Raw genomic sequence first — 52,377 nt, 5'->3', positions numbered from 1 at the left:
ACTGAGGAGATCCATTTTACCTGTCTATAACACAAGAAATTTTTCAAGTGGTAAGAGTATCAGGTTATTTATCAAGTTCTCTATAAATGCATGATGCGGTAACAGAGGATTTTATTTATGACAATAGTAGTGGGAGATGAATCACCACGCTTGTTGCCATGTTATAGATATTGGGAAGGTTAAACCATAACCGATTAGAAGAAATCTTTTAGGCCAAGGTTGTGCCTGAAGAGTCACTCATATTTTCTGAGTTTTCTGAGGAGGAAGACTCAGTTTCCAGATGAAGTTCATATACTTCATCATTTGACTGGATGTCATCATAATGGATGATTTCCAATCCATTTTCTTCGGCTAGTAACATGTAAGTATTGTACCGCCGTTGTTGTTTATCATTTGGACATTTTTTTGCAAAATGTCCTTCTTTCTGGCATATCCAGCATTTGCATTTGCATTTGCTTGGGGCTTTCCCCTTTGAGCAATATGCATTTGACCCTTTACTAGATGTGGTAGGGCCAGAATTTGTTCTTTTTCTAAAGTATCTCTTTTTAGGAGTATACCTAGTTTTAGAACTTTTTTGTATCCTAAATTTTTTCTCACGAAATTTCTTAGGACATTTTCTTTGCTTATGGGAGGTGGTTTTACAACCATAAGATCCTACATTTTTGTTTTGGTTTGAACAACATAATGTTTGTTTGTTTGCCTTACTAATTTTCTTCTGTAGTTTTTGGGCTTCACAAAGATTTGCCAACATGTCTTGTACAAATCTATGTCTTCTTCCTAAAGTGTCAATGTTTAGGAAATTATCCATGGTTAAAGCACCAAGTTCTGGATTATTTTGCCAATATTTCGTTATGTAGTCTTTTTCAGCTACATGAGCAAAAGGTTCTGGCAATTTTGCATAAAAGATAGAAAGATAAGGTTTCTGATCTTCTTTTTGCAGTTTACAGAAGTAACTTGCAAACTTGCAGTACTACTTCTCATAAAAACAAATGTTACAGATTTGTAACTTGTTTAATTTTTGAAGAGTTTCTAAACGTTTCCTTTGTTTAGTACTCTCATTGTAGGCTTCTAGGGTTGGAAATATTCCTAGAAAATCCTTTGATATCTTAGCCACTAATCCCTTCAAGAGATTGACTATCAATATTGAGGTATTAGCTCATTTTTGGTCTTCGGGAAGGTTGTCCCACATATGAGCTACATTACCTTGTAAAGCATGGGTAAAGAAATTAAATGTCGATTCTTGGGTCCAAGATTCATGCATATTTGCAGCATTGCTCATGCTTCTTTCCCAATCTTTATGGACTTTTTCTCCATCCTTGGGACAATCCAAGTTGAGGTAAAATCCAAATGGGTTTATGCTATCTATGGATGTATGTCCCTTAGTAGCATTTGACGGATCGACATTTGTGTATTTTGTCGAATACCTTTGTCCTCCCAGGGATATTTTGGAGTGGGAGAAACTTTCTCATTCTTGCGGGTGAACCGCAGTACGGTTTCGAAAGTTATCTTGAAAGCTATCTTCCATGTGGGTGTCGCGTACCCTTGATGTTTCAGCTTCAAAATGGTCGCTACCACGAAGCATTAGAAATCTTTTACCAATAGAAATTTGTGTATTTTGTCGAATACCTTTGTCCTCCCAGGGATATTTTGGAGTGGGAGAAACTTTCTCGTTCTTGCTGGTGAACCGCAGTACGGTTTCGAAAGTTATCTTGAAAGCTATCTTCCATGTGGGTGTCTCGTACCCTTGATGTTTCTGCTTCAAAATGGTCTCTACCACGAAGCATTCGAAATCTTTTACCAAGATCATCTGCCTTTTTGTCTTTAGCAGAGTAGTCTGTTTTCTTAGTATTTTCTTCTGCAACTTCATCAGATTTCCAAGCTTCTGGTTCACTGTCATGTTGCTCTTGTTGTTTACTAGAACAAGGTTTTTCCTCTTGAACATAATAAATCAGTTGGCAACCGAAAGTATTATATTATGCGTAAACTTCATCATCGATAGAGGATGATGTTTTGGAAGCGATCCTATATGCAGTGGATCCTTTCTTCTTGGTGCTATGCAAGGTGTTGCAAAGTACACTAGGTTTTTAAGCCATCCGGTGATGTCAGGAAGGCCTAATGGTAATGGAGTTTCCATATCCATTAAATAGAAAAACTTTGTCATAGAGCTAATTCTTGAAGCTTCCTTTGAAGTCTTTTGATCATATACCATAGTAGAATTTCTCTACGGGTTAATCTCCACCATTCATTAAGATATGTTCAATAAGCTATATCTGTTTCATTTACTGGTGTGAGAGTTTCTCTGGCTTGCCAATTTTGGTCTTTCATTGAGCGTACCAGACGAATTTGATCTAGTAGTCTTTCTCTACAGATTATTTTACAAAGCTATAAGGTTTAGCTTTTGTTTGATTTTCTTGATCTTGCATCTAAGGTTGTAGATGCGATCAGTATATCTTTTTCGATAGTAGTAATACCATAACATTGCAGGGATTGTATTATCTTCTGGTTGAAGAATATTTCTTTGGAGTAAAGCGAGGTCAAGGCTTTCTCTTTTTAAACGATCTAAAAGTTTCTTTTTATAAATCATTCTAGTGTCCAAGGTGTAAAAGGTGTTTTATACCTTGATGGACCTGGAGAACCTAGACGTTCTTTTAATGCTAAGACTTCTGTTAAAAGTTCTTGCATTTCATCTTTGCTTAGATTATCTAAACTTTGTTTTAGTTCTGTTAATTCTTTGAAGAAAACAGGACTATTTCCATGGTCAATCTTTTCTAGAAAATTTTCTAGGATGTTTTGACACTTTATTATTCCTCTATGTTTATGTTCACCATAGAGGAAATCTATTTTTCTGTTGGAGATTTTCAATAGTTTTTTCTAACCTATTAAGGGTCTTACCATAAGACTCTAAGGTTTGATTGGAATTGGTGACGATGTCACTATTTCCTATTGGTGGACCTAAGGATTTATATGGGTTATGTGCCATCATCGATATGAAGAGGAACATAAGCATTGGGCCTTGGGTTTCCTATTCCTTCGAAATGGGAACTGTTTGAGGTTCTACTTGTAGACGTAGAGGGCCTATCCTGTTCGATGGAAAAGCTGGATCTAGTGTTTGTGATCACTAGTTTTCCTTCTATCTTCTTTATGGTTTTTCGGGAGAGGGGAAGGTGTCTCGGTGCCAGAGGTTGGACTACCCATTCTGTTGGCCATGTTAACTCTCTGGGGTCGAGTTCTTCTATGGTCAAATTCTCAGAATAACCAATGTTTTTGTTTAATTCTGTGAGTTTCTTTGAATCTTTAACTAGAACTTTTCCAGTGTTGATTCCTCGGGCTACTATGCATACAAGTAAGCGCATAACTCTTCTTCCTGGTTGAATTCCATTTTTCGACCAGTTATCCGTATAGATTTTTAGGTATAAGGTATCTTGGATGTGCTTGTCTTCTAAATCTATTTTTAGATTGGGCCATGTTGTAAAGGATACTGGGCCTAATCCTAAATTAGCTCTAACTCCTCCGAGTAGGGCTTTTTCAAAATTATTCTTCACAGAGTTATCTACTATGGCTGCTATGAAGGGTAAATTCTGATTGATTCGTTTTAAGGGGTCTAATCCTATACGAACTAGTCCGTAATGGACATATTTGAATCGTTTTAGCTTTGCTAAGTCAGATTCACTTAATAATCTGTACCAGAAGGTACCTAAGTCGGTATCCTATATTTCTACAAATAGTTCCTTCTGGAAGACCAAGGATTTCTTTCGGAACTCAATCCAATCTTTATTGTAAACTTTAATTATCCTAGGGATACTTATTGTCCACTTTTGTCCATCCTGCATAAGATTAGGATGTTCATCGTATTCTCCCTGTGTTTCATAATGTATATGAACACTGTTTTGGAGAGAAGTACATTCTATTCCTATTTGTTCAGACATTTAGGAATTTTAGATGAGTTGAGGTCTCTTCTAATTTTTGGAACAAGATTTCAATCAGTCATTCCAATTGATACAAAGTGATGAAAGGAGAGATGTGTTGTATAATCAGTTCTCTCAATTCTTCATTTTGAGTTAAGGCACGGATGTCTCGTATAAGACGATCTCTATCTGTTCCTTGATGAGATTTTACAGAAGATATTTTACAAATAACTTCCTGTAACTCCTTTTTACATGGTTTGTTGTTAACCATTTTAATTTTCGCTTCTTGGATAGGTTCTAAGATCCTAGAAGGATTTATTTCTTGATCTACATAGCTTTGTAGATCTGTAAAGAAACGTATTGTTTCTTCAGTATTTCCTATTTTATGTACCTCAAGATGGGCATTAATTCTTCTCTTGAGTTTCTGTACTTGTTCATTGACGTCACTCTCTATTCCTACGCATAGGAAAGCAACGTTTTCTAGGGTGTATTTTTCCCAGCATCTTTTCATAAAGAAGTTGTGATGCATATCACCAACTAAATCCATTATATTATTTAATATTGGATTATTCTTATCATGCCATCCATGTGGATAGCCTATTATTGGACAAACATTTGTGTGTCCAGTTTTCAACACGGTGTCATTAGTACATTTGAGATCTTTAGTACATTAGAACACGTTGAGTTCCTTCTGACCTACCAGTTGAGGTCTTTGGTACATTAGTACATTTGTAGTATACCAATGGTACATGGGATGTGACCGGTTTGGGTCGTAACTGTTTAGGAGTATGTACACCTAAACAGAAAGAATCAAAGTTAAGTTTTGAATTCTTTGATACATATAAGCTCAAGTCTAATACTTGGCTCTGTAGGACGTCTAACCTACGCTCTAATACCATTTTTGACACAACAAGTCTCTAGCAGACTCAACAGCGGAATACTGATACCAACAGCACTATTGCTCTGATATCGACAAGTCTCTAATAGACTTTGACACAGACACACAGTGGATTATAAGGAACACCTAGGGATGAGGGCAGAGGAACTAGAATCCTAGGGATTTCTACCTACACACTGGCTACAACGGAAAACAACAATGACTCACACAATATTATTCCTACAGTCACACTTCGACGGTCCTTATCATTTTACCATCATATCACTCCTGCTTCCTACCACATGTCACTGCTATGTACTCGTTTGTGTCTATTTCATTTCTATCTAATAGGCTCAGCATGATTTCTGCTGCTACCTAGAACTTCTTCGGGGTTTGACCCTATTCCTGTCGGCTTACCACCACGTAGGCAATCCGTCATTGCGGTCCTCATGGTCTCCAGAGGGCCCCAAGCCGTTCTTGTTAACCGTTACGGCTTCATGGCTGCTTCAGCAGGGTAGAGCACAGCTCCATTTCGTTTTCTACCTCGGAGCGTAGCCAAATAATTCCAAGTCTCTAGCTTTTGTCCTATTTGGCGCTATTTCGATACTATTTCTTTTTTACGAGTGAACAGTAAACATGAATAGTAATGATGAATAGTAAAATGAACAGTACTTTTGAATAGTAACTTTGGAACAGTAAAAACAAACAATATGGAGATCATATATATAAATGCAGAACATGAACAGTGATAACAACAACTGTGGAGATCATACGTATAGATGCGGAATATGAACAGTAATAACAATTACTGTACGAATCACAATATTACAAACATACGAAAAATATAAAACCATTGTTCAAACTAAAATAAAAACAACATAAAAACAACTAAATACATACCCTTAAAAAAGGGAAAGAACGACCAGCTATGCATAACTAGTAATTTTTTTTATTTTCAAAGCCTACTGATCGATCAAGGCATCAATCAATGATTTTTCAATCTTTCAGAAGACTCATTGATTGATCAAATGCAATTCGACTAGCTGTGTAGAGTTTAATATGATCGATCATGAAGCAGAGGATGATCAACCATGCTTTATAGCATCTTCCTAGTAGCATTCTATATGATCAATCATGTTTGAGCCAATGATAGATCATGCTTTATAAGTTATGGAGATTGCATTCTAGATGATTGACCAAGCCCATATAGGTTGATCAATCATGTCATATGTCAGTGAATTGTTTTGATACTTAAGCATGACATATGTTATTCTAAGAGTTTTATCATTTTAAAACATTTATATGCATTTGGCTAAAACATGATTTGGAAATATTTCATGCCCTAAAGTTCTATAACATGAATGTGATTAAGATGAACATGGATTTCAAAGCATGAGTTCAAAATGTCCATGTTGACATGAATTAATCACTTGAAACATAACCACTTAATTGAACAAGACATATGGATCAACACTAATCACAATAATACTAATATACTCAACCTTACTTGAGAATAAACAATCTTATTTACAACATATGCCAGCTCAAAAAATACAGATTGGGTTGGACACTAATATAATCTTCCCTAAACAAGTCATTGGCTAATGATTATGTAATGTTCCTAAGCCAATGGTTACTAATGTGACAGGATTTTGATTTTCATAGAAATTCCAAGTCTACATAAACTAGTGAAGGATTAGCTTATGAGGTTAAATGATGAAATTATCATTAAATTAATCCTCAAAACCAAGTCTCACATAAGAATCTCCAAATTGACATGAACATCAAATTTAGAGTTCAATTTACACAATTTATTTCCCACAAGCTATTAAGATGATTTTTATTTAGTATATAGCTTGGCTTGGAGAATGCACTCCTTGTTCGAAGATCAAGTGACCTTGGGTACCCAAATTTATTTGGGTATCACCGTCTGAACATTTGAAGACAAATTTAAACTTCCCTTTGGAATCCAAATTTACTTAACTACATTCAACTTTGATCTTCTGGCTGAACACTCAATTGCATAATAGCCTATGGTTCCACATTAATAACATAAATCATTATGCATAGGTGATGTTAAGACCTTTGTCACATTTATCTTATGAGAGCTACTAGATTTTCTTTCCATTCTAGTCTCATGGATGTCGACACCGAGTCCCTCTTTTCTTAAATATTATATATGATGTTTTGATTTATCTGGAAGAGTGACTTTTCCTAAAGTTAATTTCTCTGAAGTAAGGGATAAGTCGATGATTTTTCTTTTAGCTACCCATTTATGAGATTTTAGCATTTTTTTGCATTTGGCTTTCTTCTTAACATTCCAAAACCCTAGAGAAAAGGATAATATTATTTTTTCTCAACTCATGAATGTTTGAATAATAGAGTTCTAGTCTCTCACATTCTCAGGTGAGCATATCGTGTTCTTCTCTAAGCTCTTCTTGTTTGGAGGAACAATCAACTTTCAATGATTCAATTTCCTTTTATAGTTTTGAAAGTTGCCTTCTTAATTTTTTGTTTTCTTTCTCTTGTTTTCCATGTGAAGACACGGATTTCATCTAATTATCTCATTAGCTCTCCTTGTCCAATTCCTCTTAACTATCACTCTCTGAAGTTTCATCCCAATTTGAGGTGATGTTTCTAACTAAGCATGAGTGCGTACAATCTCCAATGCCCACAATGTCGCTATGTGTATAACACTCAACGTGTGAAGAGCCACATTCCATGTTCCTAGAAAAATTAGTTTCTAGTTTTATCTCTTAAATGCTTAGCTGATTCGCAAGATGAAAAAGAATTTAGCATTTCAGGACATCAAGACGAAACAAGTGATTGCTTTAGCAGCCTACAATCCAACTTTTGCAATGTCCAAGTCATCTCAATCATATACTTGTTTAAGAATAATCCTTCCTTTTACATTTTGAGATAGGATGAAGGGTATGTTGATGATTGCTTCCCATAATTTAAAATCCAATGGATTGTACAAAAAGTTCCATCCTAGTTTTCCACCATCGATATTATGAACTATCATGCATAGGTACAAAATAGGAATCATGACCCTCTTGGAACATTGTCTACTTGTTATGCTATAAAATTAATTGAGTGAAATCAAATATAATTTTTTATTTTAAATAATTTAGTCTTGCTTTGATACCAAATGTTGACCCAAGTGGCCTCTCATGAGGGAGAGAATTGATATTTTAAATTAAAAAATTAGTTTATGCAGTGCAAAAATAAAGTATGGCAAATAATAAAAATTACTCAGTATAAGGAGACAATGATTTTTTTTTCTCAATGTTCCTCTACTGGTAGTCCCCCTAATTACACAAATTCATCTCTCCCCAAAAGATGCAATATAAACTAGATTTCAGCTATAGTTGGCATTCTCTTTCTAGATTTTAAGCTCTAGAATGCCAATTGATCTAGCTTTAAGGTACTAGAGAACTTTTATTAAATAAAATTAAAAAATAAAAATATTAAAATAAACTTACAATTTTCATTCCGGAGAGAGAACCCTTCTCCAAGTGAGATCCAAGTCTTCAAATCTTTAAGCATGTGAACTAATTCTATAGGTGAATGATGAAAATTTGAATGCAAAGAAAGAGAAAGAAATCGAAAGATTTGTGCATTTTTTAGGGTTTTCTCTTCTATAGAGTAAATTTGGAATATGGAGCTTAGAAATAATTTTTCAGATCATTTTTAAGTCAATATAAGCTCAACTCTTATTCCTTTACGATTTTGAGGGCCTATTTATATGTTTCCCGACCAAATTAGTCATTTTTTACTTGTTACCAAAAGGCAACAAAAAGTGTTAATTGATCAATGAAAAAGTATGTTTGATCAACCATGTATAATAGCTACAATTTTTTGTATTCTCTAATTTTGTTTATCAATTAGGGCATCAATCAACGAGTATTTAGCCTTTTAGAAAACTTATTTATGAATCAACCGAATTCGATTAATTGATCATGCTTTATAGAACTGGCTATACCGAAATCTGTAGGATCGATCCTATTTGAGCCAATGATGGATCATGCTTTATAAGTGAGGCCAGACTATATTCTGGATGATCAACCAAGCCCATGTAGGTTGATCGATCATATCATACGTCAATGTACTATTTTGATATTTAAACATGATATAGGCAATTCTAAGGGATATAGCATTATAAAACATTTATGTACATTTGGCTAAAACATTGTTTTGAAATTTTTCATGCCCTAAAACTCCATAATAGAACTTAGATTAAAAATCGAAATTTGGTTGGCTATCAACTTACATAGCTAGCTTCTAGAGATTTTCTATATGACTTTGACTATAGCTCTTCAAGATTTTGATCTTCTTCTTTATGTAAGTTCTTCTTCATAGCAACATTATTCTTCAATTTGTGTTTACTTTGGATCTTGACTTGACAATTTGATTACTCATTCTTTTGTCTTGAGATTTTTCCATGGGTCTCATAATATTTGTGCTGAAAGGTTTGTGTTTAAAATACACTGATAACATTGTTAGTAGCACACTTTCAAGCGACCCATTTTGTTATCATCAAAATAATGAAGATCAACATCATTTTACTAAAGGTTTAACAAAGCTAACAACTTCAGGCATGGTTAGCTTCAACCTTGTGAGGGTCGTTTGTACAAGGCCCAGGATCAAATTCACCGTTGTATAGCAAACAAGTGATTACTACCGATTTTGGCATCGTGCAGGCAAGTTGCAATCTGCAATCCAAACTAAAGATAGGTTTTTGGGGAACTTTAAGTCCCAAAGAAATAATATAAAAAAAAGGTTCTTTTAGATACAATTCCCTTCTTTTCTTTATTTTTTCTCTTTTTCTTCTCCTCTCATTTTTCTTTTTTCCTTTGTTTCCTTCTTTCTTTTTTCTTCTTTTCTTGGGAAATTCCCTTCTCCCTCCTTTCTTTCTTAGGGACTTTTCTCCACAAAAATGAAAAATCGCTAGAAGATAGTCCCTTCAAGTAAATCTTTTTTTTATTTTTAAAATTAAATATTTTTTGAATATTTTTCCTTTTCTCTTTTTTATTTTTTTCTTATTTTTCTTCTCACCTTTTTTCCTTCTCCTTTTTTTTATTTTTTCTCTTTTCCTTTTTTTTTTGTCTTTTGTCATGGGAACTTGTTAGTAAAAATTGAAAATTCAGTGAGATATAATCCCTCCCTTCTCCCAACGAATTTGGGAAATAGCTGGGAGTAAATCTTTTACGTAATTTTTAAAATTCTAGATTTTTTTTCCTTTTTCTCTTTTTTTTCTTCTCATATTTTTCTTCTTATCTTTTTTTCCTTCTTTCTTTTTCCTTTTTCTCTTTTCCTTTTTCCTCCTTTTTTTAATGGAGGACTTGTCCCAAAAAAAATGAAAATTAGCTAGGAGATAATCCCTTCTTGGGGACTTGTCCCTCCAACTAAGTACTCTATTGAATCAGTACAAAAATAAGATGAAGAATCTAGAGGACAAGATATATTGGTTCCTTCAACAAATGGTGACTCAAGCCAGCCACCTCCAAATCCTCCTTGAGATGGTGTACAAATTTTTTTTATTAATTTATATAATTTTAATTTTTTTAAATTATAAGATATTTTATTGCATGAATTTATTATTTTTTATAATTTTTACTATTTTTAAGAAATATATTTTATTATACATATTAATTATATTTTTTTTTTATATTTAAATAATTTTATTAAATAGAGAAATTAATTTTATAAAAAAATAAATTAAATACGAATTTCCCCATTCTAGTGAAAGTCACAATTCGCTGGCAAAGGTTGCACTTCAAAAAGGCCGCTTTGCCAGCAAATTTGAGACATTTGTTGGTGGAGATTTAAATTCCTGGCTAGAAATTTTAAAGTTCATTGATAGGGATTTTGACTTCTTCTGGTGGATTTTGAGATTCACTGGCAAAAGCCTCTCCCAATGAAAACATTCCAGCAAATGTTGCCAACAAATTTTTCGTTGAAAAAAAGGTTCTGCTAGCGAAATTTTAACTTCTATCAGCAAAATTTGCTAGAAGAATTCTTATTTCTTGTAGTGTAATTAGGTTGAAGGCTTGATGTGTTTCCAATATATGGTTTTTCGATCTATCATAGATGGAAAACCTTGCCAATAAAATCATCTAATTTTCCTAGTAAAAAAATTTCAAGTAAATATGTGCTTCTATGTTGGGGTATAAATGGTCCTTGAAAAATGTATTTCTAACTAGGGAAAATGTATGTCTAGCGAGAAATTTTTTGTTTCACCAATTTTTTTGTTAGAAGATGGGCCCAAACCCACACGATCAAGGAAAGCCCACATATCTAAGTATGTTGCAAGATGAGCCCAAGCCCATAAGATATGGATCTACCATGATCACAAGCTGGTGGGACCCACCATGATCACGTGAAGTGGCATGAGAAGTCTTACACAATAAGAAGTTTTATAGAGCCATAATTATTATGGAAGCAGGTCTCACAGAAGAGTTAGTTTAAAGGTGTTTTAGTCATGTTACTCTTCTATTTATATTGGGTTATTTAATTATGCTAGGACTTAACTTTAAGTATTAGAATTTGGGTGTAATTGGGACAAAGGTAGTTTAATTATAATTGGACTCTACAACTTTCCTCTATTATAAATAGAGATGCATGTACTCTAATTGTAATAAGTCAATGAAGTATTTCACTTTTTCATAAATTCAACATGGCATCTAGCAGGTTCTGTGAGTTAACTCGATAAACCCACAAAGGTAATGTGATCTTTTTTTATTTATTATCTCTAGCAGTTTACGTTCGTATTTATCTTTTTTTCAGTCCCTTTACCCGTTATTTGCTTTACGTTTTCACCTCTATACTGAGTTTTTCATATTGCAAATTATATATTGACGAAAATAAATTCAAGTCTACTTTCCAAGGAAAAACGATTTTTTCCCCAATCAGAGTTATCTACAAAGAGAAATCTATATTTGAAGCAACGAAGGTCAGATTGCAAAAGAGGTACGAGCAGTAGCAGAAAACTTCAATTTTCGACCTATTTTATGCTATTAAGAACGAGACTTTATATGAAGATTTATATATAAAAAGAAATATCTGTAAGTCTATTTTCTTACCTATTCAACCAATTCTCAATCTGATTTTTTTATATGGAGATATTAATCTTGGAAGAGTCAATGGTCATGCAGGAAAAAGGGAAAGAGTATTTAATTCTACAGAGACTGAAATCTATCAGATTATATATCTCAATAGAAGTATATTTTATGAAGAGAATTTATACTTGGATGAAAGGTATTTAAGTCTAGTTTCAGAAAGGGAAAATTTCATGTCAATATGATCTATATTTAAGGATACATTCGCATTGGAAGAATTAACGGTCATACTGGTATCCTGTTGCATTGAAAAATCCGAATTTAAGTCGATTGTTTTGAGTAACTTTTTGAGTTGTTGTTATTGATCAACTATATCAGGAAAATATTTCACTTACCCTTTTTTTCGGTTACTACATCTTTGTTATTTGGTTCAAGCTGGGAACATTGCCATTACCTGCCAGCTTGAGGGGGAGAAGTAGAAGAAGTACAAGAAAGAGTTATTTTATTCCATATGTTGTGGTAAGTTTTATGTGACCAAAATATAAAGAAAGGGGGAGCATAAAAGATAAATCTTTTGCATCTAAGAAAAAAAATCGCAGCAAAGAAAATTGAACATCAAGAATACTGACTCGTAGTAATAATTGTGGTAATTATTGGTGATACCGAACTCGGCTCGACTCGATTCTATTTCTCCGGCTGGATTATTATTTTGAGGTATTCAGAACATATTCTTTGGTCAACATATTATTTGGTGCAGATACCTGCATCGGATTATTTCATGGTCCTTTTACAAGGATTTTTATTATTTTGGTTCGTGTTATATGGGCCCAGGCCTATTTCAGCTGCAGCTATTGTGTCTCTTTGGATGAGACATAATTATTGAAGAAGTGGTGGCCTCAGCATCCTATCTTTCTAATTATTTGACAACCTTACTTCTACCATCCTTTATTTGACTCTCACATACATCTTTGGGTCAACCTTCTGCGTGTTACTTCTGTTGGGAGTAAGTCCATCACGTATATGGGTGTTTTAAGTCCATTGAGACTTTATATATATATATATATATTTACTTGTGGGGTCTTTTATCGTCGTCTTATGAATGACAGACATTACGCACTTATCACATCCTTTATTGCCGCTTTGTGAATGATAGGCATTTATCACGTCTTTTATCATCGTCTTGTTAATGACAGGCATTTATCACCCATTTCTACCATGTGAGAGTCGATGCCCAGGTTGGGACATCATGATGGAGGAGTTTATCACTACATATATGTTACCCCCCTTAATTGTCATGTATTACTCCTACCACTTGAGAGTTATTTTCTTATGGAATCACATGGTGATGGAGGAATTTTTGCTACACTTCTGAGCACTACGTATAGACCCACTACCTATGAAAGATAGGAGTGCCACTACCTGAGAATGATAGGAGTGTGCCCTACATCAAGCATGGGTTATGACTGGAGTATAGAGCGATGTCATACGGCTTGGAGTGATTTTACTCTTACTTATGTTATGTCAACTGGGCCACATGGAAGAAAGCATCAGCGTGAGGGGGAGTGTTGGAAGATATAGAGGACTACCATTTTATACAAGAAGATCTTACACATCATTTGCGGCAAGCTAGGAGTTCATGATGTTCTCGTACCCCCAGTTTGAGGGGGAGTGTTGGAAGATGGGCCCAAGCTCATACGACCAAAGAAGGCCCACATATCCAAGTGTGTTAGAAGATGGGCCCAAGCCTATAAGATATGGACCCACCATGATCACGAACTGATGGGATTCACCATGATCGTGTGAGGTGGCATGAAAAGTATTACAGAGCCAAAATTATTATGGAAACAGGTCTAACATAAAAGTTTTAGTTTAAAGGTATTTTAGTCATGTTAGTATTCTATTTATATTGGGTTATTTAATTATGCTAGGACTTATCTTTAAGTGTTAGAGTTTGGGTGTAATTGGAACAAAGATAGTTTTATTGTAATTGGACTCTACTACTTTCCTCTATTATAAATAGAGGTGTATGTATTTTGATTATAAAAAGTTAATAAAGTATTTCTCTTTTCCCTAAATTCAACAATTTTCTAGTGTTTGTGCCATTTTTGGGAATAAAAATATTTTTTCACTTATTCCTCTTGATTTCTCTTACCTTTTTTAAAGGTTAAAATGATGAGAAAATAAGTGTTGAATTTATGGAAAAGAGAAATACTTCATTGACTTCTTTGTAATCAAAGTACATGAACCTCTATTTATAATAGAGGCTGGTAGTAGAGTCCAATTACAATTAAACTACTTTTGTCCCAATTACACCCAAACTCTAGCACTTAAAGATAAGTACTAGCATAATTAAATAACCCAATATAAACAGAAGACTAACATGACTAAAACATCTTTAAACTATAACTCTTCTATGAGACCTGCTTCCATAATAATTGTGGGTCTATTAGACTTCTTATTGTGTAAGACTTCTTAACCCACCAGTTCATGTGATCATAGTGGGTCCATATCTTATGTGTTTGGCCCCATCTTCCCACACTCTTGGATGTGGGCCTTCCTTGGTCATGTGGGATTGGGCCCATCTTCCAACACTCTTGAATATGTGAGTCTTCCTTGGTTGTGTGGGCTTGGGCCCATCTTCGAACAATAAGTTTTCTATTGCTCCAATAGGAAACCATGGGAAAAATAAACCAAGAAACACAGAAGTGGTTCTGATCACTTACATCTTACTTCATTTTATTTTTTATTTTTATGTAATATACATTTTATTTCTAGTGAAAACACAAACATTAACTAATTTTTTCATTGTTTCGTATGGTAGCACAAATACAAGAAAACTATTATAAAGGAATCTTTCCCATGGAAAAACTTTCTAATGAGAAAATTACACGAAAAAACAATTTTTCTATCAATTTGTTTTCTTATGGGGGCAAAAATGGTCCCTTAAATAGTATTTGTGCAATTTTTTATAATTTTCACCATATTTACCAACCGATAACAATTGAAATTTTGCTTGGAGTGAGAAGATTAACTAGATTCAAAGGTTGAATAACTTGTCTAGAGAGAGAGAGAAGCAAATCTAAGAACTGTACATCCGGTATATTGCATGGTGAGTGTTTGGGATCTCCATCGCAATAACAAACAAACATCAAGAAGCCCAAGAAAGGCATATCAAAGGACCAAATTAAGGAATTCGGGCATGTACACTTTGGGCTTCACGTCAGTGTTTAGAAGGTAGAAGATGAAGTACGTTTTCTTGGATTCGTATAGAAACGATGATGCACTCAGCACCCATATTTTATGTTTTTTTTATGACACATTACTAATTTTGCAAGTTATCACCTATAAGTTCCATGATTATTTTTGTCATAAGCAGTCGCAAGGGTAGTTTCGTCTTTTCAATGGTGCATCTGAACAAATATATATATGTAGAAAAGAATTTAGTAAAAGATAAAAAGATAAAATTAAATTATTATTTTCAAAGCATATTTCTATGGACATGTATAATTTAAACAAACAATATCTAATATGTATTTTTGCCATTTGTATTTGTACGTCATTAAAAATTGAGTAAAAAGGTTTTTTCTAAAAAAAAATTAAATGGTTTATGTTTAATTAGCATAAAATATGTAAGGAATAGTCAAATGGGAATTTTTATTTTAGATAATTAAAAAAAGAGTATTTATCATTTGATGTGATATTGTATGTAAGAAATACATATGGAGGGGTATTTCTGTCATTTAATTTTCAAATAGAATGCAAGAAAGAATTTGATAGAAAAGGATGATTTCTGATAATTTTTATATAATATAATATTAAAATATATTTTTAAATTAATTAATTAATTAATTAATTAATATAGAAAAAGCCGGTGAGAAAGGATTTTTTTCATAAATTTGAAGTATGAAATAAAATCGTTTCTGGACTGGACACTGGAGAGTGAATATGCCGGCCAAAATGAATCTTAAGTGGATCCTCCAAATCGGACCTTGCGTAGAACTAGCGTTGTTGACTGCTCAAAAAGATTGCCCAAAAAATCCGATCCCTACTGATCAGAGAACCCTAATGCCCGATTCCGTCGCAGTTTTGATATTTGCTAAAACGCCACATGACAATGGATTGGATTTTTTTAGAACAAATGATTATAAAAAAAGTAAGTGGTGCCCAATGCCCACAACCATTCCTGAAAATTATGAAATTACAGCCCCTGCTTTTCTTTCTCCGTTCAATAACAATTTGAACGAATGAAGCAGAGCAGGCAGCAGTCACAACTAAGAACAACAGGACTTACTCCCAGATACCCACTTCCATGAATCCGTCCTCCGTCGCACATCCTCTGAACATCCCCGTTGTGTTGAATCCGTAGCCCACTTCCCCGTTGTTCGAAACGGCGATGAGGCCCGCCATCCCTTCGTCCAGCCGCTCCTTTATAACGTAATCGATCGCCTTCTGCAGGCTCAACCCTTTGTACTCCATCACCGCCGCCACGTCCCTCGCCAGCGTCGACCGTATGATCGCCTCCCCTTCCCCCGTGCACGACACCGCGCACAACTCGCAGGCGTACGTGCCGGATCCGATGAGCGGGGAGTCGCCGATGCGGCCGTTCATCTTGTTCATCAGCCCGCCGGTGGAGGTCGCGGCGGCGCAACGACCCTCCTTGTCTACTACCACGCACCCAACCGTCTCCGGCGCGTAGATGGAGATGGGCAGCCCATTCATGACCATGGAACCTGCACCCGCGCTGCATGTGTCCGTTGGGACCCTGTAATCGAACTGCGCCCCAGAAAAAAACACAGAAGATTTCGTCAGTGACAGGGAAAACCACTTTCACAGACTGGTAACCTGAACTGACAATACTACCCTCGAACAGAAAGAAATGTGTAAGCTTTGATTTCATCAAAGATTCAATGACCAAAAGCTTAAAAGCGTAGGCAAAGACAAAATCGGCACGGGAATCTTAACCGCGGAGTAGGAGTGAGACAGGAGTCCAACAATGCTGGAGAAGAGCTCCTCGCTTTCAGAATTGAGAAATAATAAAATAGGAAAACTGGAATGAAGGAATTACGTGAGAGAAGCGCTTACCAGGATTGTTTTGGCTTCTTTGGCCAGCTTGAGCATGCCCACGTTTTCGTCCGTAACGAAGTAACTGTTGTCCACCAACTCCAATCCCTGCAACCATGATCACTTTTTGCTTTAGAATAAGCTACATTAAAAAAACGAACATCCCTTCACACTTCAGATGTTCAGTCGCATTTGTTCTGCTTTTTTAACGCAGTGGCATTCTCGTAAAGTGGAAAGTTTGGTCATAACTGACAGGAGCGAGCCGCACGGCGCACCATTAGCAGGTATGGGTCCCGCGACGCTCGCTACAAAAGAAGAAACAAAAAAATAAAAAAATGTGGTCCTTTGTACCCAGCCTGGAACATGTGGTCTGAGTCCGAGCCCCAAAAGGAGACCCGGCACTCTTCAGCCATATTCCAGGTGGGGCCCATGGCGAAGAATATCCACGGCCAAGAACACTCGGTGGATCACGAGTGTGCCCTGCGCACGCGCCTGATGGTACGGAACCAGTGAAACGCAAGTGGTGGGCTGTACTACTTTACCTGCTGGCGGGCAAACGCCTCGGCGCCGTCGAAGGCGAGGTAGGAGTGGGGGGACTTCTCCATGATGAGCCGGGCAAGGGAGACCGGGTTCTTGACGGTGGAGATGCCGGACACAGCCCCGCATCTCCGTTTAGGCCCGTCCATGATGCTGGCCTCCATCTCCACAGTCCCTCTTTCCGTTAGCGCAGAGCCACGGCCAGAGTTGAAGATCGGATCCGTCTCCAATTCCCTCACCTGAAAAACAAAAGGGAGGATATCACTCTTCAGTTCAACACCCCGCATTGCTCAAAGCTTTTCAATTGAGTTTCAATTAAAACTGATCTGTTTCCTCAGTTGTCCATAAAACGCTGCATGCAGATGCATCTGCATGGCGGAAAGCATCAAAACCCGAAATTTTCATCCTTTACTCCATTAAAGAAGAGAAAAAAAGTACAGGCGCTTTAGAGTCGTTGTCAGTTATAGATGCAGATCTGAACTGTATTCATTATAAATATAAACTTTCCTAGTATTAAAATAGGAGCAATGTAAAAATATTGAGAGAGAACCGAAGGATTCGATTGGATTGGGACAGAAATTAAGAAAAAACAGCATGAGATTAGAGGCAAACAGAGTGATCACGAGTTAGATAATGGAGATAGGCAAAGTGGGGGAAAGGAAGAAAAAAAAACGTACAACAAGCTCTACAACATCGAGGGCAGATAGGTTGGCTTGGAGGGCCGAGACGCCGATATTCAGGCAACGAGTGAGGAGTTTCTTGGCATCTTCTTGCCTTTGCAAGGGTAAGTTAGGATCAACGCCGGCGCCACCATGAACGGCAATGGCCCAACCACCCATACCTCTCTCTCGCTCGCTCCTCTCCTCGTCTCCTGTTCCGATTATCTGTGAGAAGGCCTCGTTGAGTTGAAACCGTATCCAGGAGTTTCAGATTTATAGAGCACGGACGGACTTGAGAAGAGAAATTGTGCTGGATTTGATTACTCCTTTGAAATCCTACCGGCCACTTGGTTATCGAAGTTTGCGACGTTGTCCCCACGGAATCCGCGACGCTGGATTCTGTTTGTCGATCACCTAGCCACGTCAAATGACGGAATCCTCCCCATCACTTTCCTAAATGTACTGAAATCTCCTCTCTCCTTCCTCTACAATAATTAATTAAAAACTCTTCTCTCTCCAATCTTTAACAGTTCTAATATTCTGCTCAAATCACCCAATAAAGGGTAATAATGGCAATCAGGAAAGCTTGGGGGAAAAATTGACCGAAGCGCATGGCAGATTGATGAAGAGATGCATGTGACAGTGATTTGGCTGTTTTCGCAGGTGAAGGAAAAGGTTAAAAATAAAAGCCAACCGTACAGAAAGCAGATATCATGTTGCTCTTGGTTAGATTCCACCAGAATCTCAGGCTGGCGGGCCCTGCGCGTATAGAAGGAGCACAGAGTTGTGGGCTCCAGCTCTCACGCCGACTTCACCACTAACCAGTCGAGCCGTGTCTTCACTATTAAGTCTTCTTCACCTTTGCCGCATCGAACCCGACCGGGATCTCGACCCTCCGACTTGACCGGTATGGGTTTTACAGATCCCATCCGAACGCACACCCGGATGGGTAAGGAAAGCCTTTAAAATAAAAAGGAAAAAGGGGATTTGTTCTCCTAATGGGACCTCATGAGAATAAGAGCAATCACTGTGCGAGTACCAAACGAATTCTCGAGAAATATTCGTTTCCGGGGAAAAAGAAGATGCTGGCCACGTGCGGAAAGGAAGGCGGTCCAGACTTAAAAGAGGGAACCAAAACCCGATGGCCTTCGTGGCAGGAGTGCGGCTCCATAAGAAAGGCCATGTTTTTTATTAGATCCGCTAATCAGCGACCACGAGGGGGATGAGCATTGAATCCGGTCCGTTGGCTGACGTGACGGCACATCCAAGTCCGTGATCGTCGGAGCTTAATTCACTAATCATATTACAAAGTATAGAAGCACGAGTGGAGAAGAGCGGGAGGCAGCGTAGTTGCCCTGCCCCTACACTTCATCATTTGTCTTCATTACATTCTTTTTTCTTTTCTCTCTGTCTCGGGGTTTTGGTTAATCACGTGGACTCTCTGCGATCCTCTTTAGTTTATATATTTCTGGTGGCTAGAGAAAGATATTTTCTACGAATTATTTTCGATTATTAGAATTGAATTGACCCCTTTTCGATTTGTGACAAGTCACCTAACCATTGAGTCCATAATCTTTGGAGATTGATCATTTTATTAAAATGTGCCAAAATGGAAAAGTACGGCTCCAAGATTCCAGGCGCCACGGCCCCCTTCTATACAGTTTATTTAAGCAATTTGTTTAGTTTCCATGAATTTCCGTGCCGTTTTTTTCTTTTTTTTTTTCTCTTCATGTGGTTGTTCGTGCGTGGTGGGTCTAGTCCGGAACCGTTTGAACCTGGTCAATACGGTTCCTATTCTTAATCTTTGTAAGATGATTTTGTACAAGATATTTTAAGAGAAAATAAATATTTAATGTTTAAATCTTTGATGGCCGCCCTACTTGAATTAATCAAGAAGGCGGGAGTTAAATTAATGGTGCTATCATTTGAAAAGAGTTATTTTAAGTGTTTGTGCATGAACTTACCCTCTAAACGTCTTCACGGGATTTCAACTTTTCAAAGAAAGAAAGAAAGCCGGTATAAAAGTCGGCCGAAGACTTGAAAAGAAGGTTGGCCTGTCGTTTCCATTGATTTGGATTTTCACCGGGCTGATTTGTTGGTCACTTCAGACTTCAAATCCTCCTCAACTTTCAACTTTCATTATGCCATAGTCCGCTTAACGGATGTTATGTATGTCACATGTGATGTTTGCTAAGTATATGAAAAAGGACCACGGTAGTTCCACGTCCACAGGCCAGTCCTGCTGTAAAGCCTGCGTATAAAGGCCCTTTCGACCGTACTTTAAAAAAGACGGGCTTAGGGTTCGAGAAGTGAGATCTTTTTAGTAAACTTTCGGTGCTTAAGTTTGGTAATATATTCTATTTAATTATATTTAATATGGACTAAAATTAAGTGATCTAAGTTTTGTAAACCCATAGACAGCTAAAGAAGTAATATGGGCTAATTGAGTAGGTACCCATATTGTCTTAATTAGAGAATTATAGGAACTTTAATTAAATAATATAAATAGAACATCACGGTTATGTTCCCCATACACTAAATCAAACATGGTTTCTCTTCTCCCCATTCGGAAGGGTTACGACAGTCCTGTAGTGGAATAAAGATGATTTAGTTGAGGAAGATCATAAAACCATTCATCTGTTCGTCATAGTAATTCCGCATTAGAAAGATGAAGCTTCATAATGGATCCAGGTAAGTATCCCGAATCCTAATATTCTAACATGATGAAATCATTTGGATTATGATTTAAGATTATGATTTTCTAACAAGTGGTATCAGAGCAGCATTACTGTTAGATTATTGGGATTGGAATGGAGGAGTTCCGTGGAGAAAAACAATGGTTCTGTATAGCCCCGACGTTGTGTGCATCGCTCTCCACGGAACTCGGCTCGGAGTTATGCATCGACCGGCGTCGGCGGCCGACGGGAGTCCGACGTCCGGTAGAGGGCTACCGGTGGAAACTGAAGCCCTCCTCTGCACGTGGCTGGAGGTTGAAGACAACCTCAAACGCGCGCAAGGAAGAAACAATAATATAATATAAAATAATTTTTTTTAAAACAAAGGTTACATTTCATTTAAATTACGAGTTGACTCGGCTAAGTCGACTCGGACAATTCAGGTCAACTCAGACGGGCTGAGTTGGCTCGCCCGAGAGAGCACCGAGCTGACTCGGTTCTAAAACTCGAATTTTTTGACCCGCAGGGATTTGAACCAACACGCAAGCTTTTGCATTTAACGCATAAGATCTGTAGGCCAACTCTCATACGTGTGTTACCTTTCGATAAAAATATAATATATATTAAATTTCAGAAATTAAATAATCTGTTTTTTTTGCAATTTTCATTCATGTGAATATTTATGCATGCACATATAGTTGTTTAATGTGCATATTTAATTTAATTTTTCAATTGTGAAAATTTTTATTGTTTTTATGCAATTGGTATAGTATTTTAATCAAATTGACTGAAGCTATATGTTATCAAAGTAACTTTTGTAGTGTAGATTAATTTGACTAAAAATACATAGATGTTTGTGCGGAGCTATTTATTCAAAATATGTTCGGCCCAAAGGAAAACATATTTTGGCCAAATCTACAACGTGCCTATGATGATAAATGTGTGACAATTATAAAAACTTTTCACGTGAACAGTAGTCGATCCAAAGAAAGGCTATTGTTTGACATAACTGATTGTCAATATTTGATCATTACACTGAGAGTACCACTTGTAGTTAATTTCTCTGTCCAAATACTATGAATTAATGTTGTACTAGGTATCTTGAGATGGGTCACCAATTTGGGTTTTTTGTACATGTCTTGTTTTTCTTTAAATGACATGCTAGTTAATGTGAGTATGCTTTTTTATTTTGTTCTATATACAGTTTCTGTTGCTACTACTACGAATGTTACTGCTCAAATAAGCAATATTCCAATGCTGAGCGGGACGAACTTTAAGGTATGGAAAATACCGTGAAAATTGTCCTCGGTTGTATGGATTTGGATCTTGCACTTCGAGCGGAGCAACCCACTTCTACTCCTGAAAACTTCAATGAGGTTAAAATTGAGAAGTGGGAGCGCTCTAACCGAGAAGTGTGCTTGATGATCATGAAGCACTCCATTTCGGAGGTGTTTCAGGGCTCTATTACTGTGAGCAAGAGCGCTAAGAAGTTCCTTGATGAAATTGAGCAATATTTTGTCAAGAACGAAAAGTCGGGGGCAAATAGCCTTTTAGCTAAACGTTTCAATGAAGTAAAAAGGCAAATGGAACATAAGGGAGTATATCATGCAGATGTATCATCTCGCATCAAAACTCAAGTCATTTAAGATATAGTTGTCTAAGGACTTACTCGTGCACTTAGTGTTGATATCTCTTCCTGCACACTTTGGGCAATTCAAAGTGAGTTATAACATTCAGAAGGACAAATGGTCCCTACATGAGCATATATTTTACTGTGTGCAAGAGGAAGAGAGGCAGTAATGGGATAAGACTGAAAGTTCTCACTTGGCCTCAACCTCAAGAAAAGAGGTAAGGATGTTACGGAAGGATTTTCTCATATTAAGAAACAGAAGAAGCAGGATGGGGAGTTTATCTGCTAGTTCTGCAAAAAGTCGGGACACATAAAGGAGGGTCCCAAGTACGCCACCTGGCGTGTACAGAAGGGTATGCCTCTAACTCTAATTTGTTCTGAAATTAAGTTAGCTTTTGTACCTAAAGAAACTTGGTGAGTGGATTTTGGTGCTACCACTCACATAAGTATGTCTTTCCATGGTTGCCTATGGAGCTGACCGCCAAGTGATATTGAAAAATTCATCTTTGTGGGGTAACGACAATAAAGTTAAAGTAGAGGCTTTAGGAACTTTCAAATTATAATTAATTATTGGATTTTATTTGGATTTATTTGAGACATTTGTTATACTGTCTTTTAGGCGGAATTTAATTTCTATTTCCATTGTGGACAAATTAGATTTTTGTTATTCTTTTGGAATAATAAAGTTAGTCTCTACCAAAATTCAAATTTTGTTGGTTCAGGTCCCTTAATTGATAATTTGTATATGGTTGATGTTGTTAATTCCTATAGAGAAATACTGCAAACAAGTTCACGTGGTACGAAGTGAAAATTAAGTGAGAATTCCTACACATTATGGCACAAACGTTTAGGACACACCTCTAAACAGAGAATTCAAAGGCTTGTGTTGGATGAAATTCTTGAAGCCTTAGATACTACAAACCTCCAAGTTTGTGTTGAGTGTATCAAGGGGAAACAAACAAACAAACGTTAGAAAATTAGGTGCCGAAAGAGCTAAAAACATCTTAGAACTTATACATACAGATATATGTGGTTCATTCCCTAAAGTTTCATGGAATGGACAACAATACTTCATTACTTTCATAGACGATTACTCTAGATTCAGTTACCTATATTTAATACATGAGAAGTCACAATCCTTGGACGTCTTCAAGTCTTTCAAACTTGAAGTTAAACTTCAATATGGAAAGAAAATAAAGGTTGTCAAATCCGACCGTGGTGGTGAATACTACGGAAGGTATGATGGATCAGGAGAACAATGTCCATGACCCTTCGCGATTTTCCTCAAAGAGTGTAGAATTGTTCCGCAATACACCATGTCAGGTAAACCCAACATGAACGGTGTTATAGAGCGACAAAACCGAACTCTTAAGGATATGGTAAGGAGTATGATCAGTCATTCCTCTTTGCCATAGTCACTTTGGGGAGAAGCTTTAAAGATTTTTGCGTACATCCTTAATAGGGTACCGATCAAAACAGTTGCCAAAACCCCCTATGAGCTTTGGACAGGCAAGAAGCCTAGCATTAGGTACTTGCACATTTGGGGTTGTCCAGCTGAGGTACGACCTTATAGGCCACATGAAAGAAAACTGGACTAAGGATGATTAGTTGTTATTTCGTTAGTTACGTTGAACGCTCTCAGGGCTATAAGTTTTACAATCTCACATCAAGATCCTTCTTTCAAACGGGAAATGCGAGATTCCTTGAGTATATTGAGTTTGGAGGGGAAGAAAACATAAGGAATGTTGTCTTTGAAGAAGAGTCTGTTATCGACATTGATCAGGTCTCCATACTTATTATTGTTCAAGACACAGTTCATGCACTAGAGGACAATGTTCAGGCTCCTATTCCTGACATTGTTCTAGATCAAGTCAACAATGAGATTCTTCCTCTCGCACCACCTTTAGAACAAACTCAACAACCTCAAGAAGTGTTATTAAGGAGATCCACTAGGGAGAGGAGAAATCCGATTCTAGATGATTATTTCATATTTCTCTAAGAACATGCGGATGGCGTCGGATTGGCAGAAGATGACCCGATTAACTTCTGTCAAGCCTTGCATAGTTCTAACTCTCAACAGTGGATTGATGCCATGAAGGATGAGATGAAGTCTATGAAAGACAATGACGTTTGGGATCTCATTGAGTTGCCTAAAGGTGCAAAGCCCATTGGTTGTAAAGGGATATTTAAAACCAAGAGGGATTCAAAAGGCAATGTCGAGAGATATAAGTAGGGGTGCGTTCGAATCGAGCCGGCTCACGAGCGGCTCGAGCTCGGCTCAGTGCCAGCTCGGTTCGATTCGGTATCCTTGAATCTCGAGCTAAGTTTGAGATCCGGGATCAGCTCGTTTAAATTAACGTGTCGAGCTTGACCGAATCCAGGTTCAGCTCGATGACTTGCGAACCGACTCGTTAATTCAATGAGATACGCGGGATTCGGGGTATTTGGGATTTCGGGAGTCTCGGGACGAAGAAGAGAGTTCCTGCTTCAATCCTTCGTTTTTTGTCTACTTTCTCGAACCTTCCTTGCAATACCTCCCTCTGCAAACCTCCTGTTCCTGATTTTACCATTCCCACTGATTGTGATCCGCCTTTTTCACTACAACAACTTCTATGCCGATGGGACTCTTGCGGAAGGCAACCTCGTGAAGGAGAAAATCACATTGTCTTCTTCGCAAACCACCCCGCCCATCATCCTCGTCTACGCACGCGATGCCCAGCCTCCTGAAGGCATTTTGGGCATGAACCTCGGCCGACTCTCCTTCACTTCCCAGGCCGGGATCTCCAAGTTTTTGTACTGCGTTCCGGCTCGCCTGAGTTTAGCCAATGGGAACGACGCTTTTTACGCGGACAGGTCCGTTACGTTAACTTACTACGATTTGACAAGCAGACTGGAAAGGCTCCGCTACCTTACCTCGACCAGGCTGCTTATACGATTGGGATGGTTGGCGTCCGCCTGGGAGGAACCCGCTTGAACATCCCTCCCTCCGTCTGTCGGCCAGATGTCGGCGACGCTGGATAGACGATGATCGATTCCAGGATGGAGTACACCTTGGTTGAAGGCGCCTACGTAAAAATCAAAGCAGAGGTGGAAAGGGTAGTGGGACGCCGGTTCAGACCCCGAAGGGGCATCCCGCCTAGATTGGACACCTGGTGGGGGACGTCGCGATGGAGTTCGAAGGTGGGGCACAACTGTTGGTGGAGAAAGACCGGGCTTGGGTGGATTCCGGCGTAGGGATGACCTGTTTGAGTGTTGGAAGCTTTCAATTATTGGGCGTTGAGAGTAATATCATCGGAAATTTTCACCAACAGTATTATTGGGTTGAGTTCGATTTGTCCAATTCTGGAGTTGATCAACAAAGCAGACTGTAGAAAAGTTGTGTAGCGGACGAGGAAGATGAAATGGTGTTGAGGATTCCTCTATATCAGGACACAAATGCCCTTAAAAATAATGGAAATGCGTTCGAATTTTCCTATTTTTAAGGGTAATTTCTGTCTTTGGATGGTTTCCTATATGGAACCATCCTGCTCAACTGCTTATGTTAATGGAAGTGAATACCAATGTAAATAACAGAAAGGTTGTATTGTATTTGTACCTTGTAATATCAATAGAATTCAGTAATCTCTATACTGGTCATCTTTGAATGGCCGTCATATTGAATCGTTTGGAGTTTGGTCACAAGGGGAAGGGACGGTATAGCCCTTTTTTCTGTTGAAGCATTGCAATGATTGAACGATGGAGACTCTGCCAATTGCTGGAGCCACATGTTGAAGTCAAAGATTGAAGACGAAGAATGGTTTGGTGCACTGTTCAGCTACGAAGTAGGTAGCTAAATTTTATCTTGTCAAAGTCAGTGGTTTAGATCGAAATTTCACCAAATCATTTCTACGAACATTTTTTGGCCAAACAGTTATTTTAATCAAAGCTGGTATTATATACATAGATTATGCCCCAATTATAAGTAGAGGTTATGCCCAATTTTATACAAGTATTATATACATAAGTTATGCCCAATTTTATGTAAAATGTATGCATAATTTTATATACAATTTATTTAATATATATTTTTAAAAAAGTTTTAAATGTATGTTGAAGCTCGAACTCGGCTCGAACTCGGTTAAAATTATTGGGCTCAAGCTCGATAACAATTTTAGGCTCGAGGCTGGGCTGGGCTCAAGCTCGAGTTCGAAATATTTAAATCAAGCTCGGTTCGAACATAAGCAGGTTTAGGCTCGGCTCGGCTCGATGTCACCCCTATAACTGACTAACAGACAACAAATTTAACGAGAACTGGGGGAACAAATAAAACATCAGTAAGTGGAAGTGTGGGTGTAGTAGAGGAGGATCCTTTCCCAAGAACTATGGTTTGATATCCATCTGCTATGGTAACAACCTTTTCTGGAAAACATGGAGACATTAAATGACTTTTATTACCTGTAAAATGCCCGAAGGCCCCTGAGTCAATGATCCAAGATAAATAGGAGAAAATAACAGATATCATACCTGATACAGTGGTGGCAGCAACAATAGTAGAAGATGTCAGAGTAGATACCATCAAGGTCTTCATTCTCTGTAATAATTCATTATTATCATTTGAGACACTCTTCTTGACTTTTTGTAGCTTGGGTTTTTTCTTCTTTCTTTTCGTTTCTGTTAACCAAGGCTTGGTTGGTAGTTGCCCAGTTAGGCTTGCCATAAAGGTTCCACCAAGTATCCACTAGATGATTCAGTCCACCACAGTGAGTGCATACCCGGTTATCATTTCTCGAGGGACCAGAAGCAGTTCTACTACCTCTTCCACTGCCTCCTCTATAATTTCTACCCCGCCCTCTATTGGTAGAATTTTTACCCCTATTACCTGAGTACATAGTAGATGATACCTCACTCTGAGAGGTGGAAGAGGGGTCTGGTATCTGAAGTAGTGTCACACTTATGTTATCGAAGGATGGAAGGTCTGAGGAGTTGAGAAGTTTTTATTTGGCCACCTCAAGATATGGCTTGGTATTGGCCAAATAAATGGTAGTTTCTAAGGCCTCCCGTTGTTTTTGTTGAATAGAGATGTCAGTAGAGTAGGGCTGAGTAATTTTTTCACTCCTGAATCATCCCACTAAACCTGACCAAGTACACATGTAGATTCCTGTTGTGGACTCAATAGCACACCGAGTCACACAACGAAGAAAACAACAACAACCCACTCAATAGGATTTAATTCTTATATTTCTTTGAGTAGGATTTATTTCTTATATTTCTTTAAGTAGGATTTATTTCTTATATTTCTTTGAGTAGGATTTATTTCTTATATTGTTTTAAGTAGGAGTTATTTCTAATTACTTTATATGTAAGGGCATTATGGGGAATTATTGTAACCCTAACCCTAGAACTCCCTATTTAAGGGATAGGTATGAATGAAATAGGCAAGCTTTGAGATTTTAGAATAACCTAGTCCAAATAGGTTGAGATCACCTCTTGATCTCGAGTTTAGGGTTTACTCCAAAAATCCAACCTATCCTTCACCCTCCATTGCCATCCATCTTCACCCAAATTCATCCACCATCATCCCTACTAAGAAAAGGAGCTTCCTGCCCCTTTTCCAAGCCCAAAGAGGAGGTCTATCCTCCCTCTTGGCAGCAACAGCAAGAGAGGCCGAATTCCTCCTTTACCAAGCAGCAAAGTGAGGATTTTTATCCTCAAATCTTGAGAAAATCCTGGTGCAACGTGGGAGCTGATCATAGCATCAAAGAAGAGGTATTAATCTATCCCAAACTCGTGTTTCAAGTTATTTAAGAAAGAAGGATTGCATTCTTAGCTAGAGCAGCAACAAAGAGGGCCAAACCCTCTTTGCTATGACCAAAAAAAGAGAGCACCTTGCTCTAGCAAGGACAGCATTGTTGTGGGGTCTTCTACCTAGCACAACAACTTGGTAGGACCCTCAAAAGAGGATCTTTCCTCCTGGCCAAGCACTGGTTAAGGAGAAATACTCATACACAGACCCTTGACGTGAAGTGAGTAAATTCTGAGTGCTGGATTCACAAATCCCACGCCGTGTTACTCGATCCATGACCCGGGACTGTAACGACTTGGTATCAGAGCAGGGTAACATGGGGGATCATATCAGCAATAAAGAAATCCAAATCAGGATACAAAAGATAGAAGATAGCCTTGAAAAAGCACAACCAGTGTTGGGAAATGTTTGTGGTTTGGAAGAAGAGATGAGCCGAATCATTAGCATGCTACAGGAGTTGAGGACAGAGAGACATCAGAGTCCAGAGGTGCGAGAGGTTGCTCAACCATATCACAGAAGAGGGGAGCAATGGCCTGGGCGCACTGTTGTCCAAGCACCTTAGCATGGAGGCACAATCCCAAGGTACACCAAGTTAGAGTTTCCCTCTTTTAATGGTTCTGTGGATCCCGTAATTTGGTTGCATAGATGTGAAAAAAAAATTGAACCAAGGGACTACTGAATGGGATAAGGTGCAACTAGCCTCTTTCCATACGACAGATGAAGCCATTTTACGGGTGACTCAAGTAGAGAAAGAGAGACCGGGAATGACTTGGGGCGAATTTAAAAATCTATGCACAGTTAGATTTGGGCCTCCTGCCAACAGCAACCCCTTGGGCGAGTTAGTCCTATTGAGACAAACGGGTTCGGTGGAACACTATCAAAAACTCTTCCAGGAAAAGTTGGCTCGTGCTGGAGAGAGGGTATTGGTTGACCAGCAGGTCTCCTTATTCACAGCAGGTCTCAATGAGTATTTACGGCTAGAGGTAGAACTCCTTATGCCCACGGATCTAGCTCATGCCATAAATATGGCCCGAGCAATGGAACAACGACAACAGTTGCAACAACGTAAGCCGGGTTGGTCGAGTGAGAGGAACACTTCCTCCATGTGGCAAGGGTGCCGCTATAATTCATCTCAGGGAGCATCTACAGCAGCACCATCCAGACACACTCCGACTACGACTCGGGTAGCCGATCCCCGCCCTGGTAATTCCCTACCGAGCTTTATAAAAAAATTGACGAGTGCGGAGATGGCAGAAAGGCGGTCCAAAAATCTCTGTTATAACTGCGATGAGCAGTATCGGGTCAGACACCAATGTAAACGATTATTTTGGCTCAAGATGGAGGATTAAGAGGATCCAGAGGATATTATCGAGGAGGAACCACCAAAGATATCCTTGCATGCTATTACCAGGCAGAAATCGCCTACTACAATGCAAGTTCGATCTCATGTCATCGACCGAGAACTGGTGGGACTAGTTGACTCAGTGAGTACACACAATTTTTTGAGTTTGACAGCCGCACAGCATCTCCAGCTCCAGATACACACTCATCCGACAACCACCGTCTCAGTGGCCAATGGCGAGAAGGTCCCTAGCTATGGGATTTGTAAGGCGGTAACTTTTTCCATTGGATTTACTTCATTTAATGCGGAATTTTTTGTTATTCCCCTAGCGGGATTTGATATGGTTTTAGGCATTAAATGGTTACAAACATTGGGGCCCATTTTGTGCGACTTTTCGGCTTTAACAATGCACATTGATTTGGCTGGAAGTCGGGTGCTCTTACAAGGCTGTCAGGTGGACAGGACCCACCGCATACACACTTTGCAGACACAGGATCAGCCTGCCAGTACTATTGATGGTCTGGTTGAGGAGTTCTATGACCTCTTCCAGGAGCCTTCGGGGTTGCCTACCATGAGGCACTATGACCACAGGATCTGTCTGAAACCAGGTTCTGAGGTAGTGGTCGTGCGACCATACCGTTACCCACACCTTCAGAAGGATGAGATAGAGCGTCAGTGCCATGAGATGTTGAAACAGGGTCTTATTCGTCCCAGCCGCTCCCCATTCTCTTTACCCGTCTTACTTGTGAAGAAACATGATGGGACATGGAGGTTCTGCGTGGATTATCGGGAGTTGAACGTGCAGACAGTAAAAGACAAGTTCCCGATTCCGGTAGTGGATGAGCTTCTGGATGAGTTACATTGGTCGTGGTTATTCACTAAACTCGACCTCCGTTCGGGATACCATCAGGTCCGGATGCACCCCTCTGATATAGAGAAGACGGCGTTCCGCACGCACCATGGCCACTTTGAGTTCGTCGTCATGTTGTTCGAGTTATCCAATGCACCCTCCACTTTTCAAGCTTTGATGAACGAGGTATTTAGCCCCTATCTTCGAAAATTTGTTCTTGTATTTTTCGATGATATTTTGATATATAGCAAGTCGGTTGAGGAGCACTTGGCACACTTGAGGATTGTTTTCGACTTGTTAAGAACACATCAGCTCTATTTGAAACACTCCAAGTGTTCCTTTGCGGCTTCACATGTGGGATATCTGGGACACATTATCTCACATGAGGGGGTTACGGTGGATCCCGAGAAGATCTGAGCTATTAACGAGTGGCCGCAACCACAGTCGTGTTCTGCATTACGGGGTTTTCTGGGTCTTGCAGGCTACTACCGCAAATTTATTCAGAACTATGAGCCAGTGGCAGCATCATTGACGAGTTTACTCAAGAAAAATTCCTTTATTTGGAATGAGGGGGCCACCACATAATTTGTGGCACTTGAAGCTGCCCTCGCATCCACGCCAGTATTACAACTTCCCAACTTCGACGAATTGTTCGTGGTAGAGTGCGATGCTTCGGGCGTGAGCATGGGGGCCGTTTTACAGCAGCTGGGCCATCCTATTGCTTATTTTAGCAGACAGTTGGCAGTCCGCCATCACAAACTGGCAGCCTATGAGCGCGAATTGATTGGGTTGGCCAAAGCGGTCCAACATTGGAGGCCTTATCTCTGGGGCCGGACTTTTCTCATACGCACGGATCACTACAGCCTTAAATTCTTACTAGAACAGCGTTTGACGACGTTGCCACAGCAGCACTGGATCAGTAAGTTGTTGGGGTTTGACTTCTCGGTGGAGTATCATGTGGGGAGATTAAATAAGGTGGCAGATGCCTTGTCACGGTGTTTTGAAGATCAGCAGTCGGTCTATTCTATCAGCCAGCCGAGATTTCTCATTATGGACTTGGTGCGAGAAGCACATGCTACTAACCCTGCACTGCAGGAACTACATCAGCAGATCTCAGAAGGGACAATGAATGTGAAGTGGTCCATCCAGGATTCACTTATATATTACAAGCATCGGATTTTCTTTCCACCTGAGTCCGAGTTGATTCCAGCTATTCTCTCGGCCTACCACGACAGTACACACGAGGGGATCCAGAAGACCTTGCACAAAATTCGAGCTGATTTTTACTGGCAAGTCATGAAACCCTCTATTGCGACTTATGTGGGCGACTGTCAGGTATGCTAGTGCAACAAAGCCGAGCACTTGAGTCCAGCCGGTCTTCTCCAGCCTTTGGCCCTTCCTACGCAGGTTTGGGCCGACATTTCAATGGATTTTGTGGAAGGCCTACCCCTGTCAGCCGGCAAATCCGTACTTTTCGTAGTGGTTGATCGATTCTCCAAGTACAGGCATTTTATACCGGTGACCATCCATATACAGCAACACGGGTTGCTCAGACTTTCCTGGAGCAGATAGTCCGCTTACATGGCATTCCAGAATCCATTGTGAGTGACAAAGATGCAGTTTTCACGAACACCTTTTGGCGGGAATTGTTTCGCTTGAGTGGGACGAAATTGAAGTTCTCCTCTGCTTATCATCTACAGACAGACGGGCAGACTGAGGTGGTGAATCGCACCATCGAGATGTATCTACGGTGCATGGTGGGGGATCATCCGCAGCAATGGGTTCAATGGCTTCCGTGGGCCGAATACTGTTACAACACTTCGTTCCACTCTGCATTGCAATCCACACCTTTTCGGGTTATATATGGCCGGGATCCACCTCGCCTCCTCTCGTACAACCCAGGGTCCACCCGCGTGGACAAGATTGATCGGGCACTCATAGACAGGGATCTACTGCTACAGAATATCACAGAATGGCTAAGACGTGCCCAAGCTCGGATGAAGGATGTATACGACAGAGGCCACCGTGAGGTCTCTTTTGAGGTTGGAAAGTATGTGTGGCTACGGCTCCAGCCCTACCGTCAGCAGTCTCTAGCGGGACCTCCATGTCATAAGCTCTCACCCAGAGTTTTTGGGTCGTTTCCCATTCTTCGACGTGTGGGACCAGTCGCCTACCAACTCAAATTATCGGACACAGCCAGAATTCACGATGTGTTTCATGTCTCTCTTTTGAAGCCACATTCCGGAGCACAGCCTACATCCACTCCATTCCTACCACCGGTTGATCATGGCGAGGTTATTCTTAACCCAGCTGCAGTGTTACGTGCACGGCTGACCAATGATCAATGGGAGATTCTCGTTCAGTGGATGGACACTGACCCCGACGCTGCAACATGGGAACGTGTGGACATCTTCAAACAAGTCTACCCAACTTTTGAGCTTGAGGACAAACTCTTTCTCCATGGGGAGGCAGATGTTGTGGACTCAATAGCACACCGAGTCACACAACGAAGAAGACAACAACAACTCACTCAATAGGATTTAATTCTTATATTTCTTTGAGTAGGATTTATTTCTTATATTTCTTTGAGTAGGATTTATTTCTTATATTGTTTTAAGTAGGAGTTATTTCTAATTACTTTATACGTAAGGGCATTATGGGAAATTATTGTAACCCTAACCCTAAAACTCCCTATTTAAGGGATAGGTATGAATGAAATAGGCAAGCTTTGAGATTTTAGAATAACCTAGTCTAAATAGGTTGAGATCACCTCTTGATCTCGAGTTTAGGGTTTACTCCAAAAATCCAACTTATCCTTTACCCTCCATTGCCATCCATCTTCACCCAAATTCATCCACCATCATCCCTACTAAGAAAAGGAGCTTCCTGCTCCTTTTCCAAGCCCAAAGAGGAGGTCTATCCTCCCTCTTGGCAGCAACAGCAAGAGAGGCCGAATTCCTCCCTTACCAAGCAGCAAAGTGAGGATTTTTATCCTCAAATCTTGAAAAAATCCTGGTGCAACGTGGGAGCTGATCATAGCATCAAAGAAGAGGTATTAATCTATCCCAAACTCGTGTTTCAAGTTATTTAAGAAAGAAGGATTGCATTCTTAGCTAGAGCAGCAACAAAGAGGGCCAAACCCTCTTTGTCGTGACCAAAAAAAGAGAGCACCTTGCTCTAGCAAGGACAGCATTGTTGTGGGGTCTTCTACCTAGCACAACAACTCGGTAGGACCCTCAAAAGAGGATCTTTCCTCCTGGCCAAGCACTGGTTAAGGAGAAATACTCATACACAGACCCTTGACGTGAAGTGAGTAAATTCTGAGTGCTGGATTCACAAATCCCACGCCGTGTTACTCGATCCATGACCCGGGACCGTAACAATTCTCTCCTTGTTTTTTTATTAAACATGTTTTAAAAAACATCATATAACATTTGTAGGTTCTTCGTACTAGAGTACAACTTGGCACAAAGTGTCCCAAATTTTTTTTGTGATCTCAAGTTGGAAGACATTATTAGCTACATGCTCCTCCCTAGAGTTTATGTTGAAACCAGTTGCGCTACAACCTCAAGGCATTAGTGAGAGGCGCAACAGGACCTTATACAAGGACTGGCCCGAGCGATACAAATACAGTTCCACACTCCCCCGCATGGGAATACCCATGGAAATTTGGTGGCTAAATTCGCAACCTTCGGGGGAGAGTGGGATTCGAACTCAGGACCAACCTGCTCTGATACCATGTTTAAACCAGTTGCGCTAAAACCTCGAGGCTTTAGTGAGAGGCGCAGCAGGACCTTATACAAGGACTGGCCCGAGCGATACAAATACGATTCCACAGTTTATTAGCCAATTGATGACCAAAGTGTCATTCTTGAGCCATTTAATATATGAGTAATCTTCTTCATCAACTAGTGGAGCTTATTTGGTTAAATGTCCTAAGAGGTATTGAGTGATGAGAAACCTCTTAACCTATTGGGACCAGCTCAGATAGTCTGACAACTCTCTCAAGGGTATAGTGGTAATTTTGAAAATTTTAATTTTACTAGCCATGTAATTGTCACCCATTAAGTACCAAATCAGCAGTACTCTTATGCCATATAAAAGCTGAGTGATGTAACCAAGGCTTAGTAACGGAAGCTTAAGAGGAGAAAACTGAGGCTTAACAAGCCTCAACCAAACACTAATTCATTTCTTATATCATTAACTGAACCAACTCGAACGAAACCAACCAAGCCAAGAAAAAAATAAACCACCACGAGGGAAGGAAGAGACAACCCGAGATTAACTTAGCATTAATCAACAATCATGCATCAAATAACGATTCCTCATGCTTGCCAATATCATGAAAGGTGGATCTCAGACCTTTCTCAAGTACGAAACAATCTTAAAGATATATCAAATCTCAAGGTAGCTTAAATAGAACCTTAACTCAAGGAAGGAAACAAGGGGATACCGAGAGAATAGAAGAAAGGTAGTCCAAAAGCAACATCTATGTTTGCTTAATCAAGATTTTAAACTGATAGATGATCACCCCACGTATTGTCATTCCATCTAGGAAAGATTTCCAATTTTTCTTAATTATCTTAGACTTTTCAATGACCAAATTCCCCCCTCCCCTCCTCTATGTATTTATATTAATGAGCAACTCAATAATTACATCAATACCCATTACCCTAAGAAGGGAGAAAAAAGGGATAAAAAACAAAGATTATTTACATCATGCCACTATGCCTCGAGCTTATCTTCCAACATAATTTTAATTTTTTATTATTTATGACACCTAAACAGGTTAATACAGCCAATATGATATTTTGATCTAACAGGAATTCTCCTCGTCTAGTGCTACACAATCAAAGCCTAAAGCCCAAGGGTTTTTACCCTGGGCTTGGGCTTGGGCCCTTTTTTTATCATCTTTATACTATGTCTTCAATGCAAAGGCCAACATATGACAAGACAATAACATCAAAAACTAATGTTTGAATATGGGACGGGATGGCATCATTGATAAAGCTAGCCCATTGATTTTCATATTTTTAAGACCTAAATTTACTTCTATTGAATTTTTGTGCAACTGAACTAAAGAGGACCCATCAGTCGGAATTAACTTCATCAACCAAAAGATATCTTATTAGACCAGCTTCAATGAATAGCACTAGTTATCCTAGGCTTCCAATCTATGCTACTCAGTCTCTGGTCTCTGGCATCTTTATCTCATCCACAACAATGACGCTTTCAGGGAATGTTTGTGCATTTAGCAAGATTTAGTTGCATATTATCAGTCGTTAACAGCGTAACATCACATTAGAAAATAGATTTTATACACAAATAGGATGATTAGATAGGAAATTAGTTCGACATTCCTGGTTCTTCTGAATCATCTGGCAATTTCACTGATTTGATACGCATCGATTCATCATCTTTTATTATATAAGCTATTTTAATTTTCATTTTTCCTTAAAAGAAAAGATCCTAGAATTTGAAGGATTGATTTTCGGCTTCAACGAGAGAGTAGATGGTAAGCTCGGAAAACTAACTTCTAGTTTGAGGTGGTGCTGGAAAAGTTTCCTTTTCTGCTTGGTATATCGATGATCTCTTGAAGATTTTACAAGTTATAAGTAGCCTTGCCTGTGTGAGTTTAAGATCAAGTTCTTGCAGTCTGATCTGAGAAAGAAAAATTGAAGTTAACGCCTTTTGCTTTCCTCTTTCTTCTCTTGAAGAATTTGCTTCAATGGAGACATCTCTGCACATTTGCATGTCTGTGTTGGCGATAATCGGCACTCTAATAGGTAATCAAATTCATTGGTTTCTCCCTTGCATGCCCCATGCTGTTTTCATCTTCTTCTTCTGCTCAGTGGAGAGTTCCTTGTCGTTTGTTTCTCCTTCGGTATTTTAATCTTCTTCTCCACTACGGAAGATGATGAGAAATCCATTAGTTGGTAATTACTAACATTGTGCTTCTCCACTATGGATTGCTAGGTGTTCAAGGAATTGGCGTCAACTATGGAACGGTGGGGAACAACCTTCCTCCGCCAACCCAAGCAGTGCAGCTGATAAAAACGAAAGGATTTACAGCAGTACGCCTCTTTGAGCCCAACGCAGACATCCTCAAGGCCCTGGAAGGATCTCAGCTCAAGGTCGTCCTCGGCACTCTGAACCAAGATCTCGAGAAACTGGCAACTGATCCAGCGTTCGCCGCCACTTGGGTTAACGACCACATCGTCCCCCACGCCAACTTGGTGCAGTTCCAGTACATCTCAGTTGGCAACGAGGTCATTCCTGGGGACCTCTCTGTCCACATCTTGCCCGCCATCAAGAACCTGGAAGCAGCTCTCACGGCGGTCAACATTCCCCTGCCCGTCAGTACATCCGTCGCCACCTACGTGCTGGGAGCCTCCTTCCCACCGTCTCAAGGGGCGTTTACTGACAAGGCTGCTGCGGTGCTGGCGCCAATCGCGGCGCACCTGGAAGCCCAGAAGACACCGCTTCTGGCCAATATTTATACCTACTTCGCGTACTCGGGCAACACGAAAAACATCCAGTTGGATTACGCGATGCTGAACGGCACAAAAGAGGTGGTCCGCGACGGGAATTTGATTTACGTGAACCTGTTGGATGCCATAATCGACGCCTTCTACTGGGCGCTGGAGAGGGTCGGGGCGCCCTCGGTAGATGTGGTGTTGACGGAAAGCGGGTGGCCGTCGGCGGGGGGGGAAGACGGTGTGGCAACCATTGAGCTGGCGGAGACGTACAACAACAATTTGGTGCGACACGTAGCTTCCGGCGGAGGCACACCCAAGAGGCCAGGGAAGGCCGTGGAGACCTACATATTTGCACTGTTCAACGAGAACCAGAAGAAGCCTGGAACCGAGCAGAATTATGGGCTCTTTTATCCCAATTTGCAAGAGGTCTATCCTCTGAATCTCTCTCCTTAGCCTTAATAGTTGGTAGCATTAGAGGCTTGGCTATGTATATCTATGCTTAATAACCTATTGAAGGAGAATCTCCGTCTCTACTAAATCATCTTCAACCTCTAAACAAAAAAGTTCAATTTCAACTACTCTTTATTTTGATTATCATCTTACATCGACTTTACATTTATTTACCCGCCTTAGGGTTCACTTTTAAGCATCTTTTGAACAAGTCTTTTAAACAAAAAAATCTTCATATGAGGGTACTTGTAAAGCAGAACATTGGCTAATGGTGCCACTGGAAGGATTGAAACAAGCTTCATACTACCTCACCCCATATTGCTTTGACGGATAATTTTCAACTTGCTTGTCATGGCTCTTCAATCTACCACAAAAAGTATTGCACATAGTAATTACTCAAAAATATTGCACTGATGTCCTAGGGAAAATTGTTCATCATAATATAAAAATATAATTCCCAAGCTTGTCTTCTGGCCATTTTCTCATAAGTACGTTTGTAGGAAGACTTAGTCCCAGTATTGGCTGCTGGTCTATTATGTAACCATAGGGCATCCTCTTGCCATGACTGAATTGTGGGCTGGGTGGGAGTGGAAGTAGGTGAACCTGAAGTTTTGGAGAATATTAAGTTTATATTGGTCCCCATGATTTCTTAGGAGGGGGGTGAATTGAAAATATAGAGTAAAAATTAAGTTCTTAAAGTGCAAATTTGTAGGAGAAATAATTCACAACCACACACCCCAAGGAGACAACAATCCCTTTTTTTCATCTCAATGTTCTCCTAATGATAGTCATTGCACAAGAACCCGTGTTCAAGAAAATTTCACTAATAAGCTCTATTAGCTGAAATACATATACAAAAGAGATTTTGTCTCTCTTTAAATCAGGTGTAACTCCAAATTTCACAAAAAAAATCTCTCCCAAGAGATCTTCTACAAATAGATTCTGGCTTTAGCAACCTCTTTTCTTCTAGTCAAGGGTGAAAGAGCCCGAGTTAAAAAATCGAGTTACACCGAGTCGGCTACCGAGTCAAGAATGAGTGAGCCTGAGTGCAGTAGAGATTCAGAATAATTGGCTCAGACTCGTGGATCCGGGTTGCCCCAGTCTAAATCAAAACTCGTTGGTACTGAGTCAATACGAGTTAGGCTGAGTCAGTTTCTAATTCATATGAAACAAGCTTGCAAATAGAACAATAATCACTCAGTAATATAACATAAGTCGGTCAGAGCTTGCAATAGTGATAACTCGAAATAGTCAACAATAACTCAGTTGACTCGGAATGAACAATTGTAATAACCAAAGCAAGGATCCCATAGAGTGACTCGAAAATAATTTTCCGTATTGAATGGATTAAAGATTAAGCTTGTAAAATCAATGATGATACCCTGCTATTGTTGAAATTAGGATTTCATGATGTATAATCACAGTAGAAGAGGATTAAGGGGTGAGAAGAAAAAGAAGAGTTGTGGAGAGAAGGTTTTAAGAGGAGAAGAGGAAGAGTGATGAATTTGGAGAAAAAAGGAGGAAAAATAGGATAATGGACTTGTCCAAACCCTCCCCATTAAGTTGTATTTATATATATAAAGTACTAATATTACGAGAATACCCTTCACCCTAATAATAGTGAATAAGGTACATAAGTCATTGACTAATTACATCAGTGTCATCTTTATAAGATGACTCTTTATTTACCTTCATGCCACCACTGTGTGGGCCTTCTCCTTGGTCTATGGGCTTGAGCCCATCTTCCACACACTTGGACGTGTGAACCTTTCTTGGTCGTGTGGACTTGGGCCTTTTTCCAACACTCCCCCTCAAGTTGGGGGTGAGAGAACATCATAAATCCTCAGCATGCTCTGCAAAAGATATATAGGATCTTCCTGTATAAAATGACAGTCCACCGTATCTTCCAACACTCCCCCTCATGCTAGTGGTCTCATTTTTTTAAGAGACCCATTTGGCATAATATGAGAGAGAGTTGTTACCATATGTTGGAATGTATATAAGATAGGATTTATGTTTATATTTTGTTGTATAATTTATGTTTTGTACATAGGCTCATTAGTTGGGTTGGGATGCCTTGTATTTAGCGCATGGGCTGTAATGTAACCTAACCCTAAGTTTAAATAGAAAAGAAGAGGGGAACAGGACTGCCGTTTTTCCAGCTTCCACGGTGTGTCCTTCCTCACGGTGAAACCAGAGCTTGAAGCTCTTCTCCCTGGCTGTTTCGTCAGCCTCTGGTGGTGGTGGTTCTGTCCACTGAACGTGAGCTTTGAGCTCTTGGTCTACGCTGTGCGGTCAGCCCATTTCGTGGTGGTTCTGTCTACCAAATCTCAGAGTTGGAAGCTCTTGTCTTGGCTGTTCCGTCAGCCTCCATTGGTGGACGTTGGGTGCTTCTTTCAGGTAACACTTCTAGAAACATTTAACATGGTATCAAGCTTGGTGGGAGCGTTTTGAGGTAGGCTATCTCTGTCCTAAGCCATCCCTTGCCGACGAGCTGCTGTTCGACGACTCAGAGGTCGGCCGGAGCTCAGGCGAGATCGGAAACCGTCGTCCGACCTCAGAGGAGTGGTCGGAAACCACCGACGGAGCTCAGAGCTCCGTCCTCGACGAGCTGTTGTCCGAAACAATTCCTTGCCGACGAGCTGCTGCCCGAAACCTTCCCTTGCCGACTAGCTGTTGTCCGACGACTCAGAGGTCGGCCGGATCTCAGGCGAGATCGGAAACCGTCGTCCGACCTTAGAGGAGTAATCGGAAACCACCGACGGAGCTCAGAGCTCTGTCCTCGCCGAGAAAGTGAACGGTCGTGAAATTTTTTTCACTTAGGTAATTTTTTCCTAAGTTACGAATGATTTATTTGCCTAAGGTGGTTTTTGGAATTTCAGAGATTGTGGGAAAGAACTGGAATTTCTGAGATTATGGGGACAGAGCTAGAATTTCAGAGTTTTTGGGGACATAAATGGAATTTCTGAGATTGTGGGGACAGAACAGGAATTTCTTATCTTGTGGGGACAGAAGTGGAATTTCCGAAATTGTAGGGGCAAATCTGGAAATTTCAGAGGGTATCATGTCAACGGACAAGTTAGATTTCTCCCCCATTCGTTTCATGGGTAAGAACTATAGTACCTGGGCATTTCAGTTCCGACTATTTGTCATGGGCAAAGAGTTATGGGGTCATATTGATGGGAGTGATTCGGCGCCTCGCGAGGCTAAAGCATTATCCAAGTGGACCACCATGGACACTAGAGTCATGATCCGGATACTTGGATCCATCGAGCCTCATCTTATCCTTAATTTGATGCCCTACGAAACTGCCGCGAAAATGTGGGATTAAATCCACAAGGTTTATCATCAAAACAGCACGGCCAGGCGGTTTCAAGTTGAATATGAAATGGCTAACTTCACACAAGGAAGTCGTTCCATTGAAGAATACTTTTCAGGTATTCAAAATCTTTGGGCTGACTCTATCGATGTAGTTTATGAGAACGTCCTAGTTTCTGCTCTCTCACTTGTGCAAGGTGTACATGAAACTAGTAAGAGAGACCAATTATTGATGAAACTCTATCCCGAGTTTGAGATTGCTCGCTCACATCTGATGAATCGTCATCCTGTGTCGTCTTTGGATGCCTATTTGAGTGAACTTCTTAGAGAGGAACGGCGTATGGCTACTCAAGCTGGGATGGAACATTGGGTCCAGGCTGATACCTCTGCTACTGTGGAAAATGCAACGCAAGGGAAGAATAAGGGTTGGGACATGAGTTTTGTCTTGTGCTTTCACTGTAAAGATTATGCTCATTTTGCTCGGGAATGCCCCAAGAAGTCCTATAACTACTGCAAGAAGTCGGGTCATCTCATTGTAGCTTGTCCTACTCACCCTGAAAAGAAGAAGAATACTGTTTATCATGCCTCCACTGGTACTTCTAGTTCTGCAGCATTGCCTACTGCCGTCTCGATTACTACAATTTTTGTTTCTCCAGCAACAGCAAATCCGAACATACTCACCCCTAAAATGTTACAACAAATGATCATATCTGCTTTTTCTACTTTTGGTCTCTCAGGTAAGCATAAAGTTTTTGCTGATGTCGGTGCTTCTAACCATATGACCAATAATGTCGTGTCTCTTTCTAATATCCTCAAGTATGATGGCAATCTGAAAATCAACACCGCTGATGGCAGCTCTTTGCCTATCAGTGCTATTGGCGATCTCTCTCCCACCTTATCTGATGTCTTTGTGTTCCCTGACCTCTCTACAAATCTTCTTTCTGTTGGTCAACTGGTTGATAAAAATTGTAATGTTCAGTTTTCTCGCTTTGGTTGTGTTGTGCATGATCAAACATCAGGGAAGGTGATCGCGAAGGGGCCTAAAGTGGGACGACTATTTCCACTCAAAATCTTTCTCTCCACCATTATTCCACGCAATCTTGTACTTTCCTTTGCATGTAATGTTATTGGCTCTGGCACTAAGATGTGGCATAGACGTCTAGGCCATCCAAACTCAGATGTTCTTCATACAATGTTTAATTCTGGCTTATTAGGCAATACCACATGCTCTTCTCTTGATCTTTCTTTTGATTGTTCATCATGCAAACTTGGTAAAAGTAAGGTCCTACCTGTTCATCATCTTGCCTCACATGCCTCCCACTGTTTTAATCTTATTCATAGTGATGTTTGGGGAATCACACTTGTTGTCTCGAATGCACAATATAAGTATTTTGTTACTTTTATTGATGACTTCAGTCGTTTTACTTAGGTCTACTTCTTACGGGCTAACTCTGAAGTTTTCGTAGTATTCAAGTGGTTTCTTGCACTTCTTGAGACTCAATTCTCTACTCACATTAATGTACTACGCTTTGATTTTGGAGGCAATTACATGTCTACCAAGTTCCAGGATTTTCTTCCTCGACACCGCAACAAAATGGAGTTGCTAAGCAAAAAAATCGCCATCTTCTTGATATGGTTCGAACCCTTCTACTTGAATCATTTGTTCCTCCCCATTTTTTATGTGAAGCACTTTCTACGTCAGTTCATTTAATCAACCGATTGCCCTCTCCTACCTTGTAGCATATTTCTTCATTCTTTAAGTTATTTGGTTATTCCCCGTCATATACTGATCTTCAGACATTCAGTTGTGTTTATTTTGTGCATCTACTTGGTCATGAACAACACAAACTTATAACCCAATCAATTATGTGTGCTTTTCTTGGTTATGCCATTTCTCAAAAAGACTATGTTTGTTATGATTCCCATGCTCATCTTATCCATGTTTCTAAGAATGTGGTTTTCTTTGAAAATCAATATTTCTTTCCATCTCATGTTGCGCTGCCATCCACATCTTTGTCTATTCTGCCTAGCTTTAATGAGTCTCGTCCCACTTCATTTGTGCCCCCTCCTAATTCTGACCTGACGCCTGCTCCTGATCATCCCTCTACTCCTGACTCCACCATTCTTTGTCGATCTACTCGTCCTTTGCGTCCCTCTGATAGGTATGGTTTTTCCTCCCTTGTATCTCTTGTGGCTTCTTTATCATCTATTTCCATTCTTTCTTGAATTTTGCCAACAGGCAATGCAACAAGAACTACAAGCACTAGAAGAAAATCACATTGGGACATTGTTATTTGCCCCCCTGTTGTTCGACCTCTTGGCAGTAAATGGGTTTTCTCTGTCAAGCTGCATTCGAATGGATCTTTGGATCGGTACAAAGCCCGCCTAGTAGCTCTAGGGAACAAGCAGGAATATGAGATTGATTATGAGGATACCTTTGCTCCAGTTGCCAAGATGACCATGGTTCACACCATCTTAGCCATTGCAGCCTCACAGACCTGGCCACTACATCAAATGGATGTGAAGAATCTCTTTCTCCATGGTGATCTACAAAAGGATATCTACATGAAGTTTCCCTTTGGTATGTCTACTTCATCTCCTAATGATGTCTACAAGCTGCGCCATCCTCTGTATGGGCTTAAGCAAGCTCCCCGAGCTTGGTTTGAGAATTTTTGCGGTACACTTATTCTCCACAAGTTTACACTGAGTCAATATGATTTCTCTCTCTTCTATCACAAGTCAGCTGCAGGCATGGTCATTCTCTTGGTCTATGTGGATGACATCATCATTACTGGCACTGATTCTGGCCTGATTACTAAGCTTCAGTAGGTGTTGCATGCAACTTTTCATATGAAGGATTTGAGCCAGCTCGCGTACTTCTTAGGGTTGGAAGTACATCATAGACCCAATGGTATTTTCTTAAATCAGCACAAGTATATTCAAGATATTATTACTCTAGCTGGTCTAGAGGACACTGCTTCGATCGCTACTCCTATGGAGGTCAATGTTAAATACAGGAAAGATGAAGGGGCTCTTCTTGATGATCCTACTATATATCGACGCCTGGTTGGGAGTCTCATATATTTTACCACTACTCATCCTGACATATCCTATGCAGTTTATCAGGTCAGTCAGTTTATGTCTTCTCCTCGGCACCTTCATCTTGCGGCGGTTCGGCGCATCATCCGCTATCTGTGAGGTTCTCCTACTTGTGGATTATTCTTGCCTATAGGCTCCGCGCTTCATCTGGTTGCCTACAGTGATGCTAATTGGGCTAGGTGCCCCCGATACCTGTCGCTCTACTACAGGTTTGTGTTTGTTTTTTGGGGATGCATTGATTTCTTGAAAATGCAAGAAACAAGACCGAGTATCCAAGCCCTCTACCGAGGGCGAGTATCGTGCCATGTCCACGGCGTGTTCTGAAGTTATATGGCTATGCGGTCTTCTTCCTAAGCTCCAGTTTCTTCAGTCTACCCCTACACCTCTCCATGCAGATAATATGAGTGCTATTCAGATTGTTGCCAACCCTGTTTTCCATGAACGCACCAAGTACATTGAGGTTGATTGTCAATTTGTCCATGATACTTTGGAGCGTCGGGTCATATCTCTTCCCTAATGATAGTCATTGCACAAGAACCCTTGTCAAGCAAATTTCACTAATAAGCTCTATTAGTTGAAATATACATACAAAATAGATTTTGTCTCTCTTTAAGCCAGACGTAACTCCAAATTTCACAAAATCAACCTCTCCCAAGAGATTCTACAAATAGATTCTAGCTTTAGCAACCTCTTTCCTTCTTGTTAAGGTTCTAGAACACCTCTATAGTAAGAAAGTGAAAATACACAAAATAAAACAGAAACTTACACCTTTCTTATAGGAGAGATAACCTTCTCTGAGAGAGATCCAAGCTTCCAATCCTTTGAGTATAAGAGAGAATGTAATGGACTTGATTCATCTAGGAATGTCAAGCGATTTGAGTGAAGATGGAGGATTTTGGATAAAATCAGCCTTTTTCTCTCAAAAAGGGTATATTTAGAATTTCAAATATAAAAGCCTTTTGTAAATGCTTTGGAATGCTAATAGACTTACTTATTGTTCCCTAACGAGTTTGGCCCAACCAAACTAGCCTTTTTTTTTACCATTTTCAAGAAGCTACAAAAAATGTTGATCGATAAATAAACATAGATGATCGATCTACCGTGTATAATGGTTATATTTTTTTTGTTCCCTAAAAGTTTGTTTATCGATTAGGGCATCAATCAATAAGTTTTCAACCTTTTCTAGAACTCATTGAGCAATCATGCTATATAGAACTACACAAGTAGTGTTTTGTATGATTGATCATGCAGTAGTGGACGATTGATCATGCCCATACCGATGATGGATCATGGTTTATAAGTTTTACCAGATTGCATTTTGGATGATCGATCAAATCGATCATGTTATAAACTATGTTAAGGGATTTAAACTATTCAAATCATTTTTATGCAGCGATAAAACATAGTTTTGAAAGATGTCATGTCCTAAAAATCCAATACTTTAAATACCATAGAATTGAAATTTAGTTGATTGTCCTCTTACTTGGTTAGAGAATTGGCCCATGTGACTTCTGAAGAGGTGGGTGAGTTGAGAATTTCAAGTTAAAATTAAGTAGTACGTGCACTTTATGCAACAAAACAATTTCAAAGTAAAATAATCATGTACACACCATAGGACATAAGAGAATTTTTGTGCTTGATGTTCCCCTATTGGTATTCACCACCAAAGAACCCTTGCTCGAGAAATTCCAATATTCTTAAAAGCTCTAATAACAGGAATTACATAAAGACATTTAGGCTCTCTTTAAGCTACGTGTAACTCAATACACACTTTTTAAAAATTCAATCTTCCCAAGAGATTGGCTTGATTCTAGCTCTAGTTAGGCCTTTCTATCTAGATTAAATAGGCTCTATATGAACCTTTTTCAAGTAAAAATAAAAGAATGGGAAAACTTATACCCAACACTTGGAGAGTACCTTCTTCTTGAGAGATTCAAGCTTTCACTTCTTTTTCGGCACAATGCAGAGGAAAGAGGAACAGTGCAATGGAAGATAGGTGGAGGAAAGAGGAATAGTAATGCAATTGTGTAGGTCACTTTCACTCAAAAGCTCTTATAAAGAAGAATTGCAAGTCTTTGAGTATGAATGTTTAAGGATTTGCCAATAACTGCTCATTAACTTCTCTATGTGTGGTTTGGTGGGGTATTTATAACTTTCCCAAGCCAACCTAGCCCTTTTTTGCGTGTTTGCAAAAGTTTAAAAAATTTATTGATTGATCAATTGATCATAACGGTTTTTTTTGTCAAGAAGTGACTTATTGGTCAATGGACTGATGGATCAACAAATTACTGTTAGTCCAGAAAAGTTAAGTTGATCTATTATTACCAAGGGATGATTGATCAATCAGGATTCATTTTGGTTGTCCCATGCAAACATCAAATATTCCCAACTTGGGAAACGTGTCTGAGAGGGATCTTGCAGCAATATCATTCGTAAAAATATATGCTAGTTGGTTCTTGGAGAGTACATACTGTATTAATATAATATCGGCTTGTAAATTTTCTTGAACGAAGTAACAACCCATTTTGATGTGTTTACAGGCTTTGCTATGAGATGAATAACCAAGAAATATTCTCATATCATCCCTAGAGTCAAACTTCTCTAATTTCTCCTTTGCTTCTTTTAATACATAGGCTTTGCATCCAAAGGTTCAGAAATAGGTTATGTAGGGAAGGATGCTCGTATATAACTCATATGGAGCTTTATTGAGAAAGGGTCTTATAGCAAGCCGTATTTACGACTTTGATCCAAAATCTATGTGGCAAATTGTATGCATGTAGCATAGCCATCGCCTTTTCAATTAAGGTTTTATTTCTTCTCTTAACAACACTATTCCATTTAGGAGTTCGAGGAGTTGAACATATATGGTTTATTCCATGTCGTGTACAATATTCCTTGAAATATGATTTTTGAAAATTCTCCTCCTTGTTCAATGGTAGATTCTAGGGTTACATGCTTAAAAGGTTTAGGGTATAAGAGAAGGTGGAAGTAGAAGAAGAGAAGAGAGAAAGAGTGGAAGAGAGGAGCAACTCGTGCGAGATAAAGAGAGGTGAGAAAAGAGAGTAAGGACACATTCCTTAAGCCCTCCCCCTTCTTATTTATAGATGTGAGGGCTTATAACTTTAATATATGAGTGAAAGAAAAGAACTTCAAGTTTTACACATTTACATCCCATGCCATCATTCACTTAATTACATATAATGTCACTATTTCCTTTAACACTCCCCCCTCAAGCTAGTGATAAAACATCAAAGATTTTCAATTTGGAACATGTCTTTGAGAGAGGTTTTGTAACAATGACATATGTAAAGATGTCTACTAGTTTGTTCTTGGATGGGATATCACACTGACTTGTAATTTTTCATGAACAAAGTGACAATCTATCTCGATATGTTTCATTCTTTTATGAAATACTAGGGTAGTTGTGATGTGAATGATTGACTAGTTACACAATAAAGCTGCATAAGTTTAGATTAAAATATTTTATATTTTATAAATATATTTTATGTAAACAAATAAAAAAATTATATTTTATATTATATTAATATAGTAATTTAAGTTTTATTTAAAAAAACAGGGACTACATTTAATTTCTCTTTTTCTTCTCTGTTTGGAAATCTATTCTAGTTAATAGATAATGGAATTCTATAGTTACTGAAGAATTTAGGGTTTTTAAAAACATTTTCACAATTTATTCAAAATAAATAAGTATAGAACTATTGTTGAATTTGAATTGTATTGCATGGAGATAAATATTATATGTATGTATCATGATGGTAACCTAGCCAGTTGAGTTAATCATAGCAGGGGTGGGCATCATTGGAAACTAATAAAGTATCAAATTCCTTGAAATCTAATCAGGAGAATTGCGAAACGCAAAATGCAAACAGTAGTGCAATGACATGTCATGAGAAACAACTTGAAATAAGTACTCCTTCTGAGTGATTACCAAAGAAAACAAGTTCTTCCACTATGATCTTCCTTATAGAAGCAATGACATGTCATAAGAAACAGGGCAAACTAGCCAGTTGATTTTTAGGTTCTCTTGTATCTACCGGTAAAATGTGAATTACATGGAGGAAAATCTTATATGTATTTAATTAATACACAATATGTATTATGAATAGGGGTGGCATCGAGTCGAGTCAAGCCTAGCCCAACCTCGAGCCTAAAATTGTAATTGAGTTTGAGTCCAATAATTTTAACCGAGTTCGAGCCTAATTCGAGCTACAACCTACATTTAAAACTTCGCATAAAATACATGACAAATAAATTGTATAAAATAATTCATAAAATTTACATAAATTTTGGCATGACCTCTATATAAAATTGAGCATGACCTCTGTACATAAACCCTGCATAAAATTGCTTATACACTCTGCATAAAATTGTTTATAAACACCACATAATATTATGCATAAACCTTATTCAATAATCAAACACAAAAACATCATTGAAATATCAATATCAATTTGCAATCACCCAAATAAAAACTATACGTCTAGTATAAATTTATAAATTGTAGCTCTTTCTCTTCGTGCTAGAAAAAAATATACAAAGTCCCCGTTCGCATGAGGAAAATCTTCACATATGACAAAAACAAAAGAATAAAACCTATTATTGGCTGATAAAAAAATATTCTTCCACTCCTAATTACTTAATATAGTGAAAATATTAAAATTATCAAGATGAGAAAACGATGAAAAATAAACTAGTAGCGTTATCTCCACAATCTTCTTCTCAGGCTATAACCTTCAAACAAAAATTTAATAAATAAAACTAAAAACTTTACTAAAAAAATCATAATAAATAATTATTCAAAAGTAGTTCACTTTTTTATTTTTCTTGTCATTGTGAAGAGCCCAAACCCAATCACCCCCATAAATCATAGCTTGAACTATATTTGATGCCAAGGAAGAAAAATATGGGTTTATTACTCTACCACCAGCACTAAAGGAAGACTTTGAACCTCCTGTGGATATGAGAATTACAAGGATGTCTGCTATCATCTTATATAACACCCAAAATTTCAAATTATTCACTTTACACCATTCTAAAACATCAAAATCATATTGTGAAGTTTCCTCACAAATATACACACCTTCAAGATAATTTTTCAATTCTAACCTTGGTGAATTAACTACTTCCACTTGTTTCACATAAGTCATTAACTTTGACCAACTTGAACTTGATGAAGAATGTGATCTACGACTTGTCGAAATACCGGTAGAGCTAATACTTAAAGGAATCCTTTCATTACTAATCTCCACATTATATATGGATACATATTCATCATAAATCTCACATAAGGTTTGTCAGACTAAGTTTATATTCATTGTAGCTTCCTCCTCATAATATATCTCTGGAAAACACATTTTGATCAATCTTAATTTGGGGGGGTTAGTCAACAAACTTAAAATTTGAAGTTCATCTTCATCTCCTGCTTCAAATTCATTTCATTCATCTACGTGAACTTCATCTTCGAACTTGGTGTTAGTGTGGATGAGTTCATGTGCACTAGAAAACAGTTTCCAGTGTTAGTGCCCCAAAATGAGAAAAATATAAAAATCAAGAGAATGAGTAAATTGTAACAGTATACTTAATTAAAACGTAATACTTAAACTCCAAATTAGGTAAAACAAACATGATTACTACATGAATAAGTAATTTAATGTTTAATTAAAATATATTAATACACTAATTAATTAAATTAGATATTATATTATTTAATGATTACATTTTATTGTATATTATTACAGTAATCACGTGAACCAATTTACTATGCACCTGATTAATTATTACAAATAAATAAATAACGTTAAAAATAGCATAAATGATTATAATAAATTCATGAAGGAGTGCAGGGAGGGAGGTCCCCCCTCTTGTTTGGGAAAACCATCTATGGCACGAGGAGAGTAGGGAGAGGGTAGGAGAATTACTTTTAATATATACTTTTTATAAGATTTGGATAAAGATAATATGATAATTTTACCATTTCCATTAGGGGGGGTTAGTCAACTTGAAGGACGAGATGAAGTCAACTTCAACCACATAACGCCCTTCAACACTTGAAGTCATTAGTGGAGCGTAGATGAAGCTTCATCTCGATGCAAGGGATGAAGGGGTCCTTCATCTCCACGGTTTAATTTCGATCATGTGGAAGAAGGCCCTATTTTATCTTCTTTGAATTGAAGGACGGGCGACGCTCACATTTTTCCCTCTCTCTCCTCGCACCCCCCATCGCGCGTCATCATTTATCATTTTTTCTTCCTCTCTCCCGCACTCGTCTCCATGCGCCCCCGACGTTGATCTCGTCCTTCGTCTCCGGCCACCATCTCAGTTCCCTCTCGTCTCCGGCCTGAACTCTCAGCCTCGCCCTCTCTCTCGCACCCCCTCTCTCGTCTCCGTGACTCCCTCTCTTCTCTCGGACTCGCTCTCTCTCGCTTCTCTCTCTCTATTCCCTCCCGACCTCCCTTTCTTCTCTGTCTTCTCCCTCTCTTCTCCCTTTCGGCCTCCCACTCCCTTCTCTCTCTGGCTAGTCTCCTTTCCCCCGAAAATACCTTCCAATTTCGTTCGATTTCCCCATTTCCATTTTGATTTTCTTCGATTTTGGACATTTGGGCATCGATTGCTTAATATCTACTTTGATTAGGCATCGATTTCACCCTTCGGCTTCGGATTTCCCCAAATTTCAGAAGGTATGCCTAAACCCTAATTTTTTTTCATTAAATTAGTGTTTTATTTTATTTAAATTTATTTCCAATGCATAATTTTGGATTTAGGGTTACGGTTTATAGTCTAACTTTTTGATTCGTGTATGGATTATTTTTAGGGTTTGCTGCTCGGTATTTAAGGGTCCAGTAATTAGGGTTTTTAAGGTTTAGGGGTTTTAGGGTTTTTAAGCTATAAGGTTTTTTGGGTTTAGGGTTTGGAATTAGGGTGTAGGGTTTAGGGTTTAGGGCTTTTAGTGTATTAGGTCCTGGAATTAGTGTTTAGGGTTTAGTGTTTAGTAGGTGATAGAGTTTAGGGTTTGATGGTTTAGTTTTTTTTTATGGTTTGTGTTTCGGATTTAGGGTTTAGGGTATTTTAGGGATTAGGATTTTTAAGGTTTAGGGGGTTATGGTTTTTAAGGTTTTGGGGGTTTTGTGTTTTTAAGCTCTAGGGTTTTTTAGGTTTTGGGTTTGGAATTAGGGTTTAGGGTTTTGGGCTTTTAAGGTATTAAGTTCTGGAATTAGTGTTTAGGGGTTTTTAGTCCAATTCAAACAAGGTTGAGTCGCCTACACGGGCGTCCATTAGCCAACGAAACCCGACCCCCATCACTAACGAGGTACAGTTCATAGTGACTGTGAAGTTATATGGGGCTCTACCAGGGGTCTTCGGTGAATTTGGACTTGATGTGTGTGTGTTTTCATTGTTTAGTGCATATGCATTAGTGAAAATAATTTAATTAATTTTGAAATGTGTGAGAATGTTGTTGAGAATTTTTGAAGTGCTATTGAATGTTTTTGCCATGTGGTGAAGAGATTCGGGTATTATACATATCCACCACATGGTATTTTTTTTATGGTTTGTGTTGGTTTTTTTTTTTTATGGTTTGTGTTTTCGTGACGAGTAAAGGTTGTCTGATAAAGTTTTTTCTGTGAGGACCGTCTCGGATTTAGATTATACATAGCTGCAAGAAGACAACCAAGTGGTCGAACATATGATATTTGGACATTCGATGATGATAGCAAAATGTTCGATCTCTTGGTCGAGCAGGTCAATCTAGGGAACAAGTTGCCTAATGGGGTGTGGAAGCATGAGGTATACATGGACTGTGTAAATAAGTTCAATGAAGACACAGTCATGAAAAAAACTGTTGAGTAGGTGAAGAATCGAACAAGAGCAAGGAAGAAAACATACCAAACGGTAACAAGCTGTATCAACACTAGTGGGTTTGGTTGGGATGCAACCACACAACGAATTACTGCATGTAATTCTGTATGGCTTGATTACATAAAGGTCAGTAAATCTGTATGGCTCGACTACATGATGTACTATAAAATATTTTTTATGTTTTCCGCGTTAGTATAACTCTATTCCAAGACGTCTAAATGATGTTTTATTCTTGTAGGAGCATAAAGATGCTGAGAAGTACAGACGTGAAGGCTGCCCCCTATACGACAAATTAGCTGTGGTGGTGGGAAACACAATAGCGGTAGGGTCAGGAGCTGCAACCTTTGTAGATCAGGGCGATGAGGTGATCCGTGAATTGGAACATGTCCCGATGGATGAGCCAGAGGATGTTGATATAGTTAGGGATACTCCATCACCATTATTAAGCATGGATGAGTCTCTAGGTAATCAATCTGAAAGAAGTAAACGGTCGTCTTCAAGTTGTCGTAGAAAGAGAACCAAAATGCCCGATAATGACACTAGTAGAAGAATCTTTGATGCAATAGATCGAATTGCTAAGACATTTGTGAATTTCATGATGAAAGATGACATTGTAAGAGATTGGGTCAAAGCCCTCAGGGAAATCCCGGACTTGCCTACGGAATTGAAGTATCGCGCTCCTTCATGGTTGGATACACCAACTAAGAAGGTCATGTTTACGGAAATGACAGTGGAAGAGCGGGTCGAGTGGCTTAAATTTTGTTTTGAAAACTAATA

The 52,377-nt window shown here is 39.0% G+C and overlaps 3 protein-coding genes and 1 pseudogene across 3 annotated transcripts; 3 read left to right on the top strand and 1 right to left on the bottom strand.

Annotated features, from left to right (window-relative positions):
* Positions 1–15,985: 15,985 nt before the first annotated feature.
* LOC137951928 (probable isoaspartyl peptidase/L-asparaginase 2) lies at positions 15,986–18,332 on the bottom strand. Its single transcript, XM_068798923.1, has 4 exons — positions 18,119–18,332; positions 17,447–17,680; positions 16,926–17,012; positions 15,986–16,616 (listed from the first exon to the last, which is right to left on the bottom strand). Exons 1-4 carry the CDS (start codon positions 18,278–18,280, stop codon positions 16,131–16,133), a joined length of 969 nt encoding a protein of 322 aa, XP_068655024.1. The 5' UTR covers positions 18,281–18,332; the 3' UTR covers positions 15,986–16,130.
* Positions 18,333–23,647: 5,315 nt separating this feature from the next.
* LOC137951138 (aspartic proteinase PCS1-like) lies at positions 23,648–25,827 on the top strand (annotated as a pseudogene).
* Positions 25,828–36,107: 10,280 nt separating this feature from the next.
* Positions 36,108–37,311, top strand: LOC137951137 (putative glucan endo-1,3-beta-glucosidase GVI). Its single transcript, XM_068797735.1, has 2 exons — positions 36,108–36,165; positions 36,356–37,311. The coding sequence occupies exons 1-2, from the start codon at positions 36,108–36,110 to the stop codon at positions 37,309–37,311; spliced, it is 1,014 nt and encodes a 337-aa protein (XP_068653836.1).
* A 6,309-nt stretch (positions 37,312–43,620) lies between these two features.
* On the top strand, positions 43,621–44,242 carry LOC137951135 (uncharacterized). The gene is made up of 3 exons (XM_068797734.1): positions 43,621–43,752; positions 43,859–43,934; positions 44,121–44,242. The coding sequence occupies exons 1-3, from the start codon at positions 43,621–43,623 to the stop codon at positions 44,240–44,242; spliced, it is 330 nt and encodes a 109-aa protein (XP_068653835.1).
* Positions 44,243–52,377: the final 8,135 nt, after the last annotated feature.

This window comes from Aristolochia californica, unplaced genomic scaffold (genome assembly GCF_029961685.1).
Source record: "Aristolochia californica isolate CCGP_79_NKW_82.1479 unplaced genomic scaffold, dmAriCali1.0.hap1 SCAF_15, whole genome shotgun sequence".
In the NCBI taxonomy this organism is placed as follows: Eukaryota; Viridiplantae; Streptophyta; class Magnoliopsida; order Piperales; family Aristolochiaceae; genus Aristolochia; species Aristolochia californica.
This window is presented reverse-complemented; position numbering and strand designations above follow the sequence as displayed.

Coding starts and splice junctions, on each gene's coding strand:
- LOC137951928 (XM_068798923.1), bottom strand. CDS start 18,280: ATGGGTGGTTGGGCCATTGCCGTTCATGGTGGCGCCGGCGTTGATCCT. Junction 17,681..18,118: donor TCGATGTTGTAGAGCTTGTT/GTACGTTTTTTT, acceptor TTTGTTTTTCAG/GTGAGGGAATTGGAGACGGA. Junction 16,617..16,925: donor AAGAAGCCAAAACAATCCTG/GTAAGCGCTTCT, acceptor TCTGGGGCGCAG/TTCGATTACAGGGTCCCAAC.
- LOC137951137 (XM_068797735.1), top strand. CDS start 36,108: ATGGAGACATCTCTGCACATTTGCATGTCTGTGTTGGCGATAATCGGC. Junction 36,166..36,355: donor GATAATCGGCACTCTAATAG/GTAATCAAATTC, acceptor ATGGATTGCTAG/GTGTTCAAGGAATTGGCGTC.
- LOC137951135 (XM_068797734.1), top strand. CDS start 43,621: ATGGAGGTCAATGTTAAATACAGGAAAGATGAAGGGGCTCTTCTTGAT. Junction 43,753..43,858: donor TATCCTATGCAGTTTATCAG/GTCAGTCAGTTT, acceptor TCTTGCCTATAG/GCTCCGCGCTTCATCTGGTT. Junction 43,935..44,120: donor TACCTGTCGCTCTACTACAG/GTTTGTGTTTGT, acceptor CTCTCCATGCAG/ATAATATGAGTGCTATTCAG.